Source organism: Lissotriton helveticus, chromosome 10, assembly GCF_964261635.1.
Source record: "Lissotriton helveticus chromosome 10, aLisHel1.1, whole genome shotgun sequence".
In the NCBI taxonomy this organism is placed as follows: domain Eukaryota; kingdom Metazoa; phylum Chordata; class Amphibia; order Caudata; family Salamandridae; genus Lissotriton; species Lissotriton helveticus.
Window position 1 is genome coordinate 710,058,623 of NC_136071.1, and position 72,089 is coordinate 710,130,711.

General features: G+C 46.0%; 1 protein-coding gene across 1 annotated transcript; it reads right to left on the reverse strand.

Annotated features, from left to right (window-relative positions):
* Nucleotides 1-9,572: 9,572 nt before the first annotated feature.
* On the reverse strand, nt 9,573-58,570 carry SHH (sonic hedgehog signaling molecule). The gene is made up of 3 exons (XM_078663259.1): nt 57,884-58,570; nt 36,262-36,523; nt 9,573-11,486 (listed from the first exon to the last, which is right to left on the reverse strand). Exons 1-3 carry the CDS (start codon nt 58,190-58,192, stop codon nt 10,759-10,761), a joined length of 1,299 nt encoding a protein of 432 aa, XP_078519385.1. The 5' UTR covers nt 58,193-58,570; the 3' UTR covers nt 9,573-10,758.
* Between the last annotated feature and the right edge of the window lie 13,519 nt (nt 58,571-72,089).

Here is a 72,089-nt window from a genome sequence, read left to right on the forward strand (position 1 = left end):
CACACTCTAATGCTGGGCACTGCTGGGGGGTCTTAGCCACACACACCCTATGCTGGTGGGCACTGCTGGGGGTCTTAGCCACACACACACTCTGATGCTGGGCACTGCTGGGGGTCTTAGCCACACCCACCTTATGCTGGTGGGCACTGTTGGGGGTCTTATCCACACACACACTCTGATGCTGGGCACTGCTGGGGGTCTTAGCCACACACACCCTATGCTGGTGGGCACTGCTGGGCACTGCTGGGGGTCTTATCCACACACACACTCTGATGCTGGGCACTGCTGGGGGTCTTAGCCACACACACACTCTGATGCTGGGCACTGCTGGGCACTGCTCGGGGTCTTAGCCACACACACCCTATGCTGGTGGGCACTGCTGGGCACTGCTGGGGGTCTTATCCACACACACACTCTGATGCTGGGCACTGCTGGGGGTCTTAGCCACACACACCCTATGCTGGTGGGCACTGCTGGGTGTCTTATACACACACACACACACTCTGATGCCGGGTACTGCTGGGGGTCTTAGCCACACGCACACTCTAATGCTGGGCACTGCTGGGCACTGCTGGAGGGTCTTAGCCACACACACCCTATGCTGGTGGGCACTGCTGGGGGTCTTAGCCACACACACACTCTGATGCTGGGCACTGCTGGGGGTCTTAGCCACACCCACCTTATGCTGGTGGGCACTGTTGGGAGTCTTATCCACACACACACTCTGATGCTGGGCACTGCTGGGGGTCTTAGCCACACACACCCTATGCTGGTGGGCACTGCTGGGCACTGCTGGGGGTCTTATCCACACACACACTCTGATGCTGGGCACTGCTGGGGGTCTTAGCCACACACACCCTATGCTGGTGGCCACTGCTGGGGGTCTTATACACACACACACTCTGATGCTGGGCACTGCTGGGCACTGCTGGGGGTCTTAGCCACACACACCCTATGCTGGTGGGCACTGCTGGGGGTCTTATCCACACACACACTCTGATGCTGGGCACTGCTGGGGGTCTTAGCCACACGCACACTCTAATGCTGGGCACTGCTGGGGGTCTTAGCCACAAGCACACTCTAATTATGGGCACTGCTGGGGGTCTTAGCCACACGCACACTCTAATGCTGGGCACTTCTGGGCACTGCTGGGGGTCTTAGCCACACGCACACTCTAATGCTGGGCACTGCTGGGGGTCTTAGCCACACACACTCTACGCTGGTGGGCACTGCTTGGGGTCTTATCCACACACACTCTGATGCTGGGCACTGCTGGGCACAGCTGGGGGTCTTAGCCACACACATCCTATGCTGGTGGGCACTGCTGGGCACTGCTGGGGGTCTTAGCCACACACACCCTATGCTGGTGGGCACTGCTGGGGGTCTTATCCACACACACACTCTGATGCTGGGCACTGCTGGGGGTCTTAGCAACACACACCCTATGCTGGTGGGCACTGCTGGGGGTCTTATACACACACACACACACACTCTGATGCTGGGCACTGCTGGGGGTCTTAGCCACAAGATCACTCTAATGCTGGGCACTGCTGGGGGTCTTAGCCACACACACCCTATGCTGGTGGGCACTGCTGGGGGTCTTATCCACACACACACTCTGATGCTGGGCACTGCTGGGGGTCTTAGCCACACACACCCTATGCTGGTGGGCACTGCTGGGGGTCTTATCCACACACACACTCTGATGCTGGGCACTGCTGACGTTCTTAGCCACACACCCCCTATGCTGGTGGACACTGCTGGGCACTGCTGGGGGTTTTATCCACACACACACTCTGATGCTGGGTACTGCTGGGCACTGCTGGGGGTCTTAACCACATGCACAATCTAATGCTGGGCACTGCTGGGGGTCTTAGCCACACGCACACTCTAATGCTGGGCACTGCTGAGGGTCTTAGCCACACGCACACTCTAATGCTGGGCACTGCTGGGCGTCTTAGCCACACGCACACTCTAATGCTGGGCACTGCTGGGGGTCTTAGCCACACACCCTATGCTGGTGGGCACTGCTGGGGGTCTTATCCACGCACACACACTCTGATGCTAGGCACTGCTGGGCACTGCTGGCAGTCTTAGGCACACACACCCTATGCTGGTGGGCACTGCTGGGGGTCTTAGCCACACACACCCTATGCTGGTGGGCACTGCTGGGGGTCTTATACACACACACACTCTGATGCTAGGCACTGCTGGGGGTCTTAGCCACACACACCCTATGCTGGTGGGCACTGCTGGGGGTCTTATCCACACACACACTTTGATCCTGGGCACTGCTGGGCAATGCTGGGGGTCTTAGCCACACGCACACTCTAATGCTGGGCACTGCTGGGGGTCTTAGCCCCACGCACACTCTAATGCTGGGCACTGCTGGGGGACTTAGCCACATGCACACTCTAATGCTGGGCACTGCTGGGGGCCTTAGCCACACACACCCTATGCTGGTGGGCACTGCTGGGGGTCTTATCCACACTCACACACTCTGATGCTGGGCACTGCTGGGGGTCTTAGCCACACACACCCTATGCTGGTGGGCACTGCTGGGGGTCTTAGCCACACACACCCTATGCTGGTGGGCACTGCTGGGGGTCTTATCCACACACACACTCTAATGCTGGGCACTGCTGGGGGTCTTAGCCACACACACACTCTAATGCTGGGCACTGCTGGGGGTCTTAGCCACACGCACACTCTAATGCTGGGCACTGCTGGGGGTCTTAGCCACACACACCCTATGCTGGTGGGCACTGCTGGGGGTCTTATCCACACACACAGACTCTGATGCTGGGCACTGCTGGGGGTCTTAGCCACACACACCCTATGCTGGTGGGCACTGCTGGGGGTCTTATCCACACACAGACTCTGATGCTGGGCACTCCTGGGGGTCTTACCCACACACACCCTATGCTGGTGGGCACTGCTGAGGGTCTTATACACACACACACACTCTGATGCTGGGCACTGCTGGGTGTGTTTCACACACATCACTTGGATGTGACGCAACATACACATATATTACTGACGTATGTCCCACTATTACACTGGTGATATGCTGTAGCGTACCGTACCCCGAGGTCGATGACATAGGTGCGGCACATCTCACTATTACAATGGTGATATGCGGAAGCGTACCGTACCCAGAGGTCGCTGAAGTAGGTGCGGCACGTCTCACTATTACAATGGTGATTTGTGGTGGCGTACCGTACCCTGAGGTCGATGACGTGGTGCGGCACGTCTCACTATTACACTGGTGATATGCGGTAGCGTACCGTACCCCGAGGTCGATGACGTAGCTGCGGCACTTCTCACTATTACAATGGTGATATGCAGTGGCGTACCGTACCCCGAGGTCGATGACGTAGGTGCGCCACTATTACAACGGTGATATGCGGTAGCGTGTGGCGCAACGTACCCAGACATTACAGGCATGCAATGGTGATGTGCACGTGTGGCACCACGTACAGGTATACTTCAGTTGTTGGGGTTCATTGTACTCACCGTCTGCGCCGTCGTCGGTTTCTATGTACGAGGTGGTGGGGGTACCGGACTGGGATCACACAGACGATGGCGTTCCTGTCTTGTTTGTCGCGTACCGGGGTGCGGTTCGAGGCGGACTCTGGTTTTACGGCAGTTTTGAGCTCCTGTAGCAAAAGAGCCATACGGAGTGTCTTCAACACAGATTGTACTTCCTGGTACGGATGACGCGGTCTATTTACGTTCAGACGTAGCGTGGAGCGTCAGCCGACTGAAAATCGTATGGACTTTCGATTTGTACGGAGTTTTTTATGAGTCGTACGGAGTGACGCTTTTGGTTGGGATCGTACTTGCTGATTAGTACGGGGACGTTTATGAGTATGAATCGTACGGGGAAAACGCTCCGTACGTAGATACGGAGCGCTATTTACCGGATCGGAATCGACCCCTTGATGTTCCATATTGATTTCCAAATACTTATATGTGGTTACAACCTGGGTCTTTTGTCCTTAATGAGCCAGGTAAATGTCTTATACTTAGTGCTGACCAGACAGACCACTTTGCTTTTGTTTAAATTCAACTCTAAGCCTTGCCTCTTCCCTGTAGGCTTTTAGTGCGTTCGTATTATGTTGCAGACCAATTGGCGTTTGGCTAAAGACGACAATGTTGTCGGCCTACTGCAGGCATATGATTTTCTGTGTTGCCATGGTTGGGGGATGAATTTCCTCTTGTGGAAGATGGCTTTCAAAGACAGCTAGGTATAAATTAAACAGAATTGGGGCTAAATGCATCCCTGTTTCAGGCTGTTGATAGTATCTATTTTTTCGTAACTCTGCTGCCGTCTCCTATTTTGACCTGAGCCCAAGTCTCTTCATACAACCATTTGATTGCTCTTAACAAATAACTTGGGATGCCCCAGTCTGCCAGTTTTGCCCAAAACGGCCACGCTGGGCTCGGTCAAAGGCCGAATTGTGGTCAAAGAAACATGTGAACAGCCGGGTTTTACGCTGTTTTGCTTTTTCAGCTAAGATGGCAAGTGCTGTTAAGTTTGTGATCGTCCCCATACCTGGGCTGAACCCTATTTGTGTTTTTGGAATTGGGTTTTTTTCGTTGATCCATGACACCTATACTTTTGCTTCTACGTTGATGAGTGCAATTAGCCTATAACTGGGATTGCCACTATTGTTTTTACTATTGACTGCAATGGAAAAGTTTTGCAGTTTTGTTTTGCACTGATTTAATTTTGCTTCTAAAATCCATAACTTAATTTATACTCATCGGATTGACTTCGATTTTGGTGTCTAAATTTATATAAAAATGTGCTTTAATTTCAGAAATTGGTGTTGGATTTCTTTTGAGTCATCTCAATTACTTAGCGCCATGTTGGTACTCTGAAATGCTGAACACATATTTCTCTAGTAAAGCCTGACTGGTCTTCTGCCAGGTCTGAGCTATGGATTCATTATTGTGAATCCAAAGTCCATCTCTGGGGTATTACACTAAGAGAAAAACAAGAACAGACAGTGGAACATGTAGTCTGACAGCACCTTACCCGGATTATCTACTCTATTAATAATTACCCACTGTTTCTGGTGGGGAAGATGTGCACACTGTATAGTACCCACCGCCACAGTACTATATCCCAGATGGGACCACAGTCAATTTTCAAAGCAAAGCAAAGGTGCAGCACCAAGGAGTTCTACCAGCAAAGACAAATCAAATGTCCATATTCAACATTTCTTTGACGATTCTTTCTTTATTTTTCTCTCTCTTTGTTATTATTCCAGAGAAAACAGTGCAAACAACACAACGGACAGCCAACGCGTTTCGTCCATATACAGGACTTCTTCAGGGCATAAGATTAGAGTTGGACAAGCCCCTCCAGATGTATTCGGTAAGGCGTATGCTATCTTACTGGACGTTGTTCACCGTCAAGTACAATATATTAAAAAGAAGTGGTCTTGAAGTAACTAAACAAGGGGTAAAAACTAACAGAAGGACCACGTCCACATAAGTATGCGTTAATCCCTAACACCGATAACCTATTTCCTGGCGATCCCGAATATATCACGTCTACTTCATATAGCATCATCTACGTATAGTATGAGTATCTATTGGGGGGATGGTCATATACTACCTTTCCCGTGTAAGATCTAGAATGGCACCGTCGCGCTAGTAAATAAGATCCTTTCCAAGTGTAGAATATGTCCGTACTAAAATAGGTCACGGAGTACCTAGAGTTAATCAAAATAGGAGTGGAGGCGTCCCCATAGGAGAGTTATCATCAGTTAATGAGCCCCAGAGTGTCTCCAAGCAAGTCAAGATGCAGGCATAATAGCATGGACCTCGTAACGGGGGGAGAAAGGCTCCCCCGTTACGAGGTCCACGCTAATATGCCTGCATCTTGACTTGCTTGGATAATAGCGTGGACCTCGTAACGGGGGGAGAGCCTTTCTCCGACGCGACGGTGCCATTCTAGATCTTACACGGGAAAGGTAGTATATGACCATCCCCCTAATAGATACTCAAACTATACGTAGACGATGCTATATGAAGTAGACGTGATATATTAAGGATCGCCAGGAAATAGGTTATCGATGTTAGGGATTAACGCCTACTTATGTGGACGTGGTCCTTCTATTCGTTTTTACCCCTTGTTTGGTTACTTCAAGACCACTTCTCTTTAATATATTGTACTTGATGGTGAACGACATCCAGTAATATATCATACGCCCTACCGAATACATCTGGAGGGGCTTGTCCTACTCTAATCTTATGCCCTGAAGAAGTCCTGTGTATGGACGAAACGCGTCTGCTGTCCGTTGTGTTGTTTGCACTGTTTTCTCTGGAATAATAACAAAGAGAGAGAAAAATAAAAAAAAGAAATAAAGAATCGTCAAAGAAATTTTGAATATGGACATTTGATTTGTCTTTGCAGGTAGAACTCCTTGGAGGTGCACCTTTGCTTTGCTTTGAAAATCCATCTCTGCGGTATTGTAAGAGTATTGTTGTGAAGTTTAACCAACATCACTTCATAATACTCCACCTACCCAATCGACTGATATTCCATCTGAAGTCATCGAGGGGCCAGTAAATGGCCATAATGCTGGACGTGGCAACCCAAGCCATTCTTTCCTTTTGGAGCTCTGATCATGCAGCAGATCAAATTAACTGGCTCCATAAAATCTAGAACATATAATGGTCGGAGAAGCTGTCCCTCACTGTGAACACAAATTGGATACTTTCAGAGCGGTCTGGGCCCCTTTAATTTTTTTCCTTTCATCGGAAATCAACCAGCTGGTTTGCCCCAAATACCTCAAATTGTTTTGCACAAACCCGTGACCCACAGGTGGATACAACAAACAACGCTTATTAGAAGCCGCTGCAGCCCATAGTCTACGACACAGATGTTCCCTTACCATTGATCACACACATAGGGAGTGCAGGTATAGACTAATTTGCTATATAAGTGCTATGAGTGTCCCGAAATGGGTGGCGACAGGGAGAAGTAATTTTATGTTATTGTTTGCTTGGTTTATATTTATCACGCTGGCCCATGGGATGAAGGCAGTCGTATCGGGAGTCTTTAAAACCTAATAAATAGAAATAATCTATAAATTGTTGAGACCTTCCCACTTGTTTTATACTCCTCTAGGACTTTACCAGCATTCCAATCATCATGTCCCCCTTTCCAGCCCAATACAATATCAGCAAAGGACATATTACAGGGCAGCCAGCGCACGGCTCATCCATGGAAAGCCTTTCTTACCTAATAGTTTTCAAAGGGATTCCCAGAAACTATAAATGCTATTTTAAGTTCAACCGGTAAGAGAAAAAGGGGGAACTGAATAATAGCAGACATTAAAACAGTTCAATATAGGCACCCTGGTGTAAATTCAAGGTGATTAGAATTGGCTTATAATGGCATTAGCTTCTCAATGGTGTCCAATCGTGCTATTTGCTTTCACTTGGTATTTTAATTTGGCCATCAGGTGCCACTGCGGTTTCCAAAGTAGAAGTTCAAATTCAGTAACATATTTGTTGCAAATGTAGCCAAAAGAAAGCATTTTCGAATTGGCTGACTCTATTCTCCCCTAGGAAATGCTAGGTGGCATATGGCGTCAATGGGAACTGGGTCCCAGATTTACTAAGGCTTTGCACTGGTGAAAACCAACACAATGCTTCCCATTGTATTTATTATTCAGCACAAAGGGTGTTTTGCGCTGAAAAGGCTCCCTTTTTGAGGGCAAAGACTACCTTGTGCTGCCTCGCATCAAGGAGCCATTACTGGGGCGTATTAGTGCAAACATGCATAAGCTTTGACGCCTGATCTACTAAGGGAGACAGAATGGGTGGTGCATCAAAAATAATGCCCAGTCGAAGCAGGTGTTAGCAATAGGAAATGTTTAAATGTAATTATATATATATATATATATATATATCAGTTACATGTGTGCTGTAGTGCATAGCACTCATCCAATGTTGGGGAACCTTCTGGATTTATCAAGACAGAAGAATCTGTACTGGAGGGAACACTTTAAATACAAATTCTACGCTAGGCAGTACACACTCACCCTGGTGCAAGGTTCTGCATAGTGCAAATAAGCCTTGCTAGACTGCCAGTGCAGGGGATGACAGCTGCAGCAAGCCACTTTTGGTAGGCATGGCTCCCTCCTGTGTTTCCCACTTCTGCAATGCAGCGCAGCAAATTGCTATGCTGTGTTACGTGAAAAAATGGAAATGTTTGGCCAGGTGTTTAGGGAGAGGCGCATGAAAATGTGTCTTCTAAAAGTCTGAGGGGGTAGATTTTAGGCGCCATTTTCTTAATTACTCTTGGTAGTAGTTTGCAAGTACGTACAACTGGACAGAGGATGAACGTCATCTCCGAATACCACAGCATGGTTGCAAAGGCAGTCAAACAGATAAACATGTGGTAATGCAAGTGTATAGATGCTAGCTATAAGCAGGTTACATGCGAGAAAATACCTCCGATTCCTTCACCTGCTATTACAGAGGGCCAGGGTTCAAATGCACGAAGCTGTGATTCACTAGGTTACCTATTGGGTATGAACTGAGTGTATATGCCTTGCTTTACACAGTGCTGTCTTGCCCTGCATGGTGACCCCGATGACATGCGGCAAAAAGCTCTCAGATTTCCCAACCTCATCAGCCAGTACCAAATCCAGTTGAGGCTTTGCATTCTGGGACTTTTAGTCCTGGTTTCATAATGGGAAAATCGAGACGTCAACTCCCATAATGCAAAGTAAAATACCCGGACTGGCAGAGGTACTCCCTACACATGCGTGCATGCCTGACAGCTCTCTGGTACAGACGTCCACCACCCATAAACCCAGTGATACGCTGCTTGCCACGCCTGTCATCCCCACCTGCTTACAGCAGAGGGGAGTTTCGATGCGGGGGAAACACACTAAGCAGGGCAGAACTGCGATTCCTTGTGAAATCCAGGCAAATGTAGAAAGACGATGAGCTGAAAAGTTCGGGTGCCTCCTAATAGTGCTTTCCGGTAGCAACCTGCGTACACACTGAACGACTTCGGAGAATTTGCCCGATGCAGATGCACTACGGTGCGCCTAAGGGGCTTTCAGCCCAGATGGGCACTATGTGTACCTAGAAAGAGTTGTAGTTGTAGTTTTCGGACCTCTGGCTGCATTTCCGCCATCCCCTTGCGAGACACGAATTCAATAACTACTGTATTGGTGCAAAAATGGCGACACGTTTTTCAACATAACTTAAGAAATCCCTCTTCTCGCTGCATAACGAAGCCCAACATGATATACAAAGTTCCAAACAGTGAAAAGGTGAAGCTGGTCAGCTCGCGTTCTCACAAAGAGGTGGGACACACTTTTATTATCGTGAAAAGAGAAACCTGGACCGTTAAACATAATCAATTTAAAGTAAAAGGGAAAGTATAAAGTAAGTGTCCTTGGAAAACTGGTGTATTCGAAAATATTGTCGGGTCAAACGTTGGCACAATCCGCGAGACCCTCGAGAATGAAACGCTCAAAACAAATCATTGCAAGTGAATTCAACAACGGGTAATAAATCAGGAAACAACGGGATTTCGTAGTTATTATATTCTAACCAGTTTGTGCATGGCACATTTTATTACTATAAAACTATTACAAAATATTCAAAAATACATTTTAGTAAATTTACAGCAGTTATTCCTCAATATGTTTTATGCAAAACGTCTTTTTAATCCCTCTGTACAAACTACAGTCTTCATCCTCAGGAATTCGTCACGATATTGCGCGCTTTTTAAAAATATTATCTTCTAATAAACTCTCTCTGAAGTTAAAAATAACAGTTACTGTCGGCAAATAAGTTTTGTAACAGTCTTAACTTTGCAGGAAGTGGCCAGAACGTTTTAAGAGGAAAATATTAAAACACAAATAAGAAAAAAATATATATATAAGAGATGTAGTTACGTTTTCAAAACTATGTTTTTAAATTAAAATAATATATTCTCATATTTTACACTATTTCAAAAACGAAATGTGATTCGGTAAGTAATGATCTCTCAAAAAAAATCTAATTTACAATTCTGTGTATAAAAATATAATTTATGGACCCTCGAGAAATATGTATTTTAATACGTTTCTTTAACCGACGAGATATATGTAGATAAATGCACTGTATTTTTGTTCAGCTGAAAGTTTCAGGACATGAATGACACATAGAAAAATAGACTCTGCGTATTTTTTCCTGGCCTCGCAACCCACTTCCTTTGTGTGTTTCCAAGTGCGGCCAGAAGAAACAAAGCATAACTTGACAATAAATTATCGACACAAAGAATTAAAGGCTCTGGAAGGTCCCATTCATATCATTAAAAACATCAATTAAAATAACAAACAAATAAATATCTAGGGTGTACGGTGAGGGGGGTCGGAAAACGTGAAAAAATAAACCAAAACAAAAAATAGGCCTAAAACACAACACAAAATGAAATCGTCTGCCGTACTTCTTTACTTGACGTATATTTGGAGTGTCCTGCTTTTATTTCTATTATTTTAGCGCTTTGAAGAAATTGGCTTTCAGCTGGGCTCATCTGGCATTCCCGAAGAAATAAATATCCAACAGGCAAGGGAGCAACGGAACAAATAAAGACTACAACAATAAAGGTATAAAACATAACAAAGAAAAACAAACTTCCGGGGTCTTTGTTTCCTTAATGTCTACTTTGGACAGTCCTACTTTTGTTTTTATTGTTCTGAAAGTCTTTTAAACTGGCTCCCAGGCTGGTTTTCAGCTGGACTTTGCTGCCATTCCCAATGGGTGGATAGTGTCCTCCTGTAACACCCATGTCCCTATCCGGTAGAGGATCTCCGAGTACCAGTGCACTCCCTCTGCCTGAGAGGGCGCTGGCGGGGAATGGCTGGAGTAGTCTTGGGGGGAAAAGAAAGACAAGACCCCTAAGCCCACTCTCAGAGGGGCGAAGGCCCAGTGCGCCCAGCTGTGGTCCTCTATGACCGCGTAGCAGGAGGCCAGCACCCTGTCTATGACCACGGTCCCGTGTGCAGTGACGGGAGCGTAGGCCCCCGTGGCCTCCTCCAGGTAGACTCGCTCCACCGTGGCTTCCCTTAGCCCCCGGCCTTCCCGGTCCACTGTGAGCACCCGGTACCCCGGCCGCACGCTGCTGGCGAACGTGGAGCGGAAGCTGCCAAACGTGGACCGGAAGTCGCCCCCGCTGTCATTTCCTGGGTGCGCCTGGGCTACAAAGAGGAGGTGAGCGGCGGTCAGACGGAGCCTCTCCCGAGGCCGAGAGGTCTCTATCACGTAGAAGACTTTCCTGACCGTCTCCTCCTTATCCATGAACAAAAGGAAGTCGCTGTAGGCCAGCTTGCCCTGGACATCCGCGGCGAGCACCCTGTCCCCCGGCCGCAGGTCCTTCACGGGAATCCTCGCCCCTTGCTCCAAGGTCACCGTGGCAGAGCCTGGAAAGCAGCCTCCCGATTTTGCAGCTACAGAGTTCTCTGTAAAAAAAAAAAAGACAAATTAAATGCCTTTTATTAAAATTGTTTCACTTAAAATGTCAGTTAACACCTGTTCATTGTTTATTAACAGAGCGCATCTGCCTTGTTATTTTAACCATAGCCCACACACACCGGCACATGTGGGACTATATATAGATAAAGGAAAGCCAAGGAAAGAGATAACACAGGAAAGAGACAGAGTGATATAGAAAATGGTGACATGCAGAAATGCAGAGAGGAGCGGGTATGGAGTACGCTGGAAGAAAAAGACAAAGCGAGAGAGAAATAGAGGTTGCCTCAAAGACAGTAACAGACAGGGAGATGGAGACGGCAAATAGAGATAGCACAGGAGATAAGCAGATAAGAGAGCAAGTGACAACGTGACATAGGAGGACAGATACACAGGCAAGGGATCACAGTTAGAGAACGAGATATGCAGAGGAGTGAAACGCAAAGACAGGGAGATATTGATGGTGAGAGAAAGAGACAGACACGCTCAGGCGGTGTCATAAGTAGCTCAGACTAGTTGCAAAAGGCATCTACTTAGGCAGCAATTCTATGTTATTCGTGCCTTATCGTACATCATTACACTTTACAAATGCATTTAATATTTAAAGTTCCCCATTGGTGTAATACATCTGCGAAAACAACCAGCCGTACCGATTACATGCAATCTCAGACCCGGATGAGCATATAACACAGAGCTCAGCTGATGGGTGTATCTGTTAGATAAACACACGGAGCGTTAACTCGTTTGCAACAACACTAATGACGTCCCAGGGAAAGACAAGAGGGCGAAATTGGATTTTATTGATTCGCTAACGGCTTTATCGCACCTGCTTAGTAAGTTAAACAGATCAGAGGGAGCTCCTGGGAAAGACATGGCAACAAACAAGCTCTGCGCCTTGTGTGCAGAGGGGTCCTGGCGAGCAAACAGCACCCCTGGGCGGCGCTGCCCCCTCGAGGCCGGCCCCGCTAGCGCTTTGTTTGCACATTCTGGACGCGATGAATACATCAAGTAGTGGAGCAACTCTCCAAACATGCCAGTGAATTGGCAGAGGTGTGAAAATCTGCCGCTCCGAGCAGCCCTTGTGTGGGCGCCCCTAATTAAAACCCAATAAAGGGTTGCCATTGTCGTCACAGGCTCATGCAATAAATGGAGACACTCTTGGAAGAGAGGGGCCACTTCCATTTTCACTCTCCCATTTTCTTTCTCCCCCTAACTCCTGTTTGCTCAGGTGCACAGCCCCAAAGTGCCAATTCACACACATCCCCTCCAAACCCCTGAGCCCCACAATCCCTGTTTGCACAGCAGGGCCGCATTTCCAAGTCACTTCAGACGAGTATTTGAATTTTAAATGCAAGAGCTTGTTTCCAAATACTTGTTGAAGCCCCCATCAGTCTGCCCTCCGGGCCCCCCGTCTCTCATCCCCATCTCGGAGACAATAATTCAGGCCTTTGGGGGGACCCTGTCTTTGCATTCCAGGCTACAGGACTTCACTTTCTGCAAACAGAGATGTGCAGGGAAGACTCTGCCCGCCTCAGAACTGCCCCCTTTTAATCTCCTCATCAGATTCCCCGTCATGACACGAGGGCTGGACAATTCTCATCAGACTGAGGCAGCGGGGTGCCGGCCGAGCCACCTCCACCCCCTGGAGTACAGTCACACGACCCCGCACGACACCTTAATATTGGCCTCCGTGGCTTGGCCTGTCTAGAATGCTAAACAGGAGATTTAGATCCCGCAGCGAAATAACGCGGAGGCGGATTAAGATGTTCTTTTGGGCGGTGAGACCTCGCGAGATTCATAATTAGTGACAACTTGGGACCGTCTTTACCACTGGGAATACATGTCTGAATCAGGTACATGCACAGATAACTCTTAGCTGAACTTATGAGGTGCCAGGTAGGTGAGTGGATGATGGATTGATTTACACACTGCTAATAAATGGTACATATCCCATGTTTAAAATTTAGGCAGAGAGAGGCATTGCTGATAGGCCTGCAGGCAGAGCTAGATTGATGAGAATGGCTGGCTAACTGGAAGGTAGACACATATACATTTAAAGTACAAGCAAAATACATTTTTCAATAAAAATGTTATTGTTTAAAAAAAAATACAACTATGCATAATATACAAATGTGTAATGTGTTCCTTGGTCCAGCAAAGCCACCTTATAGTTCTGTTGGCATTTACTAGCCTGGCACCAGAAGCAATCAATAGCATTAACCCACTATACTGCAGAGGTACCCATTATGTATCTTTTAACTTTGTACACATCCACACGCACAACACACCTAAACACGCAGGAGACTACCCAGTGGACCTGAGATGAAAGACCGAGTGAAGGGGGAAATTGAAATCCAGGTTCCTTAGTCATTTAGCTACTGAGAGAAAAGACCACTTCCTGACGTCCTGCAATAACCTGTTACTTTGTGTTTGCACAGCACACTGTTGCCATTGTCATGACCTCACTGGCTGCATGTTTTCTGGAAGGTGACGTTCTGCTTATGTGTGTAGCTTCCAGCAATTAACATATCCCCTATGCATTCTGGTGTTTCTCCTTGTCCCTATATTTCTGTGTCACTACGAGTCTGTTTGTTGAAGGGCAGGGGCGAAGGCCTTTTATTCCACTGGACAGTCCCCCAGTGGGCTAAACCCCTTGGACGCTGGTTATTAAAGCACAGAGCTGCTATTGATGCCTCTGTCCTAGTACCCAGCACCTGGGGTTGATTGCAGCAGGCAAGAGAAGGATTCAAGCGAGAGAGAAGGAGTGGATGGCAGTGGGAAGAAAGAGAGAAAGTGATCAGAGTGGATAGAAGGAGAGATTGAAAGTGGATAGAAAGAAAGAGTTTGAGCGAGTAGACAAAAGGAGCTGGGCAGGTTTTAGCATTTATGCCAAGGCTGCTTTTGGTTCCCCAGTCCCACCCTGTCCAAGGGTCACTGGCACCCTAGCATCTTCCATATTTCCTGATGTCCATCTCTCCTTGTGCCCATTGCTTGATTTGTAAAATAATATGTACAGGACCCCAGAATTTTCCTTATGGACCTTCTGTTGGTGCTGCCACATACTAGCGTTGCAGAATACCAAACCTACTTAGCCTTGAGTCCTCCTCATACCTCCTTTTTCAAAACCTTTGGCTTTCTATCTTTTTATCTCACTTTTGTGATTTCTTTTTTTTTTATCTCTGCTGTCCCTATTGGTTGTTGCTTTTTAGCATTTCTTTCCCTTCTTCTTTATTTTGTTTGTGCCTTTCTCTATGTTGCTCTAGGTCAGTCTGATGATGAAAAATAGGTTATGGTCCTCAAACATGGTTGCTAGTGCCCACCACATGCACCACTGTCTGTGACTCGTAGTGTTTCTGACTTTAGAACTTCTTTTAATATCTGTGTCTATCAGTGACCATATCTCTCAGTGCCTATATCTCCCACTGTTAGTGTCTCTACTGTCTCTGGCTCCGCAGAGTCTTTCACTGTCTCTGGGTGTCTTCCTCAGGTCATGTCTCCAAGTGTCTCTTGTATCTCCTTGTCTCTGAATCTGCAAAATGTCTGTGCCTTCCAGTGTCTGTTGGCTATCATATCTCTTAGAGTAAGTGTCTTCCAGAATTAATGTCTCCCAGTGTCTAAATGTGCCAGTGTCAATGTATTTCCTATTTGTTTCACTCCGCACTGTCTTCTTGTGTCTAAAACTCAACAGCGTCTTTATAGTGTCCTCACAGGTCTCCCCTCTCTCTTCATGTGGGCCCCTGTATTTTCACGGGTCTCTGATCTGATGTCATTCCACACCACATCACATCACACCACACCACACCACAAACCACCCCACCCCACACTACCCATACCATACCATACTAAGTCAAGCCATGCCTTGCCATACCATACTAGATGTATATGTGGTATGTGTATAGTGCAAACCTATCTGAAAGGCAGCATAGTGTTTTATTGTAAATTACCAAAAACAAAATTGTACTAAACCATAGTGCACCATACCATACTATACATCCCATCACTTTTTTTTTTTCCCCACAGTTGTATCAAGTGACAAAACCAGTTAAATTCCTTCAATTACAATAAAAACAAGGTAACACAAAAATAGGCTGATCAGCCAGTTCTAAACATTTAAGCAACCAATGATATTTCTCATTCATATCTCCTCCAAATAATCTTTGATGACAGCCCAAATTAACAGGCCTACTCGTTTTTTCCTAGCCCCTTTTAACGCATACAAACTCCATTCTATTTCATATATATTATATCATTTTGCTCTCCAAAATTCAAATGTTGGTGCCTCCGGTTGTAACCATTCAGTTGCGATGCATAAACGCGCGACAGTCGTGGCTAGAAATAAAAAGTATTTATGTCTGCATAGTACTGTATCCTTTCCAACAGCTTGTCCCCCTCCTAATACCATAAGAGCGGGAGATATTGTAACTGGATTTTGAAGGACCATGGAGAGAAAAGTTTCTATGCTAGTTAAAAAGTGCGCTAGCTTAGGGCAATTGAAAAAAATATGCAATATATCAGCATCCGCCACAGCGGAAGCATTTACCATCATATAGTGGGCCCCAGGTTGCCATCTTTTTGGGAGTATAATAAAGTCTAAATACTGTCTTATAAACTTGAGTCTTTAAATTAGCTGATAGACATCCCATCACATTTAAAGGTATGTTTTTATCACACTATGCCACAACATACCATACCATAAACTACAATATAGGACTGGACTGGCCACCCTTTTACTTTGTTTTTTCCACAGTAGGCTGCTAGCTAGGAGGCTGAGTTCAGAGGAGGATGTGCTGCGGTAGCCCATCCATGCCGCTGTGGGTACATTCTAGTCGTAATCTCCTTCTGTGTGGGGCTGGTTTGAACATTTTGTCTGAACTTAATTTGGTTTCCATTCCCGCCCTGCTACCATACTGTACGATACCATCATACTATACCGTACCATACCATTCTGTACCACACACCAATGCATACCATACCATACCAAGTCAAGCCATGCCCTGCCATAGCATAACGTGCCATGGCATACCATACAATGCCATACCACACCATGCTATACCATACCTATCAAACCGTTCAATGCCACATACCATAGCATACCATACCATACCAAGTCATGCCCTGCCATACCATGACATACCATACCATACCATATACCATAGCATAACATACCATTCCAAGTTAAGCCATGCCCTTCCGTAGCATACCATACCATGCCATAACATACCATACCTATCAAACCGTTCCGTACTACATACCATACCATAGCATACCATAAAATGCCGTACCATACCATCATTGTCTTGCTATTTTTGTGTATGTATAAGGTACTTGTATAAATCAAAGCTAGACGAACGTTAGCAGTGTTGGATTATGACCTACAACACAGCACACAATGTCATGTAAAGCTAAGCCTCGTCACAATATACCATAACATACCTACCACACCACACATTGCACCACACAATACCACTTGTGCAAATACACTAGAAACTCATCACCTATGCAGATAAAGAGTTGTGTTGCATGTCTGAAGTTTCCCACACGTGTTTTTTCTCAAACACTCAAATTCGGCAAGCATTTAACAAAAAATGCTCTTTTTCAGTAACCCCGGCCATAGCTACATTTTGCGGAAGTCGCACGTGGCGCTCAGAAGTGAACAGGGCGCGTGCGCCGGCCGCCACTTCCAGGCCCATGAGCCGTGACAGCGAGCAGACACTCGACAGACAAACAAGGATGTCTGTCCAGACGGCAGAGATGAAAGGCCGCTCATATTTTGACGGCCATTTACATGTTTTATATGCAATTTAGACCAAAAAAAAAACGCGCAGGCCCGGCCGGGTCCTGATGGAAATTAATGAAACCGGGCCCATAAATGAATCAGCCACTCGTCTTGAGCAGTTCGGACGTTTGAGGGACCGAAACAATGCGCTCGCCTCGGCCGCAGTGGAAATTAGTTTTCGCCAGACCGCGGTAATTGTGGTGGCAGGGCAGGGCTTCCCCTTGTAAAGTCAAACTACACATCTCGGCTAATCAGAGCCCTGACGGAGCGAGGCATCGCGCGGGGGCAGCCGCCCCCTGACTCATTTACTAGCGAGGCAGGCCAATAAAGCTTGCGGTCAGCTCCCATAATTAAAAAATGAAATAAATATACGTTTGACAATATTGCTCGCCTTCCGCAGGTCCGAAGTGATGCAAACCATGAGCCGTCGGCCTCTCGGCGGATGGGACCAGCCTCTTCCTCCCAGGATAGGGACGAGGCCCATTCATCCTGCATGTTGAACAGCCCACCCCATGCCCCCGCCGGGACAAACTAATTTTGCAGATATCATTTAACAGACCCAGCGATATTTTAATTAACTGTTATATGAGTGTTAAGTTATCATCAAAAGGAAGTGGTCCAAATTGAAAACATGTTCCTTTTACGGTCAGCTCCGCGTCTTTTATAAGAGGCCTGTGATATCTCAGGGAGGTGATGTTTGATCCTTTACTACTGTAGAATTTCTTTGCCTTGCATCTGTAAGTCTGCCTTTGTAGAGCATATTGGCAAGTGTAATGTGACACACACACACTTTACTTGCTTTTCTGCTTCTATTGCACAGTGCTGTTTTTTCAAAAACCTATATATCACGGGGGTGATCTTATACAGTCAATTATTTCCCAGCATTTACATAAATGCAATAATATCCATATTTTGGATTTTATCAAATGAAAAAGCTTAGTCTTACAATGAGTTCCTTCTGACCTATTTAGTCTCTAAGTATGGCAATGATTTTAGACAATGAAAGTGTCAATAGACACTGTTCGGCTTCATCACTGCCTCTTTTAATTAGGATTATCTTCATAAAAGGTAGACACAAGGTTAACATTCTGATAGTAGTCACCGTCAGTTGTTAGCTGAACATTTCAGAGAGCAGTTTGAAAACCATTTACTTATAAACACAGTTGACCTTCTTAAATAAAGTTTAATGTATAGTAAATAGTTAAATAGTATAGTACAATATCATATTGAATAATCACTTAATTGTTTATTTAAAAAATCATCTTTTCAATGATAAGTGCAGAAAAGTCTGACTAAGTGGCCCATTTTAAGTCGACATTTGGGGTTCCCTGCCTGCCCCTTATCAACCCATATTGTAACTGCGGATGTCTACCATACACATACCAATGTCATAGTTTAATATACCACTAAAATAAAGACAACAAAAAATAAAAATAATCCCTCAGCTACAAGTACACCGTGGGCGCCTTGGATGGAAGACAAAGCATCTGCTGAGTAGTGCCAGCCTGTCTGTAGCTTAAGCTACAGATTTCATTCAAACTCTCTCCATCACAGAAAATGCCCCCATAGAAACTGGTGAACAATTCATTTGAAAGGGTCTAATGTCCCTATCCCAGCCATGTGTAACAGTACAAACACAAATATCTGATATAAAAAGTGTGTAATGTGTAACACTAGAATAAATACGTACATAAGTAATACATGAAACCTAAATTCACTGTTACCAATCAACACCCACAGCAGCACAACCTGCAACCCAAGGCATTGCTCTGAGTGAGTTGACGTTGGATTTCTGTATTAGTTAATTTTGATGTCATATAGGGAGCTATGTCACTACCATGTGCCCACTTCAGAGCATTAACTTAGCACCTTAGGATCTAACATTCCTGGCGATTGAGAATTTAATATCACGTTTTATAACACAAACATTCCACTATTTTGACACTTTGTATTTTGTAATTGTTTTAGCACATAACTTATCCTGAACACTTTTTTATCCAATGATTGCTTTGATTTCTTAAGCGAATGATGGTCACTAAGTAGAGTTAAGTAGCACATAGTTTGGATTTAATCACAGCTGTCTAATGCCATAAAAATAGGACTAGTGATTGCATCAACCATTTTGTATCTATTATGTATTTATTGTTCTCTTTATATTTGTGTTGTATTTTGTATATCAATCCACCTCATTGCGAACTTCCCGGTATTCGGGTTGAAAGGGTACAATGTATGTCCCATCATCGGGGTATCTGTCCTATTTTTTCTCTGCACCATCACAAACATTTCTACTGATCAACCAGGGGTGTGCTGGCAAAACTGGGCTCTTCCATTAATTTCTGGAAGTAACTTTGCTGACTCCAATTGCCTTTTGCTGTTGAGAGAGGTTTGCGGTAATAAGTGCCAGAAACAATATTTCTGCTATGACTTCGAAAAAAGTTTAATACTTGCTGGAATGTGACTGTTGGTAATCCTTATATTGGAGCAGTACGCTTCAATGTATTTAACATAATGATTGATATATGTACAATAAGAGGTTTTTCCATTGTTCTCCACTGTGTGCATGCAAGCTGTAAATGTATACTCAAGAAGAATTAATATGGGGTTGTTTATGCTCCACTGAATACTGTCCATGGCACTATGTATCGTTAGTAAAAAAATGTATATCTCTGTAACATACAAATGAGTATTCTTTCCACATTCACTTTGTAGTCAACACCTTGATGATTTACTGGTCATGAAAAATATGTTACTTTAAGGGCCATCTACTGCTGTGAATGTCAATGTGCATGGAAAGTGTACAGATATAGATTTACGAATCCTTCATTATGTATTGCACATTATGGTATTAATGCGTAATGTAAACATTTATTTTCTACAGGTTTAATAGACATATGCATGTCACAGTGCAGGGATATATATGGAATCTATAGTCATCATTTGGATGTGACATATTATATACACAGAAAACAAAATCAGTTTTTATTGTTTTGGCTAAAAACTTAATTTATCATTATATATAGATAGTAAACAAACATGAATCGGTAATGCCTTTGTTAAGTATTGTACATGTTCACATACTCCAGGCATTTAATGAAACTGAGTTATTTTTGTCCATGCCAAAATTCTAGATACATCTTGACATGAATTCTTTGGGGCAATTCACAAACGCCTTTATATATAAAGGAAGTCGTTTTACAGGAGTACTCTTTTAATTGCTAGTACATGTTTTTGTGGTTCAGCCTAAAATGTCCAGCGCCCTGCTAGTTAAAGTGAAAAGTAAGCACGATCCTTTCTATTTTAACTCTTTTTTTATGGATATTCACTGACTCCACATTTTATATGTTATGGGGCAAGTGCGTGATAAAGTATGTAAAGTATTACTACAGGCTCAGTAGTTTATGTACTCGCAAATGCTTTTGTGAATCGGCCTGAAAACGACCAAATTCCTATTAGTAAAAGTGCAAAAACGCACAATCCTTTCTATTTTTTATTTTTCTTAATGAATATTCCCTGAGTTTTCTCTTTGTATATGTGTTGGGGCCAAGTCACAACCATCCATCCATCCATCACATCCATCCGTCCATCCATCCATACATGGCACCACACATAGACACACGCACACGTAATATGTAAAGTTGTACAAACTAAAAATTATGAATCCCATATGCAGCTCATGCCTCCCACCTGCTGCCACTTACAACACCACAAACTAACACTGGGTATGGCTGTCCCACATATACTTAGAGTAGGACACAGGATATAAACAACAATGCATGGCCTTTGGTTATGCGCAGTGTTGGTTTGAGTGCAGAGCTAGTACTTTGGCCGAACGCTGTACCAAATCCTCATGTTGACAAAACCCCCCGCTGAATGTCTTTGGCCATGCTCAAGATCCAGCTGCAAGTCCACTTATCTCACTGTCCTGGCCACGAGTTGTGATTTGAGTAGTGTTTGAAATGGGATTTTTGGCAGGCTAGGGCATGTGCCAAAGCCAGGCATAAACCACCACTCTAGTCAGGATAAGGGAGTTACACTCCTAAAATAACACCTGCTCATCCCCTTGGTAGCTTGGCATGAGCAGTCAGGCTCATCTTAGAGGCAGTGTGTAAAACATTTGCACATAACCGACAGTAAGACAGTGTAAGCACTACAAAAGGACACCACACCAGTTTAGAAAAATAGCCAATATTTTTATATACAAAACCAAAAACGATAAAAATCCACAATACAGTACTTAAAATGCCACAGTTATCAAAATACGCTTGAAAAGCCGTTCCTTGATGCCGATAGCTCCGTACAGGGCTATCACAGCATCGTGAGCAAACAAATCCAAACAGTTCTGGCTGAATGCGGCTTCATGGGCAGCTACCGTGTCAGGAAGATCCACCAACAGTACCTTTTAGAAATGCAGGGCTTCGATGACCTCTCGTTGAGCTTCCGAAAACACGGCGTCTGCAGGTGTCGGTTCCAGAGGTCGGTGCAGGAGTCGTCGGGGCCCTCGAAGTCACACACGTTGCAGGTCGATCTCTTCTCTGATGGAGTCAGGAGTGCTGGCGTCAGTGGCGTCGTGTGCTGCTGTGCGAAGTGCAGCGGTGCGGCATGTGGTGCCATCAGGTCACGGTGCGAGCAGCGGCTCGGTGGCGGCGTCAGATGACTTCGTCGGTGAGACCAGGGTAGCGGTGCTAAATAAAGGCTGTGCTTGTCACAGTGCTGGCAGGTCACGGTGCAAGCAACGACATCAGCATTCCTGAAGCACTGTCGTTGTCTGACGTACTAGAGTCAATGGCGCCGGCGTCGGTAGGCCAAGGCTGTGGTGCGGGATGAGTGCGGTGCGTCGTGTACCTTTACGAGCGGTGCTCTGAAACCATGGTGCAAGCAGCGGCGTTGATTTCGGCGTAGAGAGTCGTCGTTGGAGATACCAATACGTCGTTGTGAAGTGAGGCGGTGCGGAGTGCGGTGCCCACAGGTCGCGGTGCGAGCAGTGTCTCGGTGACAACATCAACAGGCATCGTCACTGAGACCAGGGTTGCAGTGCAGTGCCCTCTACGGTGCCTTCAGGACACAGAGTTGGCAGCGGCATCGTAGATTTCATGGGGTTGCTTTTCTTCTGTTGCAGCACAAAACACACAGTCCCCAGTGCTGAGGGCAGAAGATCTTGAAGTCTTTGTTGTTCCTGAGACTTCTTGAACAGGGGGCAAGCTCTACCTCAAGCCCTTGGAGAAACTCACAAAGTAGATTTCAGAAAGTTCAGTCCAGTCCTTTCACTACCCAAGACAGAAGCATCCACTGCAGGCCAAAACAGCAAAGCACACAGTAAAGTGGTAGTCCCTCCTCACAGTTTCTCCAGCTCTTCTTCTTGGCAGTCTTCTTGATCCAAAAGAGTTCTAAAGTTAAGGGGTCTGGGCCCCAGTATTTGTATCCAAAAATCCTTTGGTTTTCTAGGCAGATGGTGTCTGTGCCCAGTCAGAACCAGTTCTGCCTTCTCTGGTGTGATTTCCTGGCAGGAGGTGGAGACGGCATTGTCAGTAGTGGCCCAGGCCCTTTGAGGTGCAATGATATCTCCTCCCCCTTCCCCCATCGCTGCCCAGGTCTATTCAGTCCTTTCCTGACCCACCTAGACTATCTGGAGCCCCTCCTGCTCTGCCAGCCTTCTGTCATCCAAAACCCAGACAGGCAATCCACATTCCGGCAGAGGCACACGGGATGACTGAGCAAGAAAATACCTACTTTCTAAAAGTGGTACTTTCAAACACAGAACGTAAAAATCACTTTCACTAAAAGATGCATCTTTTACTAAATTTTATTTTCCTACCTAGTTCCCAGGGCCAGTTATGTTTATAAGATGTTATAAACAAACTTCCCATTCTGACCTATGGGGAAAATGTAGCCTTGCAATAGTGAAAAACGAAATGGGCTGTAATTCACAATCAGGGCATGCCACACACACCAGGGCATGTCCTACTTTTCACATACACTGCACCCTGCCCACAGGGGTACCTTGGGCCTACCTTAGGGGTGCTTGACATGTAAGAAAAGGGAAGGTTAGGGACTGGCAAGTGTGTGCACTGGCCAAGTCGACATGGCAGTTACCAACTGCACGCAGACTCTGCAATGGCAGGTCTGAGTTACCTTTTTAGGGCTACTCACGTGGGTGGCACAATCAGTGCTTCAGGCGCACTAGTAGCATTTGATTTACAGGCCCTGGCACACTCAGTGCACTTTACTAGGGACTAACAAGTAAATCAAATACCCAATCATGGAAACGCCAATCCATAACCCAATTTACACAGAAAGTATATGCACTTTAGCACTGATTAGCAGTGGTAAAGTGCCCAGAGTCCTAAAACCAACACAAACAAGTCAGGAAAAATTAGGAGCAAGAAGCAAAAAGTTTGTGGATAACCCTGAAATAGGGGCATTTCCAACAAGTAGCTTACCATAACTAGGTAATTTTGGGTTTTGTTTAGGATTTACATTGTACTGTCACTGTAATTTGAAATGGAATTTCTGAGGATTATATAAATACATTTTTATATCATCCAAGTAAAGGTAACTATAATTTATATTTGACAGATATTTAAACGTTTTTATTTATTTTTTAGGATATAGTGCACCAAGCCCAATCTCACTTAAACCAGCCATGTACACTTGGCTTTGGGCAGAGGATTTGGCCAATGGACAAGCCCTGTGCTCAGCCCCCATTCCAAAAACAAGCTGTGCTTTGCCTTTGGCCTTTCACAGAAGGTGAAGGGTGCACAAATGAGGACTAGGCAAAGGGCCAGGCCCTACACCAATGCCCCTTGTGAAAATAAGGCATTGTGGACAGTGGGTGTGGGATCAGGGCCTGGGTGACCCTGAGTTTGGGCCTACTGTCAGCATTTCAGCCAGGCACTTTGACAATCCTGCTTGTCAAGATAACCCATCATAACCCATCGACTATGAACAGTTGAGCACAGAATCTGACATTTGTGCAGGTATTCGCCCGTCTCACATCCTCAGCTTTGACATAAAGAATTTGGCCTTTGACAAAGGTCTGCACCCAGCCCATATTTCCACAGAATTCACTGGCCGTGCAAATTTGCATTGGATTTTCTTTTAATTCTTTTTCTACGTTTCACATATTGGGATGTACAGATCCAATATTGAGCCGAGGATCCCCAGCTGTTATTGGCACCCTGGGATCCAAGAATTTGGCTAACATCCACAGCATGCATAAATAGGAAAATACAGGTTCCAAACTCCTGGAATCATGACAATAATTGCAGATCCCATGGTGAGTAAATGGTATTCTGTTTTTTTACCTAGGATTGGCTCTACCTCTCCCTTCATGATCCCCTAATCACACCCACCCTAGATTTGAGGGGATGCTTCTTCTGCACCTTTATACTCTCCATATATTGTTTGGCAATTCTGGTTCCGTGCAAACACTCACGCCACATAAAGTCGCAGAAAGTACAATATTTAAGTTGTGGCCAATCTATTAGATTGTAGGGATCTAGAGATTGGCAAATCTTCATTGGACCGCAGGAAAAAATATCACTCGTCCAAACAGATTTACTTATTTTCCAAATTCTGTTTGACTAATTGAACATACCAAAGATCTATACACACATTTTCACATTTCTGTCCTTTTTGGGCCCGATATGTTTTTACTTTTTTACAAACACCACTGAATGACTTTTCTCCAAACTTCCTAAGGGTTGCAAGTTGGACTAAGCCACTTCACCTCATTCAAGTCTGGAGAAAATCTGCCCTGCTTTTTACTGTTGCAATGTTTTTCCATGTGGCAATTACCAGGGGATGTTGCATTATTGGGTCCCTGCCTATAACTGTTGCCCCTCTTCATGGATCTTCTCAAAACACTCACTGTGAGAGTCAATGTGGGTGAATAAAACTATAGAAACCGTTCATTACGTTTTGCCAAATGGAACAAAAGCTATTGAAGGTTGAAAAATACACATCATCTCCATCAACAATGGTAATAAATAGCATATTACTCTATGCAGATCTGCATATATGACTTATGCCATTCTGATTGTTACTGTGTATCAGTTTTAGCAAAAGGTATTTATCCTGAACCAGCCAGTAGGCAGTGATTTATTACAAGCATCAATTCTTATGTTTCTGAGCACAGTAGCAGAGTTTCTTCCGCAGACATTAAGTTCCACTCTGGAGATCATATCACATATTATGTAGCCATATGGTTTCACCTTCCTATCCTTGTTAGTGGGATCTTCCCAGCACCTGCTTATAAGTCCAGTCTCACTTGTGTGGGTTTGTGCCTGTCCCCGTAAATACATCAACACCCCATCTCTGATGTAAGTGGCATCTCTGAGTGTGCGGGTTATCACCTGCTTACATGTGTTAATGGGTACTCGCTTAATTATCTGTGTGAGAATGCTCTCTCTTTGCCTTTCTGTGTAAGATGGTCCTCACATCCCTCTGTTCATGAGCTAGAGTTACACATGTCTGTGCCCAAGGCTGAATGAGGCGGACCCACACTTGGGCGCCAACGTTCAGAGAGATGCATGGAGAAGGTTGCATATGCCATGTAGCAGTCTCCATTGGGCTTAACTCAAAAAATGTGTTTTTAATAATTTCTGCCGGCAGCTGGTATATTTGTTCACCTGCTCTTTAACTCTCCTAATCCTTATTGCTTCATCCCACTTTATTGAGTGCACTTTATGAGGGTTGAGGAGGGCCAAACAAAATACATTGCCTCACATTTTAAGACAATACAATGGAGGACAAGTGGTTACAAAAGGACAAGTTGCCATAACACAAGATTGCAGCCCACGAAGACCGGTGCCAGCTGGATAGGACCGGTCAAATGGGGTGGACAATGGTGGCTGTATTGTTTCAATTTCACTGGCTGACCCGAGGTTTCTAACCATGGGTTGCTGGTGTAACCATGGGTTGCTGGGGGGCCGGGTGGAGTTGACTGGTTGACCGGTAGGGGCACCAGCCAAGATAAATAGGTGAGAAATTATCACAGAATCGGGTTGCTTCCTGGTTGCCCCTGAAGACCACCAACGCATCCCATCTGGATTTTTTCAACCCAGGTTGTTTCTTTCCCCACCCTCCCACCACTGTATGTAGTATCATTTGGAGAAGTGTTAATTGGGCAAGGAGGAGTTGCGTTTGGCCACAAAAACAGGTAAACAGCATTGGCATCAGGAAGATTTGTGCGGGCAATTTAAAAATGGAATTGGTGTTAAGCCTTAACTCAAGCTGGGAAGGGGTATGGACATTATGAAGAGCTGGCGATGTCCGCAACAGGGATTGTCCCTTTCCTTCCGACTTACTGAATTACATGGCTCCAGAGATTCTGGGGATGGAGTCTGGCTGTGCCAGGGGACCAGGGTAAAACCTGATTTTCCAGGCCCATCTCCCAAGGGGTTCCAGAGGGTTTCTAGTTATGGGGTTGCTCTGGCATGGTTGTTTGAGGGTCCAGCTTTAATGCTGGCCCAAGCTCCCTCAATAGGGAGGGGTCACTTGGGTTCGCCTTGTAAAGGACAGCATATGGAGGGACCTGCTGGGTTCTTTCCCGGCACCAAGACAACTGAATGGGTTGATTTCACATGGGACCTGAGGGGTGGTCAACCATGGCTGCTTTGAGAAAATGAATGGAATTTCATGCATTAGCTGTGTCCATGCAAAGAAACTACATTTTTACAAATTATGTAACCACTTAATATAAAAAGTGGTAAGTAGTTGTTATGTCGTGTTTATGCTGTTTTTGAAAACGGCTTGGGAATGGTATATTCTCTAACACAAGAATGACAGTGAGTATTCGTCAATTGTGCATGTCGGGTACTGTACAATGTCTCCTTTGACTGATCTGAGTGACCTGACTGGTCTTGCTATTGTCTTCCACCTGTAAATGCAAGGAAAGGTCCCCATGGTTAGTCTGAGGCAAAGGTAGCTACTTTAAAGGCCAGGGCAGTGTTAGCTGAGCATGGCACACTGTCTACAATAATAAAAGTGGATGTCTGAAAAAGAAAATGCACACTTTCATTTCTTTTGAAGACAACTATCTCGCCCACAATTTTTCTTTGAAAGAACGTTTTTGTTGCAACACGCTGTCCATCAGTGAGTTGTCAGCTTTTATCATTTCTAAAAGAACATATTTTTTTGTGAGAAAGATGACAATCCCCCCCAGTGATAATTCTGCTGTAATTTCCTTTAATGGCCCCCTCCACATTTCACTCTGAGCCCCTCACCTCCAAATTGGCACCCGGGCTAGAGCTCGCCTTTTGGGCGTTACAGGTAAAGCGGGAAGGAAGGACCCTGTATGAGAGTCATCTTCATCAAAAGCGGAGTGTGTGTGTGTGGTATTTTTCCATGAAGGTGAGAGGGCATCGCCCGGGTGTTTTGTGGGCAAATTCCAGCCCTGCCTGGGCCTGTGGGCTCTTACCTTCCTGTGAGGAAACCATCTTTAAATCTTTGGCTCGCATATGAAGCTCTATGCACCCAATGCCATTCTCACTTAGAGCAGAGGTTGTTGGGTGAAGCCCTAAGCACGCGACGTGGACTCAGTGACATACCGGCCCAAGGAGTCAGGCCCACGCTTGCTCCACTGCATTAACCAATCTGTGAGGCGAGCTTTCATCTGAGTGACGCATATTCATGGCACACCGAAGCAAGACACCTGCAGTGTGTGACTGGTGGAGCAAAAGTGAACAGGTGACCCGCCCCTCCAGATATACTTTTTGATTCCTTCATAGTTGGTTCTCACTTCATTCTTTCTCCTCGCGATTCTTCATTCCTCTATCTTACATTCCCGCATTTTTCCTTTCCATTAAACCTTCTCGTTCTTGCACATAATGTTGAAGATACTGACTTCAGGGAACTCAACTTAAACTAAAGATAAATATGCAAGTGCATTTATATATCCAAATAAACACACACACACACCGCGTACATAGCACGTACATTGAGACATAATTAAGAGGAACTGTACTATTAAACACACATTCGCTCATTTGTGACTACATTGGAAAGGTCAAAATCGATATTATTATCACAGTACAGCAACATTGATGTCAGAAAAGTACTGTTTGCTGCCTCACATATTGCATTTTACAATGGTTTTATACAGGGAAACAACTCTGCTAATATTCTCCAAATCTTAAAGCAGTGTGATTTTACCTCTCTGCACAAATGTAATCACTTACATTTGAGTTACGGTTATATACATTCTTTAAACCAAATACACGAGAAAGCAGCATGGCATAAACCACATATGTAGATGTGCAGAGTGTAATATGCTAATTATTGCAATTTGTGATGGGGCGGGGGCTTTGTGTGGTGGAAACCGTGTCATGGCTCCTTTGCACACTCAACAATGATAAACAACATATTACACCCTGGGGAAACCTTGTCTACTGGATTGCCGCTGAACTGTGTGGAGGCTCTACCTCCTAAACCTCCTAATCCTGATTGCCGTCGTTGGATCTTGCTGGGACCGAGTGACACCGCTACGCCTTGCCGGACCCGCTGCGCGGGTCCTGCTGCGTCTACAGACTCTGTGGGGCTTTGCAAAAGGGTACTGAACATTCCTGACTTTCTTCACACCGGCAGGGCTGCGAGCAGCCTAGCAGGGACTCAATTGCCCAGGAGTCCCTGCGTCTCACACCTGTGGCAGCTCTCCCTGCCGGTCACGCCCCCGCCCTAGCCCTATATTACAGTTTGGAGACACCGCTGCGCGGTAGCGACGCGGGAGCAACCGGGGCGAAGACCGGGCAAAGAGCGGGCCGTTTAAGGCCGTTCGAGGTTTGAGGAGGTTGGGCTGGGCCACACCCCCTTCGCCCTTTCTTGTACCTGGTACTACCTAATTGTCTTTGTATATTTATAACTGTTCTGTATAGCGTTTTAGGAGATGTGTACACGGGTAAGCCGCAGTAGGGCTGCTAAGGGGAGCCTGAAGCAAAATGGGACCCTTGATGATTTCATCACGAGGACAAATACTGCCATAGACGAGGAAATCACTAAAATGCAAAAACGCGTTTCCTTAGATCTGGATGCAGCTCGAAGATTGTCCCAGGTTATTACCGAGTCCAAAAAATCTTCGCTGGCCCACATAGCGGCTGCGATAACTTCGGAGCGAGTGGCCAACCCACGGTGTATAATAACGCATGCTGATGTCCATCACACCTCAGCTACGCCCCCAGCCCTAACACCAACCCTGTGCTCCACTCTCCAGCCCGCAAGTCAGTTTCCACCCGTAGCCACCCTAGGTCTAGACCAAGGTCAATCGTATGACAACACACCACAACTCACAGAGATATATGATAACTCCCCATGTACTAACACTAAGGGCACAACATACAAAAGGAAACGCAACATAATGTCTGCCTACTCACGTAAGAAGGCCAAAGTTGCTATGGCCCATCAATTTAATGTTAGCAATTCCCCTGTAATTAGTGTTGAAGGTGGGTCTGTTTTTCCTGCACAGAAGCCCCCAGGAGCAGTTGAGGACAGCCCACCCTTGGGATTCTCTAAGGACAATGCTAGAGTAGAGGTTACTGGGACACATTTAGATGAACAGGAAGGAAAGGATGTGGGTTTCATAAAAATAGTCTGGGAAACTCTAAAAAAGCTGCTATCTCCCCTTGACCTAAGACTCTAACGTATTGAGAACCACCTCTTAGAGGTGGAAAAGAGTATTTTAGAACTAGCAACTCTTAGTCTGCAAGGCCAGGAAAACAATGGTATTCTAGATGGCATCTCAGCTTCACCGATTCCCAACACTACTCCTCCAGTACCTCCATCAATCAGGCCAGTCCCCAAACCACGTACAAAGGGCTATGTCCACAAACCTCCCACTCCCATACCAAAGTCACCCAAGCACCCTATCCCACAATCTACCACATATCGCAAAGCAGGAGTTGTCCCAAAGTTGAATGTAACTAAGGCTGATCGCCAAACATCCCAGGCCGCTCAAAATAGGAGCAATTTTCGTGGGGGTTATGTAGATCTCCCCCCAGACGCAAAGCCATACGTGGTGGTACTGACAGGTGTACCAGAAACCGAGGATAACTATCAAGAAAACCATGGGTCCTTGAAGAACAAGGTTATTCACTGGCTGAATGTGAATAGACCGATCCCAAATGAAAGGAGAAGTAGAATCTTAATGGTACGTAGAGTTCCCTGGGTAGGTCCTTCGTGGAAATCTAGTCCAGGTGACTGTATAGTTGTGTCCTTTGAAGACCCACACACGGCCCACCACGTATGCTCGTGGACTACTTTCGGGGAAGACTCAGCCATCGTACCTAGGCCCTTAACATTTTTTTACCCCCCACGTTCAAATCAAAACTATGGGAGGGAATGGTCTTCGGTACGTTACCAAGCACACGGAGGGGCTAGAGATAAATGGCAAGTTCCAAACAGAGGGTGGCATGGGGTCCCAACATCCAATAGGTTTGGGTGCCTCGAAGAGGTAGATTGACTTCCCATGCCTGTTGGTTTTTCATCCTATGCCAAGGTCTCTTTGCCTATTCTGGTATCTGACCCTTCACCTTTGACGATCAAACCTGTTAGAAACAGCATCTATCTTTTTGGCCAACAAACTGTGCATGGTCCGAAAGACTGGGGGGTGTCAAAAATTCCCAATACTAAAATAATCCATGAAACAGGGCATGAGGCAGTTATTCTCCCACTGACCCCAATGAAATCGCATCCACTGACATCGCTCACTAGTACAAGGACCACTGCTGTTGGCACCCATGTCACCGGGGTAACTGTCCCTACTAAGGAGGAGGATACTCTAAGTTCATTCGGGGTTGAGGCTGACCCTATAGTGTTGTCACATGGGTCAAGAAAATTTAGCTCTGTCCTTGGCCCCCCTGCATCTGCCCCCTCCTTGGGGCTGAGTGTTGCAGGAAATCCATTGCTGAGGCTCCGTCCTAAGCTGGAATGTAGCAGGACTTGCACGTAACATCGACACTCCCGATTGGAATACTTTTGTGGATCCCTTCGGGATTTGTCTTCTGCAAGAAACCTGGTGCCTGGAACCTCGACACAGGGTAGGTTATACAACCTACTTTGTGCCTGCATCCAAAGCTTCTGGTAGCAAAGGTCGCCCTTCGGGCGGCATTCTTATTTGGGTCAGCATCATATTGGGGCTAACCATAAGGCAAATACCCACAAAATCTCCTGATCTGCAGAGATTATCAATCCAATGTCAAGGGGGGAAAAAGCTAGAAGTGTTTAACCTCTACCTAAGGGGGGCAAGGGGTGGTGTCTCTTTGTTATCCTCAACAGGAATTGAGGAGGAGCTCAGATCTTGCAATACAGACTGTTTTGTTCTACTGGCTGGAGACCTCAATTGTTGTTTTGAGCCACTAGCCAGTGAGGACATATTAGACATTTGGGAGGATGATGTTGGGAGAGGTATTCCCTTGCTCTCTCTAAATCCGATCAAAAAATGGACCCAGAGTGCCATGGACATCAATGCCCTCTGTATGGAATATGATCTTAGAGCAACTAATGGTAGATCCAAGTCTGACACCAGGGGAGCACACACTTATAATAGGGTGGGCTGTACTTCACAAATTGATTACATATTGTTGAACCACAAGCTCTGGCCATATCTTCAAGATATGGAGGTCCTATCGACCTACGATAGTGACCATAATCCACTAGCCCTGACCCTTACTCCCCCATGGCAAGGCACGATTCCAACTTCGTCACCACACATATGGAAATCGTCCCACGAACTAGTCCCCTCGAACTGTGGTAGGCGGTTAAAATGGAATAAAGTTGCCGCAGATGAGGGGAGGATGGCCCAAGCAAAGTCCATAATGTCAACTGTGAAGATGCGGTTAGACCTATTGGAACTTAGCAATTCTGACGTCTACAATGTCTTTATAGAAACAACTTCAGCACTTAGTAAGCTGTTCGTTGTCCCGCAGGGTAGAGTAAGGGCCACGAATAGAGCTACGTCGAAGAATAGAGCTAAATGGTATTCCCCTACCTGTTCCGCTGCCAAACGAGAACTAATTTTAGCAGTAAAATCCAAGGTACCGGGTCACATTAGTCTTGCTAGGAAGAGTTATAAAAAAGTTTTGTCTATGGCTAAGGGTGCCTATGAAACTAAATACTGGGAAGATTTAATGATGGCTAGCTCCAAGAAAGACTCGAGGGCCTTTTGGGAATTGTTGAGAGCTAGGGATAAACCCGCCGATTCTCTATTGACTTGTAACATCACGGGGGAGGCGTGGTTTGCCCATTTTTCCAAGCTTTACTCCATGCCCGTGGGTTCTCTAGATGCACTTATGGATCTCATACCTCGAGCGTCTGTTGATTACCCAGATGAGGACCACCTTTTTGTCATCAAGGAAGTTGAAGGAGCAATTAAGTGCCTGATTCTCAATAAGGCTGCAGGACCTGATGGCATCCCTGGTGATATAATACAGGCCAATTCGGAGGTGTGGAGCAAGCTTATTGCCCTACTTCTGAACGCGGCACTGATGAGTGGATGCCTCCCCGATTCCTGGAGGGGCGCGGAGGTCGTCCCGATCTTTAAAAAAGGTTGTCTGGACGACCCCGCTAACTACCGTCCAATTAGTTTACTACATTCCACCCAGAAGATAGCTGGCAAGGTAGTCTTAGGCAGGATCCTACAGTGGGCTGAAGAAAATCAAGTACTGTCAGACTTCCAGGCTGGTTTTAGATCTGGAATGGGGACCATCGAACAGACATTCCGCTTATTAATGCTATACTGGAAAGTGGTTGTATTGGGCAAGGGCAGTCTGTATCTCGCATTTATAGATTTGCGGACTGCCTTTGACCTGGTCCCTCGTGCCCAGTTGTGGAGTGTCTTAGAGGGCTTGGGTATCCCTCCTTACCTACTTAGCATGCTTATCAAGTTTCACGAGAGTAATTTTGCACAGATCAGGTGGGGAGAGCAGGGCCAAAAAACACCACGTATCCCCGTAAACAGGGGTGTCCGCCAGGGTTGTGTGCTAGCCCCCACTCTGTTTTCATTATATGTTAATGGAGTGGTAGAGCATCTACTTAAATATCCAGCTGATGCACCTTCCCTGGCTGGCAGGAAAATCCCTACCCTCCTATTTGCGGACGACACCCTCCTGATCTCGAAGACTCCAACAGGCCTCCAATTCTTACTCTCCAGTTTCAAGACATTCTGTGATTCTAGGGGTCTTGCTATCAATGTAGGTAAAACTAAATTCCTGGTCTTAAACCCCCCAAGGAAAACTGTCATTCCCCCCACCTTGGACTCAGTCCCGTTCGAAAGGGTAAAAGAGTTTGATTATCTAGGTATCCGCCTCTGCGATTCTATGAGCTGGAAGTCCCATCACCAAAAGATCTTTCTGACCCATAAGAGGGTAACAGGGGCCTTGCTGAAGGAACAACGTGCCTCGTCCCTCAAACCAATAGGTGCTGTATTAGACATTTACAGGGCAAGGGCGGTGAGTGCAGCTCTGTATGGGTCCGAATTGTGGGGTGTGCAGGAAGTTGACTACTTGACGCGTTTAGAAAATAAATTCCATAAAGACCTTATGAGGCTGCCGCATAGCACTCCTTCCCTCCCACTCTTATTAGATGCGGGCACACGCCCAATAAGCGAGCAGGCAAGGCTGCGTCCCCTTCTCTTGTGGGCACGAATATGGAGGGTACCAGAATTGTCCAGCTATACAGAAGGCTTAAGGGAACTCCTCTCAACATCTGGCTGGCACAAGGTCCGTTGGCTTAAGGAAGTTATGCGGCTTCTTTATGACCTGGGCCTTGAAGATGCCTGGGCTAACAGAACTGCCCCCCCCAAACAGACCCTAAAGAAACTATACTGGACTTGGGTGGTAAATGGGAGAAATAGTAACCCTAAATTTTGTAGATCCACCACAGAATTTCTGATGGTCAAGGAGCTCCCTATTAGAGAACCCTACTTAGACATGATTCACAAAGCATGGGACAGGGCATTATATTTTAAATTTAGGGTGGGCTTGCTGCCACTAGGACAGCTGACAGCAAGCTGGAAGCCACCTCTGCAAACTATACCATACTGCCCTTTCTGTGACAACAGGTATGAGTCAGTTGCCCACCTATTGTTTGAGTGCCCAGCCTATGTAGCCCCGCGGCGTACTTGGCTGAAACCTCTATGCAGGATTCTTGGCACTAGATCCCACCTTGAGGCCTTGCGCATCTTAAGATCTGATGCCCGCCCCTTGTTTGCCTGTTGTTTGGCAAAATTCTTAGGTAGGGCATGGCGGATTAGATCCGCCAGGCAATTGAGTCTTCCTTAAATGTAAATTGTACTGGTCTTATAATTACCCTCATGCTGTTATTTGATTCTCCTCGCCAATGAGTTGCCCTTAACAATATTGTGTTTGTTTTATTGCTAATCTATATGTATTATAGGAATGGTCAATTTGCACATTCTTAACTGAGGATCAAAATGTTTAAATGCATTGTTTTTATTTTTTTATTTTTACTCTGTTGTAATGCTTTTTATGATATGATTAATATATCGAAATAAAAGCTATGTTACTACTTACTACTATTACACCCTGTGAAGGTACTCAATGTTGGAACCACTCTTTCTATCTGGCCCTGCCCTTGGTGGCCCACCGAGTTGGAGTTTTCCACCCCTTTTCAGCAGTTCACAAGTTAGGCTTGATTGTTGATTAGTCCTTATCCTCCTTCTAGCAAAACAAAGCCTTAGGGAACTGGATTCAGCACTTGAAAATGCTAAGGAAAGTTCCAAGACTCCTTCAGTTATCATTCCTCTTTGCAGTGGTCCAGAAGGGCTCAAATTGAGCCTTGTCCGAGCTATTGCAACACTCTTTATCACACCCGCTTTGCTCATCTGATTCATCGACTACAGATTATACAGAATTGTGGGGCTCACTGTTACTCAGACTTCCCTGCTGGACTTCTGTCTAAAAGCTCCTGGTCTTTCTTCATTGGCTTCCTATTGTCAAACGCTTTCAGCTTAAGGCTAGTTGCATCTGCCACAGGACATCTATGCCATAGAGTTTGTTTTCACCAAACAACTTTTTATTCTTAGTATATCCCATCACAGGCATTTTTTTCTTCAGCTCACCTTCTATTAGTCCCTATAATTCAGAAGCCCGTGCAAGGTAGTCACTCCTTGCTTATTTGGGAGCAAGTCGTTGGCGTTCTCTCCCGTCACACATTTGACCCCAACAGAATCTTCTGGCCTTCAGCCCCTTTAAAACCTAGCTATTCTATCATTAAAATCTTGCATGACCCTATCAGTTCCTGTTTGTGCCTAGCACCAGGGCGCATTTTCCGATATTTGTGCACCCTATATGTATTCATATAAATAAATAAAATGCATGTGCTTACACATATGAAGTATACACATCATTCACTGATCCAAACTCACACATCCTCCATACAAATAGATAATCTTACATGTCAATTTCAGTTACTCAATTACTCGCATACAATTGAGCAAATACAGTCAGAGCCACTAATGCACACACACACAGCCACAGTCACTATTTATCTCACATAACCACAGTCCTACTCAGTACATGCACATGCACACTCTCCCACAAACGTGAAGCACAGATACACACGCGCTCTCTCCTTCTCTTTCTCACACACAATGCTAACTGCACGGGCACCTTGATACTGGGGTAGTATATAAAGCAGACCACGGGAACTAAGCTGCACTTTTACTTGTTTGATACACTTGCTTGAAAGTACCTAAAAACATTACAGGGTGCTGTCCTCATGCTCATAATGTTCCCATGAGGCACAGGGTCAAGGCTGATTTGCATAAGGCCATGTCTGAACTGGGGTGGTGTGGAGTGCACAAAAAACGATGGATTTAGGCCCAGATCTCTGTACTGGGGTGAATGTATGACATTGTTCTGCATTCTGTCCATCAACTGTTGTTTTTGCTCATGCTCATAATGCAGTATTTCTCACAAAGATAGTATTTGTTTGGTTCAGTCAGGGTTCTGCCTCTTGTGAAGGAAGGTACTCCATCTTACCTGCTTTCACTGAGCAGTGGATGTGGGCCTTGGACTCAAAGTAGACCCAGTCGAAGCCAGCCTCCGCGGCCAGGCGGGCCAGCATGCCATACTTGCTCCGGTCCCGGTCCGAGGTGGTGATGTCCACTGCCCGGCCCTCGTAGTGCAGGGACTCCTCAAAGTGGTGGCCGTCCTCGTCCCAGCCCTCGGTCACCCGCAGCTTGACTCCAGGCCACTGGTTCATCACCGAGATGGCCAGGGCATTCAGCTTATCCTTACACCTCTGCAGAAGGAGAGACAAGAAAAGCTTTCTGTTAAAATATGGTGAGTGGGCCAGGAACCTGACAAGCACTGATACATGGGGTATTGTTGGCAGCTCAGTCAAGGGCTATGGCCTGCTGGGAAATGATGAGTTTATTTGAGGCTGGATACATGAGATGAACCTCTATTAACAGGGGAATCTATCTTTTCGTTACCTCCCCATGCATCAAAATACTTCCCTAGCATTGACCTTCCCTCCCTCCCTCCCTTCCCTCCCTCCCTCCCTCCCTCCCTCCCTCCCTCCCTCCTTCCTTCCTTCCTTCCTTCCTTCCTTCCTTCCTTCCTTCCTTCCTTCCTTCCTTCCTTCCTTCCTTCCTTCCTTCCTTCCTTCCTTCCTTCCTTCCTTCCTTCCTTCCTTCCTTCCTTCCTTCCTTCCTTCCTTCCTTCCTTCCTTCCTTCCTTCCTTCCTTCCTTCCTTCCTTCCTTCCTTCCTTCCTTCCTTCCCCCCCTTGAAGTGTGTGGAGGGATGGATAAGAAGGACAGTGGCAGCAGAAAGCCAGGAACAGAGAGAGTAGCTATCTCTCTGTCCGTTTGTCCGTCCATCCATCCATCATCTGTCTGTCTGGGTGCTGCAGTGAACCTACCCACTTACCTGTTGGCCTGTGTAATAGCTAATCCGTGTTGCGCGCTTTTACTTGCAGTAGTCTGTTAAACACAATAAAAGACAGCTGGCATTGATGCAATTGCCCTGGTGCCACCCTCTGCACACATGGTTAATGGGCAAGATTGCGAAAAGCTCGAGATTGTAAGATTATTAATGGAATAGGCACCCGGAGCCTAGAAATCACGCATTTTTATAATTCCACCTGGCAGGACCGGTCCGCCCCCTAGACTGAGTTTGTTGGTGTTTTTGCCCCACCCCTAACGTGTTTGAGTTTCAGGTGAAATCTAGAGTGACTTTGAATGGTTCGTTTTATTGACACGACCGAGGTGAGCTCTTTAAAGCCCCCTCGCGTGCGGCAGAATAAAAAGTTTTCGGAAAGACAGGGAGTGTCAGGTCCCTGCATCCGAGACGAAGGCTTCCCCCGGAATGTCTCCGGGTCTCTGCGCCTTAAGTCTGTGTTGAAAAGACGCTCAATGCTTTCGAGGCGGGGAGAATCCCGGGTAGGGCACATCACTCACTAGCGTGCTTAGAAAATGGCAGGTATTCACAGGAGCTCCGAGCGGCAGCCACTCACATCCTGGCACGCTCCTGTGCGCATTCTCAGGCTAAAGAAACCCGCCCCACCTTGTATCTGTGTGAACCCAGGACAGACATGATGCTTCCAATGGAGTGTGAAGCAGGTGAGCGAGACTTCTTGGCAGGACACTGGACCCACACACACACACAAGCTTCTGGGGAAACATGCTGGGTTTTTCTAACTTGATTTACTTACCCAAAGTCATCTGTGTGAGTACATTTATGACTAGGTAGTGGAGAAAGGCAGTGGCGTAACATAAAATGACGCCCCCCCTGGAGGATGTGAAGAGGTGCCCCTGAGTCTCCCATATCTCACAGAGATTCATTGGCCCTGGGCGGGGTGGGACCCACTCCCAGAAGGATTGTATGGCCCCGGAAGGGGTCTGCATTACGCCCCAGCCAAAATGTGAGGCCCTGGCTTCATATGGTTGGAGGGCCCTTAAAGTTTGTGAACACGCTCCTACAAACGTACACATTTGTGGGTATTCAAAACTTTGTCTCCAACCCTTCAAAATATCATAGATTTACCCCAGTCAGGGGTAATCCCTTTCTATGGTGAAAGGCAGAAGAGAATGCCACAAAATATGCATGTGGGTGGGAAAGGTGAGCATTCTTCCAGTGTAGAAAAAAGTTAGCAAACCCATTTGCACTTGCTCAGATTTTTTCACTTGTGCAAATATACACCTGCCTATTTGTACATGGGAAAAATATAATTCACATAAAAAGTTTGCATGAGCAGTAGCGTCAGTAAGTACATTTATGATGTAGATTAATACATCATTCACAATAAAAATCAATACATATACAAGGTTAAAATGGACTATGTTGAGTCAAGTCCAGAAGTGTATAGTGCCGAAACCTAAATTGGTGTCCAGGTGTTTGTGTGTGTCGCTATGGCTGAGCTTGCTGAACAACCAGGTTTTCAGGGACATTTAAACCCAACGATATATTACATATTTCTTATCTCTTCCGTGCGTGAATTCCACAATTGTGCCCCCTTACATCCATCACTTTATCACCCCTGGGGAATATTGAGTAACACTTGTTTGTTAGAGCTCAGAGCTTGGCTGCCGGCAGGCAAATTCTAACTCTTCAGAAGGCCTGTAAGCCTGCACAGTTGGAGATTTCCAGGCATATCCGGGAAAACATTTATAAATCCCCAAAAATGAGTAAATCCATAACCGTATGAGGTTGTAATTCTCTCATAATTATTGTCCAATCTGAGTTAGGCTTACCCCTGCCTCTTATTTTCTTTTCCAACACCCTTCTCTGTATTCGACGTTAAGAGTTCCTGTAGACAGTATTCAAACATTGATTCCACTGAGGACTGTAACAAATAGAATGATAGCAAAACAGACCTCCATTGAAATAGTGTATATGGCGCAAAAAAGCTCCTCAGTGAAAATTAGCACCAGCCGACAATTAGATTAATGCAACCACAGATATGCTGTTTCTTGAAGGCTTCAAACAGACTAAGGCTAGGACAAAGAAAGGCCTGGTCGTACAGTGCAGCTCCACAGCAGTAGGCCGCATTAAGACCAAAAATGAGACATACAAAAAAATAGAAAACATATAAGTAATAATTATCACAGTTGTAGTGCTAGCATTATTCTAGGGTCATCCCAACCTCTGAGATTATGCTACCACCTCATTGGACAAAGAGATGCTTAGTTAAATGAAAACATATTTTTAGGGCTGAAATATGCATAATACGACTACGTAGTAGCCCTTAGTAACACACCAGAGGAACGTACATCTGAATGCACTATTCTTCCTTCCCACTCTTCCAAACATATGTATGTTCAAGTGTCGCGTCAATGTGCGCAATCCAGACCACTGGTCTGAACCTCATGCATGGCACCTCATGCATAAAACTCCACTGTGCACATGCACGCACGCTCATGCAATCGCACACACACAAAAACGCATGCATGCTTCAGCATGGCACAAAACGGATAGGCTTGATTGATCACTACTGAGCCACACAAGTGGTATGATCGGATGTACGTTGTTACAACACATGCTTTTACCACGCATGCTTTTACAACGCAGGTTTTTCAACGCAAGTCGTTACAACGACTTGCGTTGGGGGGCTGCTGGATAGTGAATAGTTTAATTTACTATTCCAACTCCAGTCCCCGTGGATAGTAGGGAAGGTGTTGGGTAGTAATTAAACTATTACCTATCCTAGAGCGCCCCCAAGCGAAAGTCGTTGTAATGACTTGTGTTGAAAAACCTGCGTTGTAAAGGCACTGCGTGGTAAAAGTAGCGTCGTAAAGGATGTTTCCCGGTATGATCATGCTAGTGCAATGTTAAATAACAAAACCAATTATTCATTATTATTATTATTAGTATTATTATTATTATTAGTAGTAGTAGTAGTAGTAGTAGTAGTAGTAATAGTATCAGTAGAAGTAGCAGTATTAGTATAATAGTAGAGATAGTAGAAAATATAAGTAGTAATAGCAGCAATGTGATTATTATTTGTGATTGCAGCTTATGCTAACTTTTTTTGTAAAGTACATTAGTACTAGAGGTGTCATAGTGCTAGAAGAATGAGCTATAGCTAATGCAGCCGTAATAACATTATTATTACTAGCATTGGTAATAGTAGTATTAAGAAAAGGAGCAGCAGAAGTACTGCTATGAAGCAGTACTGATAGCAATAATCAATTATATTTGTGTTGCTATTCAGATTTGCAAAGCGCTTTAACCATTTTTGATTTTACATGCACTTGGCCCCATATATATGTCTTACTGGGATAAGCATGGGGCACGTTTTGAGTCTGGAGGAGTAAATCAGCGGTGTCCCTGTCCCACCAAACTCACAGTTCACCCATCTCACTTGGAGGTGGGAAAAGGGCCAGGTTTTTGGGAGTGGAACCTTAGTTATCTCCACCACTGGAGCGTTTTGACTGGCAGACTATCCACCACAGTGCTGTCGGTCAATGTATGACAGAAGGCCGGACCTATGTAGGCCTAATTGCCTATACTTTCAGCCAGTGCTTAATTTGTAAACAAATAAGTGGCAGGGCTCTCATCAGGAGGCCACTGCTGCTTGCCCCACACATTGCCCCTGCCATGCTGCCAATGATAGTAACAACACAACTACTAACCATCACACTCCTGCAAGTGTGACAATTTGGACTATTCCACGTCCCCAATCTGTAAGGATGACTTGGGCGGCAGGAAATAGTCATTTTTATTGTACATTGAATCAATAATTGACTGTTGTTAAGACCATCTCTAAATTAGCCTGACATCGCCACCATGTGGCAGACTGTCACAGTGTGGTAGACTGTCACAAGCGCTGGTTTTGATATTTAAATGAAGGTGCTGAGCACCGGAAATCACTGGCTCAAATTAAGCACTTCTTCAAGCAAACATTTTTTATGTTCATGAGCAGGAGGAAAAGCCTCGAAGTCCTGAAAAGCAAAACACAAAAAGTATGTCCGCACGCTAGAAGAAAACGCCCTTTGCACCAGGGCCATTCAGTTTTTGTTGTCAGAAACAAAAAAAAATGGATTTCATGGTATGGTCTGCGGTCTTCTGCCAAGGAAGGGCAGGTCAGGCCACCCCTGACCTGGTGGGCTGCCAATCCACTCACGGAGGCTACAATGACGTTCTGAGTCTTTTGTATTATAGTAAATAACTCCTCAAAAATTAGAGAACTGGCCCAAAACAACATAGCGCCTGCTCGAAAAACGTATTTGCCTTATGTGCAACTGTCGCACTAACAGGAGGATAATACTCTAGTACAGTGTTTCCCAAACTGTGGGTCGCGGCCCACTGGTGAGTTGTGAGCAGGTTTTTGGTGGATTGAGAAAGTCCAAGCAATAAATAAGGATTCCTTTAAATTCTGTATTTATCTTGTCACATTGGCTCCGCTTCAAAGAGGAGAACATATGTCACTATGTCTTCTGACAATTTGCTGCCTTTTAACATGGGGATTAGTGTTTCCAAACTCCTCTCACTTCGCAGTCAGATAAACTAAAGTTGAGTGAGTAAGAATATATGAAAAGAAAGGCTGTAGGAGGTCATTTTTTGTAGCACACAACAAAATGTAAATACCTGTAAGTGAATTATACACATCCAGCAGTTAGAAAAGCAAAAATGAAGCACATTTTATTTGAAATTCTGAGAGTATTAGAAATATAGATTTTAATATGATCAAAACCATTCAAAACACTGCTTTGTGATGCACAAATGATAACTATTCACTGAAACCTGAATTCCACATATTATCATTTGTGTGCAATATAGTTTTATCAGTAAATCTGTATGTCTGTGCAAATTTAGTGATCCTATCAATGGAAAATGTGCTGTCTGTAAATGACAGCAGTCTACCACACAATGCTTTAGTTGCATCAGAAAATCACCCGTACCACTTCCATTAAAGCTAGGTGTGTCATGAACGTTTGTCATTCTAAAAATTAGGTCGTGATTCTAAAAAGTTTGGGAAGCAGTGCTCTAGTAATTTTGCTTCTTTCTCAGTGTTGCTGAAAGAATATCTCTTATATTGGCTCCATTGACAAGAAGTAACCTTAGGTAGAGTTTTTAAATTGTGGTGGAGTTAGAAGATCTTGAATATAGCACTTTGTTACGTCCTTTACGACCATACACCCAGTAGTCCCGATTGCTTTACAGATCAAGATGTCACTTTAAACATCATGCATTTCATTATCATCCGCTGATGTAACCTACATAATGTAGGAGTAAGGTAATGCTCTATGGAAATATATGCACCACACCTGGCAGCAGAATTCTGAAAGTTTTTCAATCTTTCAATCAATGTTTTCAAGTCGGCCCTCAAACAAGGTATTACAGTAGTTTAAATGTCACACACTGATGTTACTTGCCATGGTCATCCTAAGAGCTTCCGTTAACATCAAGTGAATATTTTGGAATAGCAGTTTTCATTTTTTGATGTTTAACCCCTTGGGCGCGGCCGCGAATCTGCGTCTGTGCGGCACTTCTAATGAGTGGGTGGGTTCATGACGGCCCCCAGCCGTCTTCAGCACACGAGCACTGTGATGCATGAAAGGGGTTAAAGTATTTGCCCATCTGTATTTAGATGGGGAAATTGGGGTCAACCCTTAATCTTGATATCTTTCGTTTTGGTGAAAATAATAATGTTTTTCTTCTTCATCGTCTTGTTCTTGTTCTTGTTCTTCTTTTTACTGTTGTTGTTGTTCTTCTTCTTCTTACTGTTGTTGTTGTTGTTGTTCTTCTTCTTCTTCTTCTTCTTCTTACTGTTGTTCTTCTTCATACTGTTGTTGTTGTTCTTCTTACTTCTTACTGTTGTGGTTGTTGTTCTTCTTCTTACTGTTGTTGTTCTTCTTGCTGTTGTTGATAGCAGAAACAGTAAACAGCACAGTAGTAGTATTACCAGCGTTAATGAGAGGTGTAATTCTGCAACCCCCAGAGCTGACAGTAGCTGTGATGCCTATAACTTCAGGGGTGCTGAGCTCACAGAGATTATCGGTTGAAACCCGATAATCCCTTGAGTAATGAATAAGTATGGGGTAATTGGTCATTCTAGTTTTAATTTCCCACAGTAGTTCTTCATGGTTTTCTGCAGTTTTCACTTTCAGCAACAACAATCTATGTGGGTGATGCTTTAAAAGTCTGTGGTGTTTCCACAGATCTTGAAATTCTTGATGGAGTCAGGGACTTTGTGACAGTCCCCATTCTGGGGCACTTGTAGTAAGACAATTAGTAGTAGCAGTAGTAGCTGGTCCTAATTATTTTTAGTAACAGTAGCAGTGGTAACTATTGTAAGAGTAGAAGTGCTAAACAGTAGAGATGCACTATTATTATCAATAATAATGGTATTATTAGTAATCAAAGTAGTATCAATCAGTCAATCAATCAAGACACTTATTAAGCGCACTACATACCCGTGAGCGTCTCAAGGCGCTGGGGGGGGTGCTGCTGCTAACGATCGAAGAGCCAGGTCTTGAGGAGTCTTCTGAAGGCCAGTAGGTCTTGGGTCTGTTGTAGGTTGGTGGGGAGGGTGTTCCACGTCTTGGCGGCGAGGTAGGAGAAGGATCTGCCACCGATGGTCGTTCTTTGGACGCGGGGGACTGTGGCGAGGGCGAGGCTGGCGGAGCGGAGCTGGCGGGTGGGGGTGTAGAAGTTGAGTCGTCTGTTGAGCTATGCTGGGCCGGTCTTGTGGAGAGCTTTGTGTGAGTGGATGAGGAGTTTGAAGGTTATCCTCTTGTTGACGGGGAGCCAGTGCTGGTTTCGCAGGTGGGGTGTGATGTGACTGCGGCAGGGGATGTCTAGGATCAGACGTGCTGATGCATTCTGGATGCGTTGCAATCGCCTCAGGAGCTTGGCCGACGTTCCTGCATAGAGGGCGTTTCCGTAGTCCAGCCTGCTAGTAGTGGGAATTGCCTTAGAAGTAAAGGCATGTAGAAATAGCAGCAACACCCATGCACATATTATTAAATGCAGTATTATTGTTATTAATAGTAGTATTAGTTGTAATTCTAGTAGTAAGAGTAGCCTTAACTGAAGTGATAGGTTGTAGCAGCATCAGTATGACTAATATTATTTGTTTTACTAGTAGGAGGTATAGTAGTGACCTTGCTGGTGCCGGCATGCAGTTGCAGTCTTAGTAGGAACAGAATTATTATTATTATTATTATTATTATTGTGGTTGTTGTTGTTTTTGTTGATGTTGTTGTTGAACGTAACAGCCAGAGTTCCCTTGGTAGTAAAGGTGAGTAGTTTTAGCGTCTATAAAATTACAATTGTTAGTAATAGAAGGACAATCAGGGGTTGCAAGAGCACTAATATTATTATTATAATCTATTAACCTTTTGGTATTGGTCTCTTTTTTGTCATCACATTTAACACCTGTCTGTATTAGGCTGCTTGACGCTTTTTGAAGATCTTCCCCTAAGGTCCTCTATAAAACAGGGTAGACGAGTGCTGGTACCTCAGCTCTTCATTCTGAATGCATGTGCTTGTGCACATGCATCTTATCTCCATCCACCCACCTGTCCGCCTCCTGCCCTTTGTCACTGTGTGCTGCAGGGGTGCTTTGTGCTGCTGTGTGCAGTAGATATGTTTGAGCTTGTATCCCAACAAGTGGACAAGCTGGGTCGCCTCTCGGCGCTTTGTAGCCCGAAGACACTAGTCCACTAGAAACAAAGATTGGTGCTTGTGGCCAGAGAAACTATGTGATTGACTTATCCATCAACACTAGTAAATTCAAAAATGAGAATATATTTATTTTCATTATATAGTGCTGAGAGGAGGTGTAGATGGGAGTGTTTGGGCCCTAGGTGGGCGAGGCCCTGCCAAGGCAAAAAAAAAAATACTTTTAATCAGAGCTGTGTGACTCTTTATGTCTGTCCATCGACAGCTGAAGAATAAAACTGTACCTAACTGTCTGTCACACGCGGCAACTGCAACACAGCCCTGGGTGGGGAAGTGGACACTTATTTACTATAGGTGTTTTAGGGGTGGAGAAACGATTTCTTCCAAATGAAAAACCAAGTTACATTGTCGCATGTTGTGTGGCTTATAGCCCCAGATAAAGTTACTATGTACAGTAAACTGTTAAATATCTAGGCACCTGCTGATTTTGGCTTTTCTTTTTCCAGTAAAACACTATTTAGGAATTTGTGAAGCAGGGGGTTGCATTTCACATTAGTCTGCTTCCTTATTTACACAGGACGTGGCTCTTGTGGAGGTTGAGCAGAAAGCTCACAAATCAGGATCCTGCTATATAATTAGCCAGTATCCTGGCAGTGAACCCCTGCACTGCCCAGGAACAGTTGAAATTGGGTCATATTGACTAAAAGAGCACTTCCGCCCCCTAGCAACTTCTTCCAGGTTATCACACAGTGGGCCGGAAGTTCTTAGTGTGGATTTTCGCGATGCAGGCTATAAAGGCCTCCTGCAGGAAGCCAGTCTTTCTAGTGCTGCAGGAGGAACTTTGTCTACCGCCCACCCAGCCCCTTCTCTGAGTTGGTGGGAGAGGTTATTCTTGTACTGGGTAGGAATGGAATTGTATGTTAATCCTATTTTCCTTTCATCTTTTTAGGTCGAGCCTGGGCAGCGCATGCGCTGCTCTTTGAGGCACGCTGTATTAGGGTATGGACTTGAAGCCCCGCCCACTCTCCGCCCATATTTGTCATTGGCTTGTGCCATTGTCCTTCGTAAATGCTGGCTTCTGAATCGGTTAATAGGCTTGTTAGTTCCTCCTTAGTACCGCCTTGCCTTCATTTGTAACATCCCATGAGGACTGGCCCTTTCACTTTGGTTTTTGCATGGTACGTCTTATTTAGTCTGTAAGCACTATTTTCTTAAATGAGTTTCTCTTCCTGCAGGCACAACATGATTTCCTGCAACATTCAGCGCACCATGAGCGCTTTCACTTTCCAAGCTATAGGTCTCACATTTAAAAGAGTTTGTAAATGACAATGCCTTTTATTTATCAGTTTTGATAATTAACACATAAATAAAAGGCATTCTCCTTTACAATGCCAAAAGCTTAAACTCTCGCAAATGTGTGCCATTTGCATTGCAAATGCTTGTTTCCTTTGGTCACACACAGGAAGTTGAGTGAGCGTGGGCGGAATAGTTGCACTCTATTTGTCTCTTTTTGTTTCGAACATTGCCCATTATGGGTATTGTGGCCCGTATACGGGTTCCCAGATTTGGTCCCAAAGTAGGTGTTTATGGGCAGTCGTCTTGAGTAGGTATTTTATGATGCCCTTGTTGTCTTCCTTGTTACCAGGCAATTGAATCTGGTCTCTTGAATATCAGGCAATATTCTGGAAAATGTCAATGCTAACCTTTCAATTTGAATTGATGATTTCCGCAGCTCATTTTAAGGTTGTTTGTAAGAAATGTAGCCCAATGTTTTTTGTTTATCCACATAAGAGTTGTCTGTGTATACTTCGGGCGGGGAGGCAGTATGAAGCCTCATCAAGTCCCCTACTTTCTTAAAGATGCTTCATAGGCCACACCCCAATGAGAACCCCCCCCATCTTTTTTAATTCCACTTATAGCACTTGGGAGTAATACTCATTCCCTATAGTGTTTTCGAGAGCAATAGTTTAATAATGACTCAGTAGAAGGTATATTGAGAGTACTGGTGTATGTCATCCCATAGAGCGCATTTTGGGAGCTTTGGTTGAATGCTCACTCCCTAGAGTGCATGTTGGCGGTACTGGTTTAATACTCCCTATAGTACATGTTAGGAGTACTAGTTTTAGGCTCACGCCCTATAATGTATATTGGGAGTACTGGTGTATGTCATTCCATAGAGCGCATTTTGGGAGCTTTGGTTGAATGCTCACTCCCTAGAGTGCATGTTGGTGGTACTGGTTTAATACTCCCTATAGTACATGTTAGGAGTACTAGTTTTAGGCTCACGCCCTATAATGTATATTGGGAGTACTGGTGTATGTCATTCCATAGAGCGCATTTTGGGAGCTTTGGTTGAATGCTCACTCCCTAGAGTGCATGTTGGTGGTACTGGTTTAATACTCCCTATAGTACATGTTATGAGTACTAGTTTAAGGCTCACGCCCTATAATGTATATTGGGAGTACTGGTTGAATATCCAATACATAGAGTGCATGTTGGCAGCACTAGCTTAATACTCACTTTCTTGAGTGCACGCTTTGAGTACTGCAGATTGCTCACTCCCTACAGAACGTGTTGTCAGTACTGGTTTAATACTCCTTATACTGCATGTTATCAGTAGTGATTAAATACTAACTCCATATAATGCTTGTTAGGAGTACTAGTTTAATATACATTGCACAGAGTGCATGTTGGGAGTACTGGTTTAATACTCACTCCCTCAAATACATATTCCAAGTACTAGAATAAGGCTCAACCCCTACATTGCATGGTTTTACTAATAGTTGAATACTTCCTAGAGTGTAAGTTGGATGTAGAAATGTAACACTCGCCCCTACAGTGCGTGTTGGAAGTAATAGTTTAATACTGACTCCCTAGGGTGTATGTTTGGAGTACTAGTTTAAAATTCACTCGTCGGAGTGCATGCTGGGAACACTGGTTGAATGATGACTCCTTGGAGTACATCTTAGGAAAACTGGTTTAATACTCACTGACTAGAGTTCATTGTATGAATGCTGGATTAATATTGGTGAAACTGGTTTAATACTCACTCTCTTGAGTGAACATTATGAGTACTGGTTGACTGCTCACTCTCTACAAAGCATGTTGGCAGTACAGGTGTAATACTCCTCATAGTGCATGCTTGTAATAGTGATGTAATACTCACTCCCTATACTTCATGTTAGAAGTACTGGTTTAATAGCCATTACCAGTGTGCATGGTATGAGTACTGGTTTAATACTCTCTCCCTCACGTACATATTATGAGTACTAGATTCATTCTCAGTCCCTACAGTGCATGGTTTTGCTAATAGTTGAATACTCCATTGAGTGTAAGTTGGGAGTAGTAATTTAACACTCACCCCCTAGGGTGCATGTTGAAAGTAATAGTTCAATACCGACTCCCTAGAGTGTATGTTGGGAGTACTGGTTTAATATTCACTCATTGAAGTGCATGGTGGGAACACTGGTTTAATGATGACTCCCTGAAGTACATCTTAGAGGAAATGGTTTAATACTCATTCTGTAGAGTACATGTTGGGAGTACTGGTTTAATTCTCACTGACTAGAGTCCATTATATCTGTGCTGGGTTAATACTCCCTAGAGTGGATTTTGGTGATACTGGTTTAGTTCTCCATATAGTGCATGTTGGTAATACTGGTTTAATACTCACTCCCTTGAGTGAGCATTATGTGTACTGGTTGATTGCTCATTCCTTACAAAGCATGTTGGCAGTACAGGTTTAATACTCCTTGTAGTGCATGCTGGGAGTAGTGATTTAGTACTAACTCCCTATAATGCATGTTAGGAGTATTGGTTTGATAGCCATTACACAGAGTTCATATTATGAGTACTGGATTAATACTCACTCACTCACGTACATAGTATGAGTGCTAGAGTAATGCTCAGTCCCTGCAGTGCATGGTTTTACTAATAGTTGAATACTCCATATAGTGTACATTGTGAGTAGCAGTTTAACACTCACCCCCTAGAGCGTATGTTGTGAGAAATAGTTTAATATCTACTCCCCAGGGTGTTATGTTAGGAGTACTGGTTTAATATTCACTGAATAGAGTACATGTTGGGAGTACTGATGTAATGCTCCGGAGAGTGTATGTTGGGACTACTGGCTTAATATTCTCATTGGAGTGCATGTTAAGAGTACTGGTTTAATACTCCATAGAGAGCATGTTGGGAGTACTGGTTTAATACTCACTGACTAGAGTCCATTATATGAGTGCTGGATTAATATTACCTAGAGTGCATGTTGAGGTAATACTTTAATACTCCCTAGAGTGTATGTTGAGGTAATACTTTAATACTCCCTAGAGTGTATGTTGGGAGAACTGGTTTAGTATTCACTCATTGGAGTGTATATTGGGAGTACTAGTTTAATATTCAATCATTGGAGTGCATGTGGGGAGCACTGGTTTAATACACCGTAGAGTGTATGTTGGGAGTACTGGTGTAATACTCCATAGAGAGCATGTTGGGAATACTGGTTTAATACTCACTGGCTAGAGTCTATTATACGAATGCTGGATTAATACTCCCTAGAGTGTATGTTGGGAGTACTGGTTTAATATTCAGTCATTGGAGTGCATGTTGGGAGTACTGGTTCAACACACTGTAGAGTGTATGTTGGGAGTACTGGTTTAATACTCCGTAGAGAGCATGTTGGGAGTGCTGGTATAATACTCACTGAACAGAGTTCATTATACGAGTGCCGGATTAATACTCCCTAGAGTGCATGTTGAGGTAATACTTTAATACTCCCGTGAGTGTATGTTGGGAGTAGTGGTTTAACACCCAATCCCTACAGTAAATGTTTGGGCATTGGTTTATCACTCACTCACCAGAGTGCATGTTCAAAGTACTTCTCTTCTCCCTTGTCTCTTGATTGACACACATATCTTAAGTGACGTGCAGGTGTCTCATAAAGGGTCACTCCTGGGCCCTCACCGGGGTGACCTGGGAGCTGGCAGACAGCACGGTGCTGCTGGGGACCCCGGGAAGGGCTGGTCAGTAAACTACACTCTGTAACCTTTGTTGCTCTACCAGTCGGCGTTCTTGGCCTTCTCCAGGACAACTCCCCCTGACCCACACACATCCCGCCATGTAAAGTAAGGCGCCACAATGGGTCCTTTAGAGCGCCAACGAGGGCGGGGGCTCGCGCCCTCCCTCATTGCACTTTAATGGACGTGACAAGAATAACTAAACGTGGCACGCCAAGCGCTTTTATTCTTTAACACTGCCGTGGGGCACTAGGGCGGATGGATAGCTGTAAAATAAATATATCTGTCTATATGTCTGTCTATATATGGATCGGTCTGCCTGTCGGCCTCTCAGCATCTCTCCCGTCCCTCACCGTACTTGTCTCTCTGAATGACTGTTTAGCTAAGTCCACTTTCCTACACTTGTGAATTTGAGAACTCGGACGACCCTTAAACCGAATTACGTGAAATATACTACTCGGATAACATGCTTTCCGACGGGCCACGGGAATCCTTGGCACCCAACTATACCGACTTAATTTCTGTTCAAGGCTTCGGCCTACTCCTCGGGTGACGCCCACCTCAACAGAAATGACTTCATGGCGCTTTAAAGAGATGCTCTAAAGAAGATGCTTTTGCAACTGCTAGCAAAGGTACCAGAGGCCCTAATGCATGCTGGGAAATGGGCCGCGAGGCCCATAATTCCAGTGCCGTACTCTTAATAATCCTTGCTCCGCTGCCACTGCACCTGCTGCACTCATGATCGCTGCATCCCTGACACTCCTATGGTAGTCAATGAGACTTCTGGGACTTTCCTCTCCCTTTTCTGGGACTTCGGTTATTTTATATATTTCTGTGTCTGTTTTAGGACAATTGATACAGGGAATTGATATGTCTACGTATGAGAGAGAGAGGGAGAAAACCTGTGTAGACCAGGGTGGGTTCAAGAGAAGAAAGAGAGGGGTGGATAGAATGAGTGAGAGGACAGACATACAGACAGAGCCACTTAGAGATATATAGTAACGTGAAAGGCAGACCAGAGAGGAATTTATGGAAGAGGGAGAGAGAGGAAGGGATTTCGGGAGAGCCAGAGAATCAGAGAAACAAGGGGACAGTGAGAAGGAAAGGGATAGGGTGGAAGAAGGACATCAAGAGAGCAGAGGGGGCACGAGAGGAGTGAAAAAGGAGGAGACAGGAGAGAATAGAGTGAAATAGAGAGAGAGTGGGAAAGCAAGAGAGAAAGTAAGAGAGAGGAATACATACAGGGGGCGAGAGTCAGTGGAAGAGCGAAAGAGAGAGAGGATACAGACCAAGACAAGTAAGGCAGAGAGAGAGAGAGAAAGGATAAGAGAAAAAAGTCAGGCTGATATGAATATACACAGAGATGAGACAGGGACACGACAACAGCAAGTCAGAATACTATAGCAGAGAAGGTCTGAAGGATTGGAGACCAGCAATTGGAACGGGCTGTGGGGCAGAGAGAGAGAATGAACGAGAGAGAGAGAGAGAGAGAGAGAGAGAATGAACGAGAGAGAGAGCGAATGAACGAGAGAGAGAGAGAGAGAGAATGAACGAGAGAGAGAGAGAGAGAATGAACGAGAGAGAGGGAGAGAGAGAGAATGAACGAGAGAGAGAATGAACGAGAGAGAGAGAGAGAGGGAGAGAGGGAGAGAGAGAGAGAGAATGAACGAGAGGGAGAGAATGAACAAGAGAGAGAGAGAGAGAGAGAGATAATGAACGAGAGAGAGATGTTGAGACACTCGCAGACCTGAGACAGTGAGCAGGGGAGAGAACGACACCGAAATGCCGAGGCAGCCGTGAGTGTGTGATTAGAGTCTCGCGGGTGGCCTGTCTTTTATTGCAGCTTGAGCCGGATTGTCAGAGTTAACAGCCGTGAAGCCCGGGCTATTTATTAATTCATTGGGTCGTGTGCCGCGAATCAAGCCGACTGAGCTCAGCCACCGTGAAGCGCAGCGTGCCTCTGCGGGCTGCGGCGGCCACCGGGCCTCTCTCCAGGCCTGGGCGGACCACAGGGAGGAGCAGACGGTGCGGGGAACCGGGCGCTTCACACAGTCAGGGGTGTAAGGAAAGACCGCGCTGCCCTGCGGAGAAGTGGGGGGCATCCATTCCGAAGCCCCCAAACCTTCGACGGGCGGAGCCTATTTAGCGCAAGGCTACTGGATATCTGTGAGATATGAGAGTCTGGGGATCTCCCATCACATTCTGGGGATGGAGGTTGTCATTTTGTAACCTCAGGGTGTGAGGAGGCCCTCAGTGTCAGGGGCCCACACCCTCAGGGCGTGAGGAGGCCCTCGGTGTCAGGGGCCCTTAACCTCAGGGTGTGAGGAGACCCTAAGTGTCGGGGCCCATAACCTCAGGGCGTGAGGAGGCCCTCAGTGTCAGGGCCCATAACCTCTGGGCGTAAGGAGGCCCTCAGTGTCAGGGGCAGTAACCTCAGGGCGTGAGGAGGCCCTCAGTGTCAGGGGCAGTAACCTCAGGGTGTGAGGAGGCCCTCAGTGTCAGGGGCAGTAACCTCAGGGCGTCAGGAGGCCCTCAGTGTCAGGGGCAGTAACCTCGGGGTATGAGGAGGCCCTCGGTGTCAGGGGCCCATAACCTCAGGGTGTGAGGAGGCCCTCAGTGTCTGGAGCCCACAACCTAAGGGTATGAGGAGGCCCTCGGTGTCAGGGGCCCATAACCTCTGGGCGTAAGGAGGCCCTCAGTGTCAGGGGCAGTAATCTCAGGGTGTGAGGAGGCCCTCAGTGTCAGGGCCCATAACCTCAGGGTGTGAGGAGGCCCTCAGTGTCAGGGGCAGTAACCTCAGGGCGTGAGGAGGCCCTCGGTGTCAGGAGCCCATAACCTCAAGGTGTGAGGAGGCCCTCAGTGTCAGGGCCCATAACCTCAGGGCGTCAGGAGGCCCTCAGTGTCAGGGGCAGTAACCTCGGGGTATGAGGAGGCCCTCGGTGTCAGGGGCCCATAACCTCAGGGTGTGAGGAGGCCCTCGGTGTCAGGGGCCCATAACCTCAGGGTGTGAGGAGGCCCTCAGTGTCAGGGCCCATAACCTCAGGGCGTCAGGAGGCCCTCAGTGTCAGGGGCAGTAACCTCGGGGTATGAGGAGGCCCTCGGTGTCAGGGGCCCATAACCTCAGGGTGTGAGGAGGCCCTCAGTGTCAGGAGCCCACAACCTCAGGGTATGAGGAGGCCCTCGGTGTCAGGGGCCCATAACCTCAGGGTGTGAGGAGGCCCTCAGTGTCAGGGCCCATAACCTCTGGGCGTGAGGAGGCCCTCAGTGTCAGGGGCAGTAACCTCAGGGTGTGAGGAGGCCCTCAGTGTCAGGGCCCATAACCTCAGGGCGTGAGGAGACCCTCAGTGTCAGGGGCAGTAACCTCAGGGCGTGAGGAGGCCCTCAGTGTCAGGGGCAGTAACCTCAGGGTGTGAGGAGGCCCTCGGTGTCAGGGGCCCATAACCTCAGGGTGTGAGGAGGCCCTCGGTGTCAGGAGCCCATAACCTCAGGGTGTGAGGAGGCCCTCGGTGTCAGGAGCCCATAACCTCAGGGTGTGAGGAGGCCCTCGGTGTCAGGAGCCCATAACCTCAGGGTGTGAGGAGGCCCGCGGTGTCAGGGGCCCTAATATCACGGTGTGGTGATAGGTTCTTGGCGGCGGTTCCCTTGGTGACAGGGCCCTTAGCCTCTATGCCCTGGGAGTGTGGGCCCCGGGAGGCTCTCGGTGTCAGAGGGGGCCACTGTGATGGGGCGTCTCTATCACAGAGCTCTCGCGGACAGTGCGAGGGGCACTCGGTGTCAGGCAATCTCGCAGTGACGTAACACAAAATAATGGGGCCCCTGCAGAATGTGATGACCCCCCCTCCCAGTCTCCCATATCTCACAGATATCCATCGGTCTTTGACTGCATGGGGCCAGCCTTGAAGGGGTGGGGGGGGGCTGCGCGCGGGGGCTGCAGGAGCCTGCGTCACTCCCCTGGACTCTCGGGGTCCTGAGCTCTGGCATCAGGGGCTCTCGGCATGGGAGGAGGGGGCCCAAAGCCTCCCAGTGTCAGTGTGTGTGTGTGTGGGGGGGGGGGGTCGTGTCAAGAGCTCTGGGTATGGGGGTTCTCCGTGTTAGGGTACCCAACAGCTCACAATGTGAGGGGCTGCCTCTTGGTGTCCAGGAGAGTACAGTATTCAGGAATGCTCTCCATATTGGGAGTGTCTCTGGTTCAGGGGTCCTTTCATGTTAGGGACCTAGTCTAAGGGAGGTCCCTGTTTTCAGAGGAGAAGGGGGTGTCAGAGGAGATGGGGAGAGGGCGTCCAAAGCGTGGGTCAGGTGTGTCATTTCAACCACGTTAGGCTTCTAAACCAGCTGTGTGCCACACACTGTATGCTGCATTCATATGTTCACGGGGGGCTGCAAAACCCCAGCATGCAAAGTGCCTTTGACTGAAAATCCATAAGTGACAGGTGGTGTCCCATATGAGAATGGGCCAAAAGGGAGCTATGCAGAAGGCTGACTGGCCCACTGGAGACTCGGTATCTTCCCGGGCAGACCTTTCGGGGGGCCTGCCCGGGATACCCCCTACTCTCTCTGCAAACCAGTCCGACACTCAGGCTCCCAGCACCACACCGCAGCCCAAGGCGAATAAAACTGCAGCCTTAACTCTCACCGCTCCTGCAGCCGAGAGAACTTTGCCCCGGCAGTCGGCCCTCCTTCGCCTCTTATCTAGTTCACACACCGGGCCAGCCTAGAGCTGCTATTTAGAGAAAAAAATACTCGCCCTTATCACCTGTTAAATTTGGAACAAACTACCGGCTCCTCTTTGTTTTCCCTCTTAAGTTAATATTAACGAGTAGCTAACGCATTCAACAAATATTTTGAAAGTCGAACTGCTCCATTCAGCGGAGATTTTACACTGTTGATAGACCTGTGAGGCAGGTACTGGCGCTTGCCAAGAACTCTGCCGAACAAGAGCGCAGTGGATGATAAAAGTCGAGCGGGCACTTAGGACTCGGCGCGAGTCTTTTTTCTACTTTTAATAGCAGGGCAGCAACGGTAGGAAAAGTTGTGCGTTGTGGAGGAAAGTTCTCTCAGGAGTTAGCTTGTGTGGTACTAGGCGCCACCCTTGACATTTAAGGGTGCACACTAGGTGTAAAGTACAGTGTTATTGGGGAGGGGGGAGCAAATTGCAAGTGCGCAGACGTTAGGCTGGAGAAGGACGACTGGGGTCACAAGTTCAGCCGTTGATAGCGCAGGCTGGCAGAGAGGAGGCCCTGCCAGGGGCCAGGCGCCCCGACGCCCTGCTTCCCGCAGGAGTGCCCTGGTGCGTGAGGGGACGGTGGCATCGCGACGAAAAGGCACTTTCAGCACTGGTCTCACACACCTCGGGACCTCCGTTAATTAGGCGCATTTAGTTAGTGTTGGGCGACAAAGGACGGAGGTTTACTGATAACATGACTTTTACAAAGCGCTTCATACCGTTTCTATGCGCTGCAACCTACAGATAATACATTTGAGGGCGCTGATTTTATTTTACGGAGGATGATGGGGCTGAGTCTTCCGTCAAGCAGTACTCCAAACATCACCTGCAAGTTATGTAGTGCTGACAGTTAACTCACTGAGCAGGCTGCCCCCCTCCCCCTCCGAAGGAGTAAAAACGAGCACCCTCGGAAATTATCTCTTCTCGGTCATGCTGGACAGTTCTGAGCCCTCACTGCCCCATCGACAGCAGGTGATCCAAGCTGGGAGCATCAATGCTGGGGGGCGCCCTCCCCACTCCCCAGCTATGGGGCCTGCTCTCCTGCCGTGGGCTGCACTTACCCCTCACAGAGGCAGGATGAGACCGATGTGGGGAAGCCATGCGTGCAAGAAATCTCAGTGGAAGATGCGCACTTGCAGCTCTGCAGCCCGAGCTGCCGCGCACTTGTCATTTCTGGAGGCAGCATGGCTGGGGAGAGAGGGAGCGGGGAGGGACCGGCGCGGGGGATGCCACAGGACGGAGGGCGCCTGCTTCTTCCCAACCCCGGGGTGATGCTCGCTTGTCTTCGGGGGAGGCAGGTACCGTCCATCCCGGGTGGAATAAAGGCAAGGAGTGCAGGGCGCAGGGTGGGAGGACAGGCCTGACTGGGACAAACCGTCCACCATCCATCCAGCGCTCCGGGCTGCGGAGACTTGCTCCATCCTTCCTGGGGACCAGGGGATGCAGCAGAGAGAATGCCGAAGTCTAACCGCACAGCATCCAATCATCGCTCTGCTGCCCTGGGCTCGGAGATGGACGAATGCAGAAGGGAAGACAGATCTGCAGGGGAGATAATTACTCGCTCCCTCAGCACGGCTACGAGGCAAATGTCTCCTGGAGACCCTGCTGCAGGAAGGGTAAGGAGGCAGCACGAGACAGGTGCATCAGTCCACCAGGCTTGCCTTCCGGTCTGTCCCGCTGCTCGTACCGCACAGACATCCTCTGCAGACCCTCGGTGCTGTACTCGGATGGGGTGTATCCAGCCCGCCTCTCCTCCCAAGGCGACCCACCGTGCCAGCCTCCGTCTGCGGGACTGTCCAGCCGGCCCGGTCGATATGATGGAAGCTGAAAGCTGAGCAGAGGATGCGAGCTTGGGAAGAGAGGGCTCTGGGGGTGTCTGGGCTGAGACGAGCAGGGGAGAGGCCCTCGGCATATCAAATGGAAGCGGAGCGCAAGCATCCCCAGTGGTAGAGGAACGCGCGCATCACCCAGAGAGGCGCAGCTCCGACATCAGGCGCGGGAGGGGAACTCCGGCATCACCCTTAGGAAGGAGCCCTGGGGTTACCCACGAGGGGATCACATGCGCCACCCAGCTAACAGCGGAAGAGGGGACCTCTGGCGTCACCCACTGCAGGTGAGCAGGGGCGCGCAGGAACTACCAGGGAGGGGGAAGGACAAGCATCGGCGGACGGACAGGAACCGGGCACCTCCAGGAGAGGGAAGCCTCGGTCTCGCCTGGGTAAGGAGGCACACCTGGGCATCACCCAGTGAAGGGACGCCCGGGCAGCGGCTCCCACCTGAGGTGCCCCCTCTACAAGCCATGGTATTTGTAGAGTACGGAGCCAGCAGCCACGGCTTACTTAGCACCCCTAGAGTGCTACAAATTCAGCAGACACCCAGAGGCACACCCGGTTGCATCCAATGGGAATCTCTGCTCTGGCCAAGGAACCGTGCGGGTGCCCCCCCCCCCCCCTTTTAATGCCACCTTGTCAGAAAGTCACGACCAGGAAAGATAATTCGGCTGACCTAGTCCAGCGGCAGGATGCTCGCACAGCCCGCGTCTTCAAGGGGCTCTGAGCCTGCCAGCCGCGGTGCGCATCCCCTGACCTCAATTGCGCAGAACGCGCACTGTATCTGGAGGGAAAAACGGTCCCCTGCTTCTCTCCTCCTGCCTTATTCAATATTTATCCGCGCGCATCTCGGCTAATCTGATTTAAAGCAGAAGTGAAGCAATGCCGATAACCGCAGGTCCCTCCCAGATGGAGGGAAGACCAGAGCATCTTAAAGGCGCATTTATGCGTTCACGCTCCGGTGCGCAGCAAAGCCAGAGAGGCGGCTGCAGAGCCAGCCAGGGCCACCGGCTCAGGAGGGAAGGGGTCGATTCCGCCCAGCTACCCTCTGTGCAGGACTAAACTGGAACATGGTTACATCAAACTTATGAATCCGAGCGAAGTCTGCTTGGCCAGATGGGAGGAGGGCGGATGGGCAGCAGCTCACTTTTAAAGCCACACAAAATACAAAGTGCAGTTTAGGGATTAATTAGCAGTGATTCTAACCCAAGTTGGGCGAAACCCATACCACATTTTAAGTTTTTATGTTCCTCAAAAGAGACATGAATTATAACACAGGCAATGTTTACAAACCCATGATACCTAATTGAAAAATAATTCTAACACTCAAAAAGCATCATTCTGATATTGCACGATTTCACGCACATTAAACCCGATGCTTAGTTCAGAGATTAAGGAAACATTTTTTTTTAAAAAACACCCTTGCCCTTTAGAATTCAGAAAATTGTAATTTGTTTGGCTCTACCTGGGTCATCAGCCTGTCCGCTCCCGTGTTCTCCTCGTCCTTAAAAATAATGTCGGGGTTGTAATTGGGGGTTAGCTCCTTGAAGCGCTCCGAGTTGCGCGTGATCTTGCCCTCATAGCGTCCACTGGCCCCCAGGGTCTTCTCGGGCACGTTGGGGGTGAACTGCTTGTATGCCAGTGGGGTAAGCTTCTTGAAGCGTTTCCTTGTGCCAATGCCTCTGCCCGGCCCGCAGCTCAGCCCCGAGGGCACCAGGAGGGCGCAGATGAACCCCGCCAGCAGGACTCGCCTCAGGAGCGCCATCTCGTCCATACAGGGGTCGCGAACTCCCCCCACCCGGGGTCCGCCGCTCTTGTGCTGCCGGCTCCTCGCGCGCACCACCTGGTACCCTGTCTGCTGCCCGTTCAGTGCTTCACCATCCGCCGGTCCCTATCCACGCAGGTGCTGAAAAGACCGGCTCTCTGGGCGCTGGCAGCCGAACACATCGGAGTTGGGTGTGAAGGCAGCGATCAGGGGACATAAAAAAAAAGCAGACGAGATCTGATTTTAATGGACGCTACCGAGCTAGAAAGGCTTGTGAGAGGAGAGCTCACTTAGAGCGATGTTATAGCTGGAAGGCGAGCCATCTGATTGGCCCAGGCGAAGGAAGTCTCCCATGTTTATGAGCCGTACAAAGAAAACAGAATCTTTGAAGACAGCCCCTTCTTTTCCTTTTACCTGAAGCTAACTAAGGGACTGGTGGGAGGAGCCACTTTCTTGGGATGACATCAATGGCATGCTGCTGGCTTCAAACCTTGGCAGAGATGGTAGCATTTTTGTGAGAGAGGCAGTAAGTGTGATGCTGCTGCTGTGAAATAATATACAGAGGTACTTGGGAGACAGGTCCTCCCCCCCCACCCCACCTCCTGTCTTTAGAGCAGAAGAACATCAAACGAACTTGCAACCAAACCTTCCAGCCGCAAAAAAAATCTATCTGCCAATTGAAAACATAATTCCAGCTAAGCAGCTTTGTGTGTAAGTCCCTGCCCACCCCACTCTATGGAAAAAAGTGGAAACCTATCTGAACTGCATGTGGTGCAACTTTTTACACCTTTGTTTGAATACGACTGACTAATTCCCCTGTCATGATCGCGATTGGTGATAGGGGAACAAATACTCATTCCAAACTGATTAAGAAATCACTGAGTCCAAAATGATTACATTTAACTCAACTGAAATGACAGCGACTGCCTTCTCTAGGCAGAGAACACTGCATAACACTCAGAACAGAGTCATTCTCAACGTTACCTGACAAATATTTGACTTTTTTTTTTACCGAAACTGACGTCACGTTAATACAACCAAGAAAATGTACTTCCTGAAGGAATCCCTCCTTGATATATCTCACGGCCCACCAGCCCGGAGCGAAACACGTGTCCGCTGTTTTACACCCCCGCGCTAAAAACAATGGAGCCAAGTGTTTAAATATTTCATAAGCGTTCACACAACTTCAGAAAGTTGTGTATTAAAGCCTGAATTACAGGAAATAAACCGTTCTTTAAATAATATGAAGATTCAACCGTTTACTTACTGGTATATCTGTTGTGCGGGGGCAGTTCCATTGCTGTACATAAACAGGCAGCCTACTTTGTGAGGGTAAGATGTAGGCAGATCCAGGATTTGCAGTAGTGACGCACTTTTTTTGCGATCCGTCAAATGACATGAGTTTGTATGTAGCATTTCATGACAACACTTTTAACACCCTGCCAGCCAGCACGCTGGCCTAGCTATCGACCCGGAGGAGGAGGGGCGATTAAAGGTACATTAATGGTTTACCTCGTGCAGCGTGGTGGCAAAGGATGTCTTCTTTAGCCCGACCTCGCAAAAGCCACTCGTCAGACAAAGGTGTTGAGAGACGGACAGAGATGGGGAAGATAGGGCATGTTGGCTGACGGGGGTGCCCTGGTGGGGGCCACGGGCTTTGTAAATGTGCCGTGTCCTGTCAGTGTCCGCCTCTGTTCTGGAGCACACGCACCTTCCAACAAAACTGTTTGGTAACTGCGAGTGGACATGTTTGCGGAAACAAACATATCGCAGCAAACGGTTCTTACTTTGAGGAGGCCACGCTCAGAGGCCCCCCTCCAAGAAATATTTAAGCGCAAAAAAAAAAAAAAAAAAAAAAAAGTTGTGTTGACGCAGAAGTAATGCTGGATTGAAATTGAACGGCATAACAAATCACGAAATGACTCCGCGCACCCTACGAGCAGCCCCTGCCGGGTTACCACACCTGGGAGAGGGGGCCCGCCAGCGGTTGGGAGCCGGGCTGTCACAGTTTCAACTATGCCGAGTTTTCTGGCGTGAGCTTACAGCTACAAAGAAGCTCGCAGGCTCGTCGAGAGGCTGCGCTGTTTGATGTGGTCGCAGGGAACAGCGCGCGTTGATGTAACAGATGATTAAATAATGTCAGTGAATAAAAAAAAAATGCTCCTGATGGTGTGGGATAATGCAAAGCTTTTAGCTGTGTCCTGATCCCCGAAGTTGATCGATACAAGCAGCCAGTCAACTGGCGGTGTTTAGAGGCGCGAACCGAGGCAGACCTCTCATTAACAGCACAGTGGCCGCACCATATGTACAGCGCAGTCACCCGGAGATTAGCAGGGGATGAAGCGCAAACGCAGCACCGAATCAGGTCTAACTGGTAAACACGCCAGCTAGAAATTCATCCCCGTAAAAATGGTTGCATCCACCCAGAGAAGAAAAAACAAGTGCCAAGAAGCCTGTGGACACTCTTGGTAGTTTCGGTCGGGTTCCACAGTGACGTTGTAGGGGTGACGTAAACTCTGATGCAATAAACAATAGGGACACGCTTAGGGTGCCCTGATTTTAAAAAGCAAAAACCGGGCCAGACTTAAAAAGTAGAACCAAAGCCACATTTACAGCCTCGTAAATGTGTATATATATATATATATATATATATATATATATATATATATATATATATATAAAATAAATAAAAAAAAAAAAATATATATATATATATATATATATATATATATATATATATATATATATAAATCATCACGACTTTTGAGTCAGTGTTGCAAAAGGTAAACTTGCAGAGAAAAATTCTGCATATATTTGTGCAAAAATAACGAGTTTTGTAACAATGTATGTGTCAAAAGGCAAACTTGCACAGTTCTGCATACTTTTGACACTGTGCATAGTAAAGCTCCATAAAAGTCAAACTGCTAGGGAAACAGTCTGCACAATTTTCCACTTTGACCGGACTTGATTAACAGGGTCAAGACTGATTTGCAAATGGCTGGGTCTAAACTGGGGTGGCATGGTGAGTAAAAGAACAATGGATTTAACCCAGATCTGTTGACTATGGTTAATGTTTGATTTGCTCTGCATTCCGTCCATCATTTGTGTGTCTTTTGCTTTCTTGCCCTGAGTGCACTGGGTATGCCCAGATTTGGGTCTAGGGCTCACTGTGCCACTTGATTTTAAGCTAGCCTGGCTGATGAGGCGTAATACCCTGAAACCGGTCCCAGGATGCCTGTTTCTGGTCTGGGGAGGACCTGGTTTGGCAGTTCGGGCTGGACTGTTCCCATGAGGAGAAGGGTCAAGACTGATTTGCATATGGTTGGGTCAGAACTTGGGAGGCATGGTGAGCAAAGAAGGATGGATTTAACGCAAATCTGTTGACTGGGGTGAATGTTTGATTTGTTCTGCATTCCGACCAACGTTTGTGTGTTTTTTGAAGAAAGTGAAATTACCCTACTGGTGAGGTAATAGCATTTGTTCATGCAACATATGTAAACAGACTTTGCAAATGCCCATCCTTTCATGCTTTGGCATAGTAAAGCCAGACCTATTGGTGTTGACAATGCTTGTTTTCTTAGGTGTGTTTTGGTCATAACAAGAGTAAAAGAATAGTCCAAATAAATAAAAGTATACACTCCAGACATGAATAGGCTCAGAAATTGTACTTAAAGAAACAACCTTTTCAGTATTAACTGAGGCTATTCCATATTCAAGGAGATTTAGTTCTTTTCTCAAAACAGTTTATGTATGACCCTATGTAAAGTACAACAACATCAGCAACAAGCGTAGTGTTGTTACAAATATAATTTAACCCGTTCGCTGCTGCCGTCGGCCGTTGGACGTAGCGCGAGCTACCTCCCTGGTGCTGCGCACGTCCAACGGCCGACGCGGCCGCACCCGTTTCTTCGAACGTTCAGCACTGGCGCTGAATGTTCAAAGCAGCAAACGGGTTAAATAACAATAATCGGCTAAGCAAAATTGATATACAAATATTGAGAAAGCTTAAAATGAATGAAAATAGTCAAAAAAGCCACAACAAACATATAGTACACAACAATATTGATACAACATGGCAAATTTCATAACAGATAAGCATACTTAACCCTCCAGAACGATTTATAATAGAAATTAAAAACATTGAAAACAGACACAATTAGAAAAGTAATGCCTACCCAATCGCACAAAGCCCACAAAATTCTAAATCACAGCATAAAGAATCACATTCTGAAGTAGACCAGTTAATAAATGGGAAACCTCAACTAAATACTAATAGGTATAAATGGAAGCAATGCCAAAAAAATAAACTGCAGCAAAATTGCCTGAGGAGAGAGGATGACATCACCAGGGATCCAAGCATCTCAAAGCTAAGAGTTCAATGTACATGTAAAGGGGACAGTGGGCATCCCTGCCTTGTGCTGTGGCTAACAAAAGGCTTCTCTCCTCTGAACCCATTTGTTATTGGGTAGACAAAATCACCTGAAAATATAACCCCAAAATAGGACCAGTGAACCAGGATGGAATTTCTTGCTTAACAATGCAAACCATAGAAACTTCCAGTTCACCAGTTCAAAGGCTTTCTCAGTGCCATGTAAGTCAATCAGACCCTATCTCTCTTCATCTGAAAGATAAGAAATAACTTATGTAAGACAGTGAGCCTGGGTTGCAACAATCCTTCTGATATGAAGCCAGATTACTCCAAGCCCACGCACCTTCAATACCAGGTGGCAACTGGTTTGCCATGATCTTCATAAAATCGAATAATCTGTGTGAAGGACTGTGATGGGTTGATAGGAACGATACTTCACTGGATTCTCATGTGGCTTTAGGAAAATGAATACATCTCCTTTTTAAAAGTTTCCAGACATATTCCTGAATTCCATTTATGAGTAAATAATGTCAGCAGATGTGAGATTAAGTATTCAGAAATGATTCTGTGCAAACCATTGCTAGAGCTATCTGTACCTGACACTGTGTTGTTGGACAAATCTAGAAGTGCCTTGTCCGCCTCGCTTTTCATAATAGGAGATTCAAGATAGCTTCCGGTATTGAGGCAAGTAATTTACCTCACCAGAGGCTGGCAGTAGGGATACATGTGGCACCCTGTACCCCTGGACCCGTGGAAGGCAGAAGAAGGGCTGCACCTGCTACTGTGGCCTCTGAGGATAACCCTCAGGGCTGGATCTGCTCCTACTTGTACCCAGAACTGAGAAGTGGGCTCCAAGGGTCTGTTGACTGACATCCAGTTAAGCTACAGGGACACAAAAGATCCAAGATGCTAATTCTACTGAAGAGCCCAGCTCACCAGTTCCAACTGGACCTGCCCAGACCCTGCTTTGAATTTCTGAGTCAGAGAAGGCCCCTCTCTGGCCAGATACTATTTTCAGCTTTGCCTGGGGAAGATTTCTACCCTAGGACGTAGGCACTCCTTTTTTGGAGATTGGATTTTTACAGTAGGCCAAGGCTTGCAGGCTGTAGGCACAGATGGCTCCACAAGGGCGAACACCTCCTTTGCATGGCTTGCCAAATCAGATTTGCTGCTGCAAAGAACATAGCAGGAGCAATCTGGATCTTTGGCTCAGTGGTGATGCACCTTCATTGGCTTGGTGTGGCACGTTGGCCTGGTCCCACATTCGTTCTCAGAGCAAAATGTTGGCAAAACCTTTCTTAGTCCCAGCATTCGGGAAAGGTTAAGAGGGGTACTCTATGACACCTGCCAAGGGTCCAGGACCTTGGAGACAGCATTTAGGGATAAATAATATCTTCAGCAGAGGCCACCAGCAGGGTCTTGGGAGGTCCAGTTGGAACTGGTCAGATTGGAATGAAGGAAACGACCTCTTCAAGCTTGTTGTGCCAATAACCCAAACCCTGGGGCGGCCTTATGACTCTTGAAGTCCACTTCTTTGTGCGGGTTAAAAGAAGAAGAGGAAGTCCAGTCCTCAAGGCTCTTCTCAGGTCACAAACTGCAGGTCCAGTCCTCTCCTCTTTTTCCACAGGTCCAGAAGTGATCGGAGCAGGGTACTGGGGACACCACATTCATTACTTGTGCCAGCCCGTGGGTGGGGGAAACTCCTGGCCACTCCCTAATTAACAGGATAAAAGTTCAGCGGATGACCCTACCCACTTTTACAGCACTTCCTGTGCGGTTGACTTTAAACTGTAACACAGTGCTCTTCTCTATGGAAATTCAACATGACAGAACATTTCTTCCCTAGGTTTAAGCTCCCTGTGCCCACCCTTAGGTTATGATAATGGGAAGACCCTTCCTTGTGCTTGCTCTAAGCCAGTTCTGGGAAAGCCTTCTCCCCCCCTCGCTGGGTTTGGAGCCAATATGACTAGGAAGACAAAGGAAGCAAGGTCTAGGTGTGAGCTACATCTGCCAGTGACAGGGTAGTCTCAATCCAAACCTTTTGTCCACTGTCTGGGAGCAATGCACACAATTCCACAGTAGAGCCAGGGTTAGAATCAGGTTACACTGGACACTGACAGAATGCACATTTGGCTTAGGCAAAGAAATGACAATTTTCTAAAAGTATCATTACGTTGGATTGTAAATTACTATGAAATTGAGTCCTTGAATCATGGTTGTAGCTGCTCCCAAACTAAAGTTATGCAAACAAATGATGGACAGAATGCTGGGGAACATCCTTTTCAACGGGGATGTTACCCCGCAGTGCTTTTACGACGCGTCCTTTACAACGCAAGTCGTAACCACGACTTGCGCTGGAGGGCGCTAAAGGATAAAGAATAGTATATTTACTATTCCAACACCTTCCCTACTATTCACGGGGACTGGTGTTAGAATAGTAAATTATACTATTCACTATCCGCGCCCAACAACGCAAGTCGTTGTAACGACTTGCGTTGTTAAAGACGCGTTGTAAAGGCACGCCTTGAAACGGTACGCGTTGTACCGTCATACATCCCAGAATGCTGAATGAATTCTACATTCATCCCCAGTCAAGAGATCTGGGTTAAATCCTTTGTTCTGTTGCTCACCATGCCACCCCAGTTTAGACCCAGCCATATGCAAATCAGTCTTGACCCTATGCCTCATGGGAACAGTCCAGACCGAACTGCCAAACCAGGTCCTCCCTTGACTGGAAACAAGCATCCTGGGACCGGCTTCAGGGTATGTCACCCTTCATCAGCCAGGCTAGCTTGAATCCAGTGGCACAGTGAGCAAGGGACCCACGTCTGGGCATACCCAACCCACATAGGGCATACTGGGGTGAACCTATGACATTGTTCTGCATTCTGTCCATCAATTGGTCACCCAGGCCCTCGTCACCAGCCGTCTGGACTACGGCAACTCCCTCTACGCCGGAACCACCGCCAAACTCCAGAAGAGACTCCAGCGGCTTCAGAACGCCTCAGCACGACTCATCCTAGACATCCCCCGTCGCAGCCACATCTCCGGACACCTGAGAGATCTGCACTGGCTCCCAGTCAACAAAAGAATCACCTTCCGTCTCCTCACCCACGCACACAAAGCCCTACACAACCAAGGCCCAGGATACCTCAACAGCCGCCTCAACTTCTACGCTCCCCCTCACCAGCTTCGATCGACCAGCCACGCCCTCGCCACCGTCCCCCGCATCTGAAAAGCCACCACAGGAGGAAGGTCCTTCTCCTACCTGGCCGCAAGACTTGGAACTCCCTCCCGACTCACCTCCGCCTGACCCAGGACCACCTTGCCTTCAGGAAGCAGCTCAAGACCTGGCTGTTCGAGCAGTAGCGGACCCCCCCTCCCCTAGCGCCTTGAGACCCTCCAGGTGAGTAGTGCGCTATATAAATGCTTGATTGATTGATTGATTCTTTTTGCATTTGTCACCCAGAGTGGGACGAGTATGCCCAGATGTGGGTCCTGTGCTCTCCATGCCACTGGAGTCAAGCAATCCAGCCCGAAGCGGGGTGAAACCCTGAAACCGGTTCTAGGTTGCATGTTTCCAGTCCAGGAAGGATCCGGCCTGACAGTTCGGACTGGACTGTTCTCATTGGGCTCATGGTCATGACTGATTTGCATATGGCTGGGTCCAAACTGGAATGGCATGGTGAGCAAAAAAATAATAGATTTAGGCCCAGATCTCTGTACTGGGGTGACATTTTTCTGCACAATGTAAGTATCTTCCTAGACAGTAATAAATCACCATAAACAAATGCAAAATATGTGTCTCATAAATCATGTACAAAAAATGTCAAACAAACATGAACAATGAAATTGGAACTATTTTATAGGAAGACAAATTATTAGATTTTATTCAATATTTGGAGTATAAAAACAATATAAACATTCCTCATATAATATTCACAGTTAAAAAAGGTTAAAAAATACAAAACATGTATATGACAATTATATTTGAAAAGAATATGATCCAATAATTAGTGCTGTAGCTGAGCTGTATATTATTTGACGCACGTTTCGGCGTTTAGAAATGCCTTTGTCAGGAAGTAAGGCCACAAATTCCTAAAATTCATAAAAACATTAATTAAGTCAATAGTCCTATAAATGTTTGACATAGTAATACAATTAATAAGGTCTGAGTTTTAATTACAGAACAAACAATCATGAAATTGGACACATATTTAAAAATAGGGGATGATATTTAGTATGATGTATTTATATTTTATAGAAGTTTTATACTCACTGTATGGCTATGATGAGCATAGGGGTATATAATGCTCTATCAGTTACGGATGGCAAAATACAGCATCTTAGTGTAAATAGAATCAGAGAATATGGTAGAGCGATAGAAATAAAGATAGCTGGGATAAAGTAAAATATATTTATACAGAAATAGATTTCTGAGAAAGTCAATGATATGCTGATCTTAGTAAATATATCAACAATACTTCTCTCATGAATATCAAGTAATAGGCCATATATACACAACTAAAAGAGCTTAGGTTTAGATCAATAGATGGAAAAAGATAAGTCCCAAATGACCCAGAATAAACGGTGTCATGTAGAAAGTGTATAAATATAGGTGGCTATTATATGTAGTACCTGTATAACTAAGACAGGAAGCCTGGATATATGTTAAAAAATTAATGCTTCTGTATAAAATAACACCTAATAATATTGGGTAATAAATAGATGTAAGCGTTAGTTTATATAGAGAAACTCAGATTTCAATGAAATAAGCAGACTATATTTTATACATATGGCAATAAACCTTATTATGTCATATAGATAAGGGTGGTTCAGGACGATTTTTAATGTCAAATTACTCGATATATAATTTGGTCCTGAAGCATTGGTAGAATCAAATAGTCCTTAGTGTGATACAGGTATCAGAAGGTATAGAATAAAATCTATAAATAAGAAAATAATAACGATAATGAATATTATTTCAAGAGGGATATTTCAAAAAATGTATTATTAGGGTTGCTAACGATGTATATGCTTTACTTTATTATAGAAATGGATAATCATGCAGCGAAAGCATCATTTGTAGATATATAAAATCAATGGGGTGGCAGAGGCGACGCATATATAGGGATGGATGCCCTGAAAAAATGACAGAACATCCAATGTCAGGCTAGTTATTATTATATCTTTAGGAGGTCTAACAGCTATATGTTAACTTTTGGTATAAGTTGTGCCAGAAGAATCCTAAAGGTATGATCTCATTAATGCAGAGGCAGAAGGGTAAACTCTGTATATATTAACAAAGGGTATAATATAGAGCTCTACAGGATGATATGAGCTTGTTACATAGGGCATAAAACAACAACTGTGCTGTGTATTGTTACGGTACTATGTATCCTTCAAAACGCTCTGTCTAGGGGGCTAGTAAAGTCATCTAGGATACATGACTGAAGTATTATGGTCCGATTTGAGATGCAGAGCTATTGGCGTTTACCTTGTTTTCGTGATGCTGGTACGCGCTGTGGACTGTCCTTGAATAACAGCAGTCTGGTGTTCATGGGGATAAAGACAATGATGATTGGCGTATTACGTGATGAGAGCTGCGGGCGCGGCTTCCTTATCACGTGACTGGCGTCATCATTGAAATGGAAGAGGGCTATGAATAGAACATTAAAAATGGGCAGCAATGATGAAATATAAGATAGGTCGAATCTATATCAATAAAGAAAAAATAATAATAATAATTGTGGTACCAGAAAAATGAGTAATAATTTCTAAATGGAAAAAAAGAAGAACTGTTCTTTTTGCATTTGTCACCCTGAGTGGAACGGGTATGCCCGGACGTGGGTCCCGTGCTCTCCATGCCACTGGAGTCAAGCTGTCCTCGTTGAAGAGTGGTGAAACCCCAAAACTGGTCCTAGGATGCTTCTTTCCAGTCCAGGGAGGACCTGGCCTGGCAGTGCAGTGTGGACATTTCCCATTGGGCGCAGGGTCAAGACTGATTTGCATATGGCTGGGTCCAAACTCGAATGGCATGGAGAGCAAAAGAAAAATTGATTTAGGCCCAGAACTCTGTACTGGGGTGAATGTATGACATTGTTCTGCATTCTGTCCATCAATTGTTCTTCTTACCCAAACTAAAGTTAAACATTATAAAATGTAATAATGTAGTCCAGTGCTTTCATACGGCAGGGCCAGCCTTGCCACAGCGAAAAAGAACATTTGCTGCACTTCTATAGGAAGAATCGTAGGGGGGGGCAAGGAAATGAAGCACCTCAGACTTAGCCTGATTGATCGTATACCCCCCTATCTCCATAAACGATTGAATTCTACGAAAGACATTGTCTATGTTGCAGCTATTACCAGCCAAATACAAAATGATATCTTCAGCAAATAACTTCAGAATTAGAGCATCTGGCAATGGTGGTCTAATCTCCGGATCCTGCCAAAGGGCCACTGCTAAAGGTTCAACAAAAAGAGCAAACAGTACGTGTGACATTGGGCACCCTTGCCTCATGTCCTGAGAGATGGAAATAACACTTGCTGGCTGTGAATTTACCATTATCTTTGCCTTGGCCTTTAAATAGAGAGTCCTCAATGGTTTGACCATTTTGAAGGGAATGCGAAAACACTGGAGGATTATAAATAGGAGGTGTCACTGCACACGGTTGTACGCCTTTTGGGCATCCATCCTAATTATTGCTGCTTCAACCGTAGAATAATAGTCTATCGCTTTTATTATAAAGTTAGTATTGGTTGAAAAAGTTCTACCTGGCAAACAATGTTTTGGGCTTGATGTACTATTGATGAAGCGGCGGGGGCCAGTCTTAATGTGATTATCTCCGTAAATAGTTTACAGTCAGAATTCAAAAGACTTATCGGGTGATAAGACCCAGGATGTTCTGATAGCTTATCTTTCTTTAAAAAGTTGACAATCACTGCCTCTATAAATTCCATAGAGATCTCGCCCGAATTAAAAGAACATTAAATAGCATAACCAAAAAATCAACAATCTGTTGAGCAAAGATTTTATAAAACTCAGATGGTAGGCAGATGCTGCCACAAGCTTTAGCACTTGGAAGAAGCTTTATAGATTCTAAAATTTCCTCCCATATATTGGAGGCTTTAATCATTATCTTTGTATCATTTTCAAGAGAGGGAAGTACAATGGATTGAAGAAAGGTCTTGATTGCATGAGTCAAAGGGTTGCAATCCAAGGTATAGGGCTGGGCATAATGCTCCACAAACACCTTTCCTGTCTGGTCGGAATCAGAAACTTTACAATTAGAAGCCCCATCCCAGATCTTTTTAATGGTTCTTGAATTTGGTTCTTTTTTAACTGCCATGAAGCGACAAGTATGCTTGTTCTCTTCATAGTGAGTTTGAAAACAGGTGCACTGGTTCACTGTCTCCTAAGAGAGGAAGTATTCATGAAGCCTCTTGCTGGTTTCAGCCAATCTATCCTTAAATGCCTTTGTATACACCCTGGCATCTAAGCACCTTGCCTCCACAAGCTCAGATTGCAGAGCCAGAATTTCCTTGTTTCTAGCTCTATTACTCTGAGCAGTGTAAGATATGACCTCCCACCCAATAAATAATTTGCAAGCACCCCAAATAGAGTAAATGGCTGCAGTGTTAGTATTCCACTGCCCAAACTCCGCCAGTCCATGGTGAAAGGTAGCAATCCAATCCTCTTGTGTCAGTAAGAATTTGTCAAAAGACCAGCATGAAAATCCAAATGTAGGGAGCGTAACATTTACGTTCCACACCCTGATGCACTGCATTTTATTTTGAGGATACAAGATCCACCATTTGTTTGTCCGTTTGTCCTCATTCATATTCATCCATGATTAAACCTTGAAGATTATCAAATTACTTCCATTGTTTCCGTTTGTTCCACATATTCACCAATTTGCGTTTTTTTTTAAACTTTATGTATTAACATGTGCCCATCCAAGCCTCCCTGCAAATACGATCCATACGCAAAAAGTAGTTCTCAGCCGCATTCCTTTATTCATGACCCAATGCATTTTGAGCAATTAATTGCTCTTCGTCAGGGGTAACTGGAATTTAACATAACGAGATTTACATTAATCTTAAAGAAGCCACATTTATATCTAAATTCAATGTCATAAATATGTCATAATTAAAACATTTTCATTACATAATTTAATTGCACGAATATACGCCCACTTAAAATAACCACACATATGGGTCGATTAGGATGGCGGACGGAAACGGGTACTGTCCGCCATGTTCGGGGAATTTTAACACCGGGCAGCGCCGCGGAGAATCCACGGTTGCGATTAGGATATTCATGTCAAGAAACTCCGACCGCGGCGGACGGATCACATCAAACACCGTCCGCGGTGGACGGAACACATCTAACACCGTCCGCGGCGGACAGACCCAAATGAACACCCACCGCCGCGGACGGACATGACCGCGGAAACAGCCACATTTACCGCCATACCTGTGAAAACTCCGTGTCCACAATTAGGATGACGCCTGTACCACGGTACGCACAGCCATCCACGTCCGCGGCGGAAAGAATGCAACGAGAAACAGTGCATCACTGCGGACGGCCAACACGAACAACATCCCTACCGTCAAACCAATGTCAAAAAGTGTGCCGCCAGTAAATAGCAAACACACGAAAAAGGACAACCCCCCCACCTGAAACACCAACACCAATCACAAGCCACTATGACACCCCCCCAAGTACCCAATAATGCACACTTGTCAACACACCCACCTACCACCTGACTGCCAACAACCATTGAGACACAACTATAAAATGACAGCCAGCCACTACCACAATCCTTTGCATCACAGCATTGCTGCTAGCAAGAGGCCCATACGATCTACAGCATACTCAAATTTAAGGCACACAACCACCACCCTACCACACCCACCACACAAACACCCACCACACCATTCCTACACACCACACACCTGCACCCCCCAACTCACTCAACCCACACACTGAGCACCACACACCATGGCACCCAAAAAAAACCCTAAATTCACGGAGACCAAGTTGAAGGTAATGGTCGATGAAATTCTCCGTGTTGGGCCCCACATATTCGGGGCCCAAGTCCAGCAGACCACCGTGGCGCAAAAGAATCACATGTGGGACAGAATCGTCAGTCGGGTGAATGCGTCAGGGACCGTGCCAAGGACAAAGCACGAAATACAGAGGCGTTGGCATGACCTGAAAACCAGGGTGAAAGGCATCCGCGCCAAAAACCATGCGAGAGCCATTCACACTGGCGGCGGAACACCCCCGGAGCCCATACCCTACACCGATTGGGAGGAGAAGGTGCTGGTTATACTTCACCCAGAGAGGCTAGACGGACTTGAGGAAGGAGAAGAGGCTGGTAAGTACAAACCAAGCACCACGATCAGTACGACATGGTCAGCCTCACACAACTGAGAAGACACATCTCCCAGTCCCCAACCCATTCACGTCGGACACATACTCACCAAAATGTAAATGGCTACCAACATGCCCCCATGTCCACAGGGAGGGTG

What these genes read in the sequence shown, in the direction of transcription:
- SHH (XM_078663259.1), bottom strand. Translation starts at nt 58,192, where the DNA reads ATGGACGAGATGGCGCTCCTGAGGCGAGTCCTGCTGGCGGGGTTCATC. An exon ending in CGGACAGGCTGATGACCCAG is followed by an intron (nt 36,524 to 57,883) that starts GTAGAGCCAAAC and finishes CTCCTTCTGCAG; the next exon opens with AGGTGTAAGGATAAGCTGAA. An exon ending in CCACTGCTCAGTGAAAGCAG is followed by an intron (nt 11,487 to 36,261) that starts GTAAGATGGAGT and finishes TTTTTTTTACAG; the next exon opens with AGAACTCTGTAGCTGCAAAA.